Source organism: Phallusia mammillata, chromosome 6 (assembly GCF_965637545.1).
Source record: "Phallusia mammillata chromosome 6, kaPhaMamm4.hap1.1, whole genome shotgun sequence".
NCBI lineage: Eukaryota > Metazoa > Chordata > Ascidiacea > Phlebobranchia > Ascidiidae > Phallusia > Phallusia mammillata.
Window position 1 is genome coordinate 4,557,913 of NC_137257.1, and position 71,744 is coordinate 4,629,656.

At 36.8% G+C, this 71,744-nt stretch overlaps 5 protein-coding genes and 1 long non-coding RNA gene across 7 annotated transcripts; 3 read left to right on the forward strand and 3 right to left on the reverse strand.

Annotated features, from left to right (window-relative positions):
* The first annotated feature begins 10,992 nt into the window (after positions 1–10,992).
* Positions 10,993–12,265, forward strand: LOC145233498 (uncharacterized). The gene is made up of 2 exons (XM_080098231.1): positions 10,993–11,986; positions 12,069–12,265. The coding sequence occupies exons 1-2, from the start codon at positions 11,154–11,156 to the stop codon at positions 12,151–12,153; spliced, it is 918 nt and encodes a 305-aa protein (XP_079954357.1). The 5' UTR covers positions 10,993–11,153; the 3' UTR covers positions 12,154–12,265.
* Positions 12,266–14,662: 2,397 nt separating this feature from the next.
* On the forward strand, positions 14,663–16,075 carry LOC145234608 (uncharacterized). The gene is made up of 2 exons (XM_080099317.1): positions 14,663–15,712; positions 15,797–16,075. Exons 1-2 carry the CDS (start codon positions 14,901–14,903, stop codon positions 15,879–15,881), a joined length of 897 nt encoding a protein of 298 aa, XP_079955443.1. The 5' UTR covers positions 14,663–14,900; the 3' UTR covers positions 15,882–16,075.
* Positions 16,076–16,136: 61 nt separating this feature from the next.
* On the reverse strand, positions 16,137–17,772 carry LOC145234609 (uncharacterized). Of its 2 annotated transcripts, none has more exons than XR_013861305.1 (3): positions 17,595–17,772; positions 16,961–17,069; positions 16,137–16,867 (listed from the first exon to the last, which is right to left on the reverse strand). It is a non-coding gene; the product is annotated as an uncharacterized LOC145234609 (long non-coding RNA). The 2 variants fall into 2 exon arrangements; XR_013861304.1 differs by having other exon boundaries at positions 17,499–17,772.
* A 1,686-nt stretch (positions 17,773–19,458) lies between these two features.
* LOC145232832 (uncharacterized) lies at positions 19,459–27,463 on the reverse strand. Its single transcript, XM_080097509.1, has 22 exons — positions 27,245–27,463; positions 27,062–27,179; positions 26,818–26,921; positions 26,232–26,394; positions 25,369–25,534; positions 24,923–25,087; positions 24,565–24,709; positions 24,049–24,229; positions 23,472–23,619; positions 22,901–23,101; positions 22,480–22,641; positions 22,196–22,408; positions 22,034–22,135; positions 21,865–21,941; positions 21,454–21,619; positions 21,286–21,384; positions 21,049–21,170; positions 20,750–20,873; positions 20,531–20,686; positions 20,262–20,437; positions 19,699–19,888; positions 19,459–19,632 (listed from the first exon to the last, which is right to left on the reverse strand). Exons 1-22 carry the CDS (start codon positions 27,315–27,317, stop codon positions 19,459–19,461), a joined length of 3,225 nt encoding a protein of 1,074 aa, XP_079953635.1. The 5' UTR covers positions 27,318–27,463.
* A 1,813-nt stretch (positions 27,464–29,276) lies between these two features.
* LOC145232833 (calcium-activated chloride channel regulator 1-like) lies at positions 29,277–36,656 on the forward strand. Its single transcript, XM_080097510.1, has 19 exons — positions 29,277–29,435; positions 29,719–29,856; positions 30,336–30,486; positions 30,843–30,957; positions 31,016–31,196; positions 31,345–31,596; positions 32,055–32,301; positions 32,554–32,639; positions 32,703–32,882; positions 33,281–33,508; positions 33,600–33,764; positions 33,825–33,927; positions 34,032–34,111; positions 34,177–34,279; positions 34,410–34,518; positions 34,611–34,753; positions 34,866–35,049; positions 36,092–36,266; positions 36,540–36,656. The coding sequence occupies exons 1-19, from the start codon at positions 29,277–29,279 to the stop codon at positions 36,654–36,656; spliced, it is 2,916 nt and encodes a 971-aa protein (XP_079953636.1).
* Positions 36,657–41,651: 4,995 nt separating this feature from the next.
* Positions 41,652–49,982, reverse strand: LOC145232842 (calcium-activated chloride channel regulator 1-like). The gene is made up of 20 exons (XM_080097520.1): positions 49,866–49,982; positions 49,377–49,514; positions 48,377–48,527; positions 47,720–47,834; positions 47,235–47,415; positions 46,472–46,723; positions 46,195–46,410; positions 45,694–45,804; positions 45,458–45,637; positions 44,928–45,155; positions 44,649–44,813; positions 44,480–44,582; positions 44,071–44,150; positions 43,905–44,007; positions 43,465–43,573; positions 43,204–43,346; positions 42,926–43,109; positions 42,183–42,357; positions 41,899–41,943; positions 41,652–41,723 (listed from the first exon to the last, which is right to left on the reverse strand). Exons 1-20 carry the CDS (start codon positions 49,884–49,886, stop codon positions 41,652–41,654), a joined length of 2,772 nt encoding a protein of 923 aa, XP_079953646.1. The 5' UTR covers positions 49,887–49,982.
* Between the last annotated feature and the right edge of the window lie 21,762 nt (positions 49,983–71,744).

Consider the following 71,744-nt stretch of genomic DNA (forward strand, 5'->3'; position numbering starts at 1 on the left):
GTATTGGTTTGTGTGCTTAACCTTAACACTTATGGGGAAGGAACTCATTGTGAGAAGGCAATTAATCAGTTGAATATATTCGAACTCTAAACAAAGTACCAAAAGTGGAAGGTTTACAGAATGAGGTTGCAAACCTGCTTGCTTTGTTTACCAAAAGTTGGTGATCAAGATACAAATCGTTTTCATTTCAGCTGTTATGTCAATATGCGCGTCGCAAAATTGGACTTGTTATCAATGAAAACACTTGCAAGTTATGTTTAAATTGCTTTCATCTGAAGTGTGCTTGTTTTGAAACAACTAATTAGTCTACTTCAGCTTAAAACAGGATTTTAAACATGTCTTAATGAGCTTTTGATATGCAGACACCATCTCATTTTGTCAGCAAACAAAACCGCTGTAGTTTAAATTAATTTGATGTTTGCTATCCAATGTATGATTTCGTGACTGTCATTTAGATATTTACCCAGTGTCATGCTGTTAAAGGATAATTTGGAAACAAACAAATTAAGTTCGAAAAAGGCCTCCAAGTATACTATCGCGAGTTTTTCCACCCTGCAAACTAGAAAGGAGGCTAAAGATTACTTAGTCTCTTAATTGCAATACAGGCACCACATTTATTTTGTTACAATGATATTAGTCAGTTTGTAACTGAAGTGAGTAAACGTTTAGCATAACTTTGTTCACACATTTGTGTCGCAGAAGAATCGGTTTGGGTTTATAAAATATCAGTTACTTTATTGGTTTGTGTGCTTAACCCTAGCACCTGTGGGTGAGCTCCTCATTGTAAATGTGAGAAGTCACCAAACTCAGTTGAATAAGTTCAAAGTCTATATACAGCATCAAATTTTGGAAACAGACAAAGAGTTAAGTTTGCAGAATGAGTTTATCGTTTGAAAACGTGCTTGATTTGATCAACATAACCATCGAAGTGGGTGATCAAGACTCTGTGGATCCAAAGTGGTTTCCCGATTTTCTAGGAGCTTCGGGACGACCTCGAATCAAGAATTCCATACTTTGCAAATAAAGGACAAATGTTTGCTTTTGATCATCTAGAGCAGTGGTTCCCAACCGGGGTGCCGCGGCACCCTGGGGTGCCAATTGCAATGACCAGGGGTGCCGCGAGATATTGATATTGCAATACTGCGACCTATTCTTTATTTTAACTTTAACCCCATAAGTGAGGAATTTATTTATTTCTAACCGAGTTTCAGTGTGAGTTAAGTTTCGCGTCTCGCAGTTATTCCCAGCTCCGTTCTGGAGAGTCGCTTCGTGGGGAAGTCGCTGGCGGTAAGTAGATACTCCGCGGTAAGCCTTTGGATTCTCGCCCAGGAGAAAAACGGAGTGAAAGAGATTTCGACTCGTTGCGTTTCTTTCCATAAAAAAGTTTGAATAACATAACGATGGAAATTTTAAGCTTATGCACAAGCAGATGCCCCTCGACGCGTTCTGGATAAAAATGTAAAATGAATATCCTTGCGTTGGAAAGAAAGCTACTGTGCTTCTGTTGCAGTTTTCCTCGTCATACCTATGTGGAAGTGGATTTTCCGTATTAACGAACATAAAAACTTACGAGAACGACTACTTATAGTCGAGGAAGAAATGCTGGTGACTTTATCGAATACGCCGTCACATATTAATGGACTTTGTGCAAGAAGCCAAGCCCAATTTTCACACTGACTTTTAAATAAATACATTTATTTACGCGTGCTATACTGTACAACTCATTCTGTGTTGTTTTATACAGTTATTTGAAATACAGAAACCTCATAAAATTGATCCAGTTTTGCCAGGGTGCCGCAAACTATTTATCTCTTTGATAGGGTGCCGCAAAGTCAAAAAGGTTGGGAACCACTGATCTAGAGTTTTACAAAATTGAGATTGGTGACCTGAATGGAAAACAAGTTCTTCGAATGTTGATATCACTCACAAACAACGAAGAGTTGATGAAACCTGGAAATTGTTTCGTGTTTCTGGTCAACAACGAACCAGATACTTCACTTACTGTGCTTCACAGTTATTGTTTCGAAGTACGAGGTGTTTGGGCTGAATCTGGACACGAAAGAGGTTTGTTTGCAAGGGCATTTGATGACAAAAGGTGTTTCAAGCGTCAAAAGAACCCTGCGTTTGTCGGCTACGATTCACAAACACTTGAAAAGTTTCGCTCCACATTATCTGAGCAATATAAGATATACATGCAACAGAAGATGTCCAATTTGGAACCAAAATATCGTCGATTGTTTTGGGGAGTTTTGTTCGACATAGCCAAATGTCACGTGATCAGCTGGAAAGTACACAAATATATAAAAAACTTTCCAACAGCCTCACTTATCAAATTAGCACTTGCTAATGGATGCAGTGGAAAGTTGCAAGCGGTTTTTAACGACCACAATTTGAATGAAGACATTGAAAATATCAAAAAACAGGCTGCCAATAAAAGCGCAAGCTTGGACGAAGTTCACCAATACAAAGCAGGTCTTCGTTTGAAGGGAGCTAAAACAATTATTGATCGGTGAGTAAACAGAATACCAACGTTTGTTTGAATATCTAGCTTTCATGTACTAAAAGGTAACATTAGTCAGAGTGTTTGTACATCCAGAACTACTGGCATTGTTCAAACAAATGACTTGATTACAAATGTATGTGTGTTTATTTGTGATTATCAATTTGAAATAAGCCTTTTACTTTTCAAAAACAAAAATTATACAAAAATCAATAAAATTTAATTTGCGGTTAGTTCGCTCATGCAATAAACTGACGTAGACTTTTAATGAAGCGAATATGCATAAACATGTTTATTTAAATTTCAGTTTGTTTTGTCTCAGGATTTTTCCTCCCAATGCTGAAGGAAAATATGATGGTGAAAAAGTGAAACAAGCAGCTGATGAGATGAACAAATTTTATGAATGAAACATCAAATACGAACATTATGATCGTTTTTAGTTTCTCTTTGTGTATATAGTAGCTTATAATCCTGTAGATCAGGTAATAGATGTTTACATTGCATTTAACAATGGCAGATGAATTCTGTCTCTGTGTGTACAAATTGTGATTAATAAATTGTTCGTTTTGTTACAATGTGACGTATAAAAACATACTTTCTGTACCTAATTTTAGTTTTGCGAAATGTTTCTAATTTGTAGTTAAAACCTTTAAACGTTGATCAACAAATCATTTTCAGTATCACTAAATGCAGCTATAAAAATGGTGTTTGTGTCTCACGACTATGAAAACAATACGGTCACCATATAATACAAAACAATTACGATATTGGTTTGTGTGCTTAACCTTAGCATTTGTGGAGAAGGAACTCATTGTGAGAAGGCAATAAATCAGGCGAATAGATTCGAACAGTAATTACAGTACCGAAATTTGAAAGTTAGCAGAATGAGGTTGCAAACGTGCTTCCTTTTGTCAACATAAGTTGGTGATCAAGGTAAAGTAAACCAAACTATGTGGTGTCGATACAAATCGTTTTAATTTAACTGTTAATGCCATTATGCGTGTAGCATAATTGGAACGGTACTGATTAAAAACACTTTAAAAAAACACGTAAGTTGTATTTATACGACGGACACAGCCTTTGTTCGATTTTACCTTAAGCAACAGGGAGCACAGAGCCTCTACACCTGTATGTTGAGTATTAAGAGACAGATATTGGAAACAAGTACTTAAATAGAGTAAAAACATTAAAGTTGGTGATTACCATTCTGTAGAACCACCAAGATTTCCGGATTTTTTCAGAATGTATTCAAACGCCATTTTAATTCGTTCGTGTACCCGACTACAATCAATACACACCGTATCTATTTAATTTATGACACAACGTTATTTGTGTTGACCTGTGTGCTTAAGCTTAGCACTTGTTGAAAGGGAACTCAATGTCATTTTGGAAAACCATCAGAATCAGTTGAATAAATTTCAAGCGTATACAATGTACTAAAACTCCATTAGATACAGACAGAAACAGTCAGGTTCTCGAAATAACTTTTAAACACGTTTTGACAAAAAGGTTTGAAAACATTTGAAGAAATAATATCGCGTGCTTTTGCACCCTGAAAACTAGAGAGGAGGCTGTCTCTTAATTACAATTCAGGGCACTATATTTATGTTGTTCCATTACAATGATATTCGCTATGTTGTATGTGAGTGAGCATAACTTGGCTTGTACACTTGTATCGCAGATGACTTGGATCTGGTTTATGTTTATGAGATCGTTTTTATTCGATTACTTGAGGTTGTTGGTTGTCTGTAAAACATTACAAACAGAAAAAAACGAATTACCACCATGAGTTTGTCGTTTGAAAACGTGCTTGCCTTGTTAAACATAACCTTTGAAGTTGGTGTTCAAGATTCTGTGGATCCAAAGAGGTTTTCAAATTTTCAAGGATTATTCCGAGAAGACCTCGAATCCAGAATTCTATGCCTTCAAAACGAAGGACAAATGTTTTCCTTTGAAAAACTAGAACATTACAAAATTGAGATTGGTGATCGAAACGGAAAACAAGTTCTTCGAATGTTGATATCACTCACAAACAACAAAGAGTTGATGAAACCTGGAAATTGTTTCGTGTTCCTCGTCAACAACGAACCAGATACTTCACTGACTGTGCTTTACAGATATTGTTTCGAAGCACGAGGTGTTGCGGCTGAATCGGGAGACGAAAGAGGTTTGTTTGCTAGAGCATTTGATGACAAAAGGTGTTCCAAGCGTCAAATGTACCCAAACTTTGTCGGCTACGATTCACAAACACTTGAAAAGTTTCGCTCCACATTACCAGAGCAATATGACATATACATGCAACAGAGGATGTCCAATTTGGAACCAAAATATCGTCGATTGTTTTGGGGAGTTTTGTTCGAGATTGCAAAGTGTTACGTGAGAAATTGGAAAGTTCACACACATTTAAAAAACTTTCCAACAGCCTCCCTTATCAAATTAGCAATTGATAATGAAGGTAGTGGAAAGTTGCAGGCGGTTTTTAACGACCACAATTTGGATATTTCATCCGTTATGAGACAAACAAGGAACAGAGAAGAACAAATTGCAAACGTCCACAAGGAAAAAGCCAGACTACGTTTAGAGGGGGCAAAGGTTATCATTGAAAAGTAAGTTAAAGAATTTTAAGGGCACAATAAGTAAAACAAATAGCATTGACAGTTTGGTTTGTCCAAACTTTTCTGTTTGTCACAGGATTTTTCCACCGAATGCTGAAGGAAAATATGATGGTAAAAAAGTGAGACAAGTTGCTGATGAGATAAAGAAATTTTATGAATGAGATTTCAAACACTGTGTGAAAATTTTTTCTGTTTAAGATTACGCTGCACTTAAATTCTTTTTGTATTTCCGCTTTATAGGTACTGAATAATCATTATGTAACTTTAGAAATGTTGGTGGTGAATTTGCATGTGAATGTGTGTATAAATGACATTTCGTTACATTTGCATTGTAGATAAATGTAATGCTTCTGTGGAAAATAAAGCATATTTTAATTGATTAAAATAACTATATTAAGGACAAAAACAAAACAGGAAATTCTGTAGGAATCCAAAAAGTTAAAACCGAAAACGTTGCAGCCGTTTCAGATGAAATACTTTCACAAATATTATCTCATGTCAAGAATTACTCTTAACTTCACATAAAAGGGAATTCCCCATCAGTGTAAATAAAGTTTTCATGTGGTGTGCTTGTCACGCTCTGTTATGGCGTCACACACAACAAAATCACTGATGTGTATCGACACCATGCGATACTTAATCATTTTGTGTTTTAAATTCAAAACAAACTTATTTCAATAACTTAGACCGTAAGTGTGTTTTCCATAATGTTTTCGGGTAAGTAATTAGCTTTATAGAATAGTTCAGCGCTACTCAAACTGTGGAACACGTACCGGCAGAAATTAGTTCATGTTTTTCCGTCATAAGAGTTTACCATCCCACGCTGAAGAAAAAAATACAATGGTGAAAATATGAGACGAGTTGTTAATGAGATGAAATAACTCTACAAAAAAGTCACAATGTTACGCCCTTTAAAAGTTTAATTAAAAACAGTAATAGCTTATCCGAAAAAATATTATTTCCATTTAGAGGCTGTGTGATCTGGAGCTAGTTGTTGCTCGAATTTGCCTGGTATTTAGGAGTTGAAATGCCTTTCCTTCACTTTTATCTTACAAGTTATGTATTTTAAAATGTTTCAAGACACAAACTAAATGTATTTTTGGGTACACACATAAATATAAGCAAATGTAGATCAACGTATTCGATTTAAACATCAGCTACAGCATCTCAATGCACGCTTTTGTACAACATTATATTTGTCACGACGTCGCACTATACACATGGTTCCGTCTTTTTCCGCATCGTAATAGTGGAAATGTAAAGCATCAAAAATGAGTGACAATTTACAGCTGAAAAATTGTTGATTGGAAAAGTTTAGTGTTGCAAATATGATAATAATGCACGGTTAGGTTCCTACGAATAGCGGGATATGATCGAAATTTGCAAAGCGGTTTCCGTTTGAAAGGAAATTGGTGGGCATAACATGCAAATGTTACACCACACATAAACAGTTCGTTTTTACTATTAGATCTTGAAAAAAACGGTAAATAGTCTTTCAGTCAAGTAGGATTACCGTTTGCAACGATATAACACGAACTACTTAGAAACACTTTCAAACTTTTTTACGGGCAGGAGTATACACACTTACAGTTACCGCAATATCAGTTAATGAAAACATAAAACGCCATGAACATCAAGTAGGCATAATTACACAAGATAAACTTTCTCATTTCTCTACTCTTATACATTTTAAGGCCTCTTACCTCTAGTTCAGATGGTAAAATGCGTTTGTTGTTCCTGTTACACACAAGATCGAATGTGATATTCCCGATTTCTTTTATCGAACCTAAAGCTTTACTAATATAATCTTCTTTACCTTGCAAAATGACCGCATATGTGAATTTCACAAACTCGACTTAAAAACCTTTATACCTGCACAGTAACCTGTCATAGTGGAGGCATTACCACATTCGACTTTTTGCAACACTTCTCCGCATCGCCCACGTTAATTACTTCAACCCTGGTTGTCCCTTCAGGCAGTTGTTACGCAGTAAGGTCTCCTGGAAGCAATTGCTCGAAAGGCTGATAACCCTAGTCATTCCTTAAGGGTTGTTGTGTAGTAGGCTATCAGGAAAGAGATTATCCTTTAGGCCTATAATCAAAGTGTAGAGCGTTACGATTCTTGGCTAGGCCCCAGGAAAAGTTTTGTTTTATAACTTTACCATTCAGGCACAAATATCTATTATCCAGTGTTAACCATCGTAATTCTTAGCTATACATTGCGCTATGTGAGATTACAGGTGGCTGCAGTCATTAAGCATTTGTCTACTTTTGGATCGGATCCGGTTCAAGTCCACGCAACTTGCGGCAAAATCAAGGTTAAGTATGAAGTCAGGCCCAAATCAAACCCGCTTTCAATTCAATTCTTTTGATGCCACGCTTTCAAAAACGTGAAATTAACGAAAAGTAACTTCGAGACAGGTCAATAAAAGGATTAACTATCCACCACAACTCTGGGCTGTCACGCACGACTGCGGTGTCACGCATGACAAAATTGCTGACGTGTGGCGACATCAAGCAAAAATCAATTAGCTTGGTAGTTCCAATTTTCAACACTATTTCAATACACTCCCGTTCATCTAATAAAAACTTTCCGATGTGCACTTAACTGCAATTCAAGTTAAGAGGGCATCAAAAATAGAGCCGTGTATTCAAGTTAGGAGGGCATTAAAAATAGTGACGTGCACTTAAACACCAAAGTATTAGTTTCAAAATTAAATTTAAACAGATAAGACTTGAAGTAATAGCCCATTGCAAATACATTTCGGGCTATAAGTTGCCTAAAAATGAATTTTGTTTACCTCAGTAAACATACCGTGTGACTCGGTCTTTAACTGCGGTTACACGGAAATAGTTCCTGTTTACCAAAGCAAAACAATTTAACGAAGCGTAAAAGGCACGAGGCAAATGTAGAGCTGCAAGCTAGGCAACAAACCAGCAAGCGAAATTACCGTAGCGGCTGTGGAGAAGTAACTCATTCTGAATGTTTGGAACGAGCAGAGTCAGTTAAACAAAGTACTGTACCAAAATTTGAGAAAGAAACAAAAAAAGACAAAAGAGTTAAGTTTGTAAAATAACGTTGTCGTTTCAAAATGTGATTGACATGAAAAACATAAATATTGGTGATCAAGATTCTGTAGGTTAAGCGCAGGTTTAATAGATTGTCACGAGACATTTCAAGACGATCCAGAGAAAATTTGCACATTTTCAAATCAAAGAAGAAGGTTTTTTGCAATTGTCCAATATTACTAAATTAAGATCGGTACTCTTAACAAAAATAGCTTTTACCAGCTTAAGTAAGCTGAAATCTGTCAGCAATACAAACACACTGTTTTGTAAAGTAGTTGGCTTTTCAATCCAACCCAGGATTGTCGCGTTTTGGGATATTGATTAACCTATCAAATGTAACTTGAAGTTTATAGTCAAAATAGTTCATTATTTGACAGCCTTAAATCACACCAAACGTTTAAGTTTAGGGTAAGTGAAATCCAAAATTTGTAGACATTACCTAATCAAACCACACTGACACGTAAAAATGAGTTTATCATTTGAAGAAGTCCTTGACCTGCTAAGCATCACTGTTGAAGTAGACGACAACGATTTTCCGAAAATTCAGGAGATGCCCAACTTTGAGGGACAATTTAGGCAGTTTCTGGAAGGAAAACTACAGCACTACCTAAAAAAAGGAAAAGTGACACAACTTTTCAATTTTGAATATTACAAAATTGAAATTGGCGAGTTAAACGGAAAACAAATTCTTCGAATGTTGATATCACTAACAAACAACGAGGAGTTGATGAAAGACGGAAATTGTTTTGTGTGCTGTGTAAACGATGTCGGAGAACATGCAGTTATTGTATTCGCAAAATATTGCATTGAAACAAGAGGTGCCGTTGCAGAGAACGAAGAGGAACGAGGAAACTGGTCTAAGGCATTTGATGAAAAAACATGCATCCTACAACGCAGAAATCCAAGATATCTTGGTTTGGACAAACAAACAATCGAAAAGTTTTGTTCAACTTTATCAAAGCAATACAACAGCTTTTTGTCAACAAAAATGGCGGATTTGCAACCACAATATCGTCGGTTGTTTTTCGGAGTTGTGTTCGAAATTGCAAAGTGCTATATCAGACATTGGGATGCTTACAAACATTTAAAAACCTTTCCAACTGCTTCTCTTATCAAGTTGGCAATTGATAATGGATGTAGTGGAAAGTTGCAGGCTGTTTTTAACGAACATGATATCCTGAAAGATTTGTTTAAAGAAATCAATCCACAGCTTTGTAGAGAAGAAAGACTTTCCCTCTATTACGCTCGTAAAGATGAACTACGAAAAGAAGGAGCAAAGTTAATTATTGACAAGTAAGTTTTCTACCTTCTGTTGCAAATAGTCACCATTAGTGAAATGCTAGCTATGCAAATCGGGTATAACAGCATACAAAGAACTGGGACACACGTTAGGTTAAAAAATGGCGTTAGAATGTAGCATTTTTTCCCGTTGTTTTTTTCATATACTACCAACATGAGACACATTGATTTCGCAAACTCAAATTTCCTTTCTCGTTTCAGAATTTTCCCACCAACTGTTGAAGGAAAGTACGATAAAAGTAAAGTAACAAAAGTTGCTGATGAGATGAGATCATTTTACTTGTGAAAATGTTTGCAGAAATTGTCAAGATACCCAAGAACATATAATGATCATTTCGATTCGTTTTGTTCCTAAATGTGAAAATGTGTAAATAAATAATGCATAGCGGTTGTCAATCTATTGGCGTCAAGCAAGTTACAATTGACCGGAATTTCGACGTAAAATCTGTGTTGAGTATTAATCCTAAACTGAAACATGTTACACCATATTTAGTTGCAAAAGCAGCAAAACCAAATTTGATGAACGTTAGCGCACGATTTTACCTTTCAACGATTTTATTGCATCAAAAAAGATATAGTCTTAAAAATGCGAGAAACTAATTGAAACAGTTTATAAACGGTGAACATTTAGCGCACATTGTGTTGAATACGAGACGAAATAAATCAAAACAGCAAGGGAATCCCCCCTTAACGCGAGAATGGTTTTCTTTGCGGTTCGTCGTTCACGCCTCGGTGTGACGTCACACTTACCAGACGCACTGTTGTGTGGCGACACCAAGCGACACAAAACTAATGTACGATTTTGAGATTGATGTATAATGTGTCGATTGTAGTGACCCTACATACCCACCTTTTATACCACTTAATTTAGACAGGACAGAAAAACAATGCCAGAATTGAATTCCAAGTCGTACGATTACAAAATGCCATGGTAAAGCATCTCTTACTAAGTGTTAACCCACAAGCCTGTAATTTTATAGAAAAATAGAATTGAAATGACGTCATTTCGTAGATGATGTCATCGAAAAAAATTTTATGTTTAAACTGTAGAAAATTTTATACCCAACAACTTTCCCAGAGAAAGTTTTTGCCTATCTTCTATCGATTTTGCATAAAACCCTAAAGAGCAAGAGCATGTCTAAACATTATTTTTGTCAAAAAAGAATTCAGCAGGTAAAGGGTACATTGAATAATGTCTGATTTTTATGAGATTTGCACCACTTGCAGAATATTAATCGCCGTGTTTCACTTCACATCGCAATACCTACGGTGAATGCACAAACATTTTATAATAAGCCATAGTGTTTATGTAATTGCAACATAAGCTTTCTAGTTATTATGTCAATCATTACGCAAGTGTGGCAATCGCGTGACAAACGTTTAAGCTACTTAATTGTGCCACTAGTTTCTGCGAAGCGAAACTAAATGAACTTGTTCGATTGTCACATGTGTTACAAAGGTCGTAAAAGGAATCATTTTTAGCATATCCATGTTGACAGTACGCCGCTACACGATTGGTATTTGTGCGAAATTACGGCAGCAGCTGTGGATTAGTAACTCGTTCTGAATGTTTGGAACAAGCAGAGTCGGTTGAACAAATTCGAACTCTAATTGGGGTAATTACAGCACCAAATTTGAAAAAAAACGGACAAAAAAGTTAAGTTTGCAGAATGAGTTTGTCGTTTGGAAGCGTGCTTGATTTGTTAAACATAACCATTGGAACTGAAAATGATGATGTTGATTCGAATGTTCAGTTGAAACCGCATCCCGGTTTTCAAGGTGCGTTTCGTGACAAGCTGGAAAACAGAATGACAGACTTCAGAAACAGAGGGACGTCACTTTCATTTGCAAGTCTCCAATATTGCAAAGTGCATATTAGCAATCTAAATGGCAAACAAGTTCTCCGAATGTTGAAATCGCTTACAAACAACGAAACTTGGATGAAAGATGGAAATTGTTTCGTGTTTTATGTCAACAACGAAGCAGATACTTCTCTGACTGTGTTTTACAGACAATGCTGGCTTGAGCCAAGAAGTGTTGCGGCCGAATCAGATAAAGATAAAGGAAATTGGCCAAGAGCTTTTGATGACAAAACGTGTCAGGAAAGGCAAAATAACTCACGTTTTGTTGGGTTGGATGACAAAACTATCAAAGAGTTTCGTTCAAGTTTGCCTGAACAATATTCAAAATACATGGAGCAAAACATGGCCGATCTGCAACCGAAATATCGTCGATTGTTTTTTGGAATTGCATTCGAAATCGCAAAGTGTCACGTGAAAAGTTGGCTGGTTTACGAACACTTGAAAGACTTTCCTAGGTCGTCTCTAATTAAGTTAGCGATTGATAATGGATGTAGTGGAAAATTGCAGGCGGTTTTTAACCACCATTATTTGGATGTTTCTTGCATTCGTAAAAAATATTCCGATAGACAGGAACAAATTACTAAAATTCAACAACAGAAAGCCGAATGGCGCAGAGAAGGAGCAATAGAGATCATTGATTGGTGAGTCTTTTATACAACGCAAAATCGTAACTACTACCACCAAGAGCCTATAGTTTGTTTTAACTCGTTCTGTCTTTTATAGGATTTTTCCACCAAACGCTGAAGGAAAATATGATGGTGAAAAAGTGAAAAAGGCTGCTGCCAAGATAAAGAGATTTTATGAATAAGCCACGAATTTAAACCATACAGATTTAAAATGTAGCAAATAAACGAACATCAAAAATTTTGCCTTTAAAAAAAATATTAACTTGAGCGATTTACCACAATTTAAATTAACCATTCAAGATAAAAGCGATTAACGCCAGAGTTTAATTTTATCTGCAACTTATTTCTTATAGCGATTTCGTTATTTCTTATAGCGATTTAGTTTGCTTGCGGTTGACTTTTTAGACGTATTATATTAATTCGAGCTGTGAACTTTCATTACTTGTTTTGCTGGCCGTCAGTTTGTCACTTGTTTATTTCATTATTTTCTCTTTTGTTGACTCAATTTGATTACTGCTTCTTAATCTTCTCGTGCTTGTATGTAGCCTATGTACGTGCGTGTGCGTAAATACACAAAACGTGCATTGTAAATAGACCTACCGTTCAAGACAAATAAAACACGTCCTTGTATATATAAAAACTGTTGCGTAAATCTCTGTTGAGGGGACCAGTTGGAGAAGAGAAGTAGAGGTTTTGGATCAAAGTTACAACAAATTACGACAAAGATGTAACGCAAATAGGCCGCTGTAGTCTCGAACTTTAACTTTCAGTCGTATGTTGCGCACATTGCTAAACGGTAATTAAAACTTTTGATTGAGGAGCAAGCGTCACATGATAAATAATTTTTATTTGATGAGCGAAATCAAATACAACCGCAAGGGAATTCCCCATTGTAGTGAGTACGGTTTTGTTGCGTTTCGTCGTTCACACATCGATATGACATCACACTTTCATGACACTCTGTTCTGTGGCGACACCAAGCGACACAAAATCAACTTATACCTTAAACATTAAAACAAAGTTTTGAGTAACAAAACAAAAGGGTCAGATACTTCTAAATCCATTGATTCTAAATATACTTATCCATATTTTTTATACACTTTGTACCTTTATTAAAATCCCAACGTTGATTTGCAGTTACACTGTGACCTTGCGAACAGTACTTTGAGCAAAAAGCGAACCTTATAAGAATCAAAACTATTGGGGTCGATCGCGAGACATTTTTACTCTACTTGTGCCATTAAGTTCCGTGAAGCGAACAAACGTTACTTATGTGATTTTCCCCTCTGTTACAAAGGTCACAAAACAAATCATTTTCAGCATAACTAATGGTAACAATACGCCGCTACAAAAATGAGGTTTGTGCCCCACGACCAACAAAGCAACACCGTCACTGTTTGAGACAAGACAGATGTGGTATTGGTTTGTGTGCTAAACCTTTTTGAGTCATTGTGAGAAGACAAATAATCAGTTGAATAAATTCGCAAAAAGGTCGCAGTCTAATACAAAGAACCACGAAAGAAAAAAATATCGCGTCAAAAAAGAAGCTTCCATTTTAACCAAAAGGAAAAAAAAACCTTCAGTAAGAGTCAGGTTTTTATGCGGTTGAATTGTCACGCACGATTGTGAAGTCATGTATACCAGAGTGACTTGCATGATTGAACTCCTGTTACACAGGACCCATATGAATTTTTTTCAGCATGACTAATATTAACAATACGCCGCTATAAAATGGTGTTTGTGCCTCAAGACCAACAAAGCCGGTATTTGAGACAAGAAAGTTACGGTATTGGTTTGTGTCCTTAACATTAGCAGCTGTGGAGAAGCAAGTCATTGTAATTGTGAGAAGGCAATAAATCAGTTGAATAAATTCGAAATCTATTTACAATACCAAAATTCCAAAAACAGACAAAAGAGTTAAGTTTGCAGAATGAGTCGTTTGAAAACGTGCCTCCTTTGTTTACCATAACCATTGAAGTTGGGGATCAAGATAAAGTATACAACATAATATAGTAACGCCAAAACTCTGTTGTGTCGATACAAATCGTTTTAATTCAACTGTTAATGCCATTATGCGTGTAGCGTAATTGGACTTGTTCTCATTGAAAACAGTTGTAAGTCACGTTTGGTTTAGTTCTCTGGCAGTTATGTTTTTAATTAGATTGCTTACTTTTTGCTTGATGAAGATTCTGTATGACAAATAGATTTAGGAAATTATTCTCTGACATCAAAAATAGACTATGGAAAATTCGCGACAGAATAGGCCACTACAACTTAAAACAGTTTTTTAAATGCCTTAAGAAAGCTTTGAATATGCAGACATTGCAAATTATTTCAATTTGTCAACAAACAAAACCGTTAAAGTTGAAATTAATTTGATGCTTGCTGTCCAATGTCCGATTGTGGGACCTCAAAGGTTTTATGTGGTTTAGAAATTTACCCAGTGTCATGTTGTTAAAGAATAATTTGGAAACAAACATATTAATCTCGAAACGGCCTCCAAGTAAAGTCGTGTGTTTTTAGCACCTTGCAAATTAGAGAAAAGGTTTTAGCTTACGCAATCTCTTAATTGCAAAGCAAGCACTATATTTATTTTGCTACAATGATATTAGTCAATTTGTTACTTATGTGAGTAAGCGTTTAGCCTAACTTGGTCAACACATTTTGGTCGCAGAAGAATTGGTTTGGGCTTAAAAAAACACCTTTATTCGATTACTTGTGGTTGTTTATTGTTGGTAACATATGATTATTTAATTACATTTTTATTATTTAAAACAACAGAAAATATCGGTTACTTTATTGGTTTGTGTGCTTAATCTTAGCACCGGTGAATGAGCTCTTCATTGCAAATGTGAAAAGCCACCAAAATCACTTTGAACAACTCTAAATACAGCCCCAAATTTTGGAAACGGAGGAAGAAGTTTGCAGAATGAATTTGTCGTTTGAAAACGTGCTTGATTTGTTGAAGATAACCTTTGAAGTTGCTGATCAAGATTCTCTAGATCCAAAAAAATTTTCCGATTTTCAAGGAGTATTTAGGGACTTCCTTGACATTAGCATTTCGGACTTCCAAAGCAAGGGAAGAACATTTTCATTTGAAAAACTAGAATACTACCAAATTGAGATTGGTGATCTTAACGGAAAACAAGTTCTTCGAATGTTGATATCACTAACAAACAACGAAGAGTTGATGAAACCTGGAAATTGTTTCGTGTTTCTTGTCAACAACGAACCAGATACTTCACTGACTGAGCTTTTCAATTATTGGTTCGAAGTACGAAGTGTTCTAACTGAATTTGAACACGAAAGAGGTTTGTTTGCAAGAGCATTTGGTGACAAAATATGTTTCGAGCGTCAAAAGGACCATAGGTTTGTCGGCTACGATTCACAAACACTTGAAAAGTTTCGCTCCACATTATCTGAGCAATATGAGATATACATGCAACAGAAGATGTTCAATTTGGAACCAAAATATCGTCGATTGTTTTTTGGAATTGTGTTGCAAATAGCCAAAAGTCACGTGATCAAGTGGAAAGATTTAAAGAACTTTCCAACCGCTTCTCTTATCAAGTTAGCAATTCATAATGAATGTAGTGGAACATTGCAGGCGGTTTTTAACGACCACAATTTGGATATTTCATCCATTATGAGACAAACAAGGAACAGAGAAGAACAAATTGCAAACGTCCACAAAGAAAAAGCCAGATTACGTTTAGAGGGGGCAAAGGTCATCATTGACAAGTAAGTTAAAGAATTTAAGACACACAATAAGTGAAACAAATCACATTGAGTTTGGTTCGTCTAAACTCTTTTTGTTTATCACAGGATTTTTCCACCGAATGCTCAAGGAAAATATGATAATGAAAACGTGAGACAAGTTGCTGATGAAATAAAGAAATTTTATGAATGAGATATTAAATACCGTGTGAACATTTTGTCTGTTCAAGATTACGCTGCACTTAAATTCTTTTTGTAATTTCGCTTTACAGGTGATGAAAATCTATTATGCATCTTTTTAGAAATGTTGGTGGTAAATTTGTATGTGAATGTGTTTACATTTCGTTACATTTGTACTGCAGATAAATGTGACGCTTATGTGGTAAATAAAACATACTTTTAGATGATTGAAATGTCTATGTTGAGGGCAAAACCGTAAAAAGGCAGTTTTGTATAAATCGAATAAGTTAAAACCGAAAACGTTGCAGCAGTTTCAGACCAAATACCTTCACAAAATAGTAAGTCGAGAATTACTCTTTATCATGTAAGGGAATTCCCCCATCGGCTTCAGTAAAATTTTTATGTGGTGTGCTTGTCGTGCTCTGTTGTGACGTCACACGTAACAGAATCACTGATGCGTAGCGACACCAAGCGACAATGCTTGGGAGACCGGCTGATTCGGTATAACGCCTTTAATAGGCCTGGCGTACACTAAAATTATTTTGTGTTTTAAATTTAAAACAGAAAGGATTATTTCAATATCTCAGACCGTAAATGTGTTTTCCATAATGTTTTCAGGAAAGTAATTAACTTTATAGAACTTCTAGACCAGTGCTACTCAAACTGTGGAACACGTACCGGCAGAAATTAGTTTTGTTTTTCCGTCATAAGCGTTTACCATTCAAATGCGATGGTGAAAAAGTGAGACGAGTTGTTGATGAGATAAAGTAACTTTACGAAAGTGTCACAATGTTATGCCCTTCAATTATTTAATTAGAAACAGAAATATCTTACCCGAAAAAACACTATTCCCATTCAGAGGCTGTGTGATCCGGAGCAAGTTGTTGCTAGAATTTGCCTGGTATTTAGGAGTTTAGAATTCCTTTTCTTCACTTTCATCTTTCAAGTTATGTATTTTGAAATGTTCCAGGACAAAAGATATTTTTGGGTACACACATACTAAAGCAAAATGCAGATTAACGTATTCGATGTAAACATCAGCGAAAGCATCTCTATTTCAATTTGATTACAAGCTTGTGTACAACATCATACCTCTGTATTTGTCACGACGCCGCATTATACACATGCTTCCGTCTTTTTCCGTATCGTAATCGTGAAAATGTCAAGCATGAAGAAATGAGTGAGAACCGATAATTCAGAGCTGAAAAATATATGATTCGAAAAGTTTAGTATTGCAAATATAATAATAATAAACGGTTAGTTTTCTCGGCATAGCGTGATGTGATCGAAATTTGCAACGCAGTTTCCATTTGAAAGGAAATTGGCGAGCAAAACATGCAAATGTTACCCCACATAAGACATAAGCAGTTCGTTTTTACTATTAACTCTTAAACAACGGTAAATAGTCTTTCAGTCGGTAAAAGTAGGGTATTTGCAACGATATAACACGAACTACTTAGAAACACTTCCAAACTGAAAGCTTTTACGGGCAGAAGTACCACATCATATACAGTTACCCAATATCAGCCAATGAAAAGATAAAACGCCATAAACACTAAGTAGGCTTGATTAAACTGAAAGTAAGATAAACTTTTATTTCTCTACTCTAAGACATTTCTGGGCCTCCTACCTTCTGTTTTGTTAAAATGGCGCTCGTTGTTATTTTTGCACACGTGATCGAATGTTATATTCCTGATTTTTTTTTGTCAAACACAAAGCTTCTTACCTGGCCTCATACGTGAATTTCACAAACTCAACCGCACATACATTATACCTCGAAATTAAGCTGTCAAACTGATGGCTTTGCCACAGTAACATTGCAATGTTTTTCTGCAAACGATGGCAGGTTCCACGCTAATTACTTCAACCTAATTACTAGTTCTAGCGACCGCATTTTTTTTAAAGATCCGTGCAACGTGGATTTGCACCGACCGCCGCACTAAGGTTTCCGAGTTTGCATCCAACGCAACACCGCTTGCCTTGCGGGCACACATTCTTTCTCTGTTGCACAACAGCATTGGTTCTCTGTTAAATGAACAGAAACGTGTCACAATCGGCAATAATACGCACATTCAAAATGGCCGATAAACTTACATAAAGAAATATGTCACGTTAAGACAGTTAACACCTCTTAACTCATACAAAAACATTATCACGACATTTAACTAACACAATTTATACATTTAATTACGTACCAACTTGTTGGGAGTCCAGGTCTGAGTTATAGGCACTTTAACCGATTAAGACGTTCCAGGATTTAATTACGTTTAGCATTCGTGCTCAATTAGTTGCACATAATACACTACATTGCAATATTAGCACATAAATATTTCCAAACTAAATTAGATCAACAATGAACTGCGACTACTAAAAATGCTGCTTACAGCACAGAAAGAAACTGTAAAACGTGATCAGCACAAGATTGCATCACTAATGACATCATACGCATTTTTACGTTAGATATTTCTGCACCAATCATGACAGGCTCATTGTTACGTCACAGTAAACTCTTCAGGTCACTGGCGTGAACTAAACAGGGAAAGAAAGCACATGCAAGCAGATTCTAGCTGTAACATTAGTCATTCTTTTAGGGCTAGGCAGGTGCTGTGCAGTGGGCAATCAGGAAAGCGGTTGTTCCTAAGGCCTTAATATATCGGAGCAGTGTAAAGCATTACGATTCTTCGCACAAAATGTCTAATTTCTTCAATGTTTATCTGAGCCCTAGAGATAATTTTTGTCAGATCATTTAATCTACTGACCGAAGGCGATGCTCCACAGTAAAACTCAACTGTTCCCATAGTTTGAAACATTATACTTTTTTGGACAAATATCACAACCTAAATATGAAACTGACACACATACTTCTTCAAACACCAATTTATTGTATGTTGAGATTAGTTTACACGCAAATGTAAGAGAATTAGTGGTAAACTTTAACAGCACTTTTCTTGCAAGCTGTTGGACACTATTCCTGGCTTGATGAAGAATTTTCTGGCATCGCTTTTAGTCGCAGGATTTGTCTGTGTAACAAGTTGCATATGTGAGAAGTTTAAAAAAGATTGGGTGGTCGCTCGAAATAATTATCAAAAATATAAAAATTCCTATAAGACGTTAGACTTTTAGAAATTCTACGCACTTATGGTTACTTTTTGCACTTTTTTCCCGATGATATCGCACTCTCGTGTGTATCAACATAAAAAAGTCATGAAAACTTGTGAATTTTTGTGTTGTAATTCAACGTTTGAGACCAATAGTCGCTAAACCGGCAATAATTTTGTAAGTCAGACCTTGGCAAAACTCATGATTAGTTTGCTGAAAAATTCAAGATTATTAAAACCCACAATGAGCTTACGTAATGTGTTGTTCCTATGCGACACGGTAACAAATTTACTATTACGAACAGAAATCAGTCCGCCGTCTATTGGTCTTCTTTTAAAAAACTCTCAATTTTACCTGTTTACATCTTGAGCATCGATAGGATAATCACTCCACGACTGAATTTTTGCATAAATCCGAATAGTATTCAATCTGTAACAAAATAAAGTTAAAGTTAAAGTTAAAATAGAAATATGTATGCATTTTTGACACTATTACTTTAAAAAGTCGAAGTCCTGGCAGTTTGTTCCCGAGATGAAGTAATTTGGATCCAACGTACATTCATAGCTTTCCGTTCGTGGTACTTTTATCACATAAGTTGCATAAGGGCTCTTACACGGCTTTGATGCAAAGAAGTTGCCGGCGTCGTATTCGCAAAAGGTGTATTCCTAAACAACACAAACTCAATAACACAAAAAGTTTATGCTGAAACCATTGCTTTTCGTGGTAAGTACATCCAGATAAAACTTAGCAGTCAGTTGGTTGTCCACGACAGATGTAACGAAGTTTGACGAGTCGAATGTCATGATTCTGCCGCCATCAATGTCTTCTGGTGTTTGTTGAAGTTCAACAATAGTTGTACCATCGTCAGCAGTTGGTTGGAGAAAGCTTGAATCACTCTCGTGTGATACGATTACAAAAGTCCTATTTAAACATATGAAACTATTAACTACAAACTAAAACACTAGTTTATTTTTTTCTCTCTTCCAGCAGATTTACTATGAAGCAATTGAAGTTTTGACGTCCCATTCAAAACGCTTCGTAAGAACGATGTGTTACTTGTAAGAACTATTAGGTCATTTTCCTGATATTACTTCGAATGTTGCATCAAAACGCCAGGTGTTTTATAATATAGGCTAACCCAATATACTGCTGGAGAAGCAACATTTGTTAATATAAGATACATAAAATGCCACCTATGGGACACATCAAAGCATTTTTTGTAAAGGAACATAAAAAATGTAAGAAAGCATCCGTATAGTAATAAAATTTAGTATTAGCGATAAAAAGCACTTACGTGGATGGCACAGTAGAGGGTTGTGGGTCTCCGTCAATTTCAACGTACAGCCCCACCAAGCGACCATTGTAACACCTTTCACAACCAGTCGTTCGAGGATCAAGTGGATCCACATTCACATTAAGCATGGTTTGTCCGGTCTGCTGCAACTCTCTAATCACTTCTGGGTGGTTTTGCTGCGAAATAATAAACCTGTTAAACCCCCAAAAGTGTTAATTTGTCTCAGCAGGACTTTTAACACCACTTTTAATTTTTCAGACATTACTTACCGTGTTATATTCCCAGTAGGCGGTAAATGTATGCGATGTAGGACCATTTGAAGATGCTGTGAGATCCAAGAAGTTGTCCCTTTGATTTTCCAGGTCCTGATACATCATCTGCAGCTGGGCTATCCCCACCAATGCACCAAGGCTGTCAACCGTCGCCTTAACAAAAAATTGTATGTGCAAATATTCGTAATCGTGTAAATCACAAACCACAAATGTTACCTGGTCGCTTATAATGGAGTTGTATTTGCCAAGAACATTAAAATCCATTAAGGTTTCAAATTGGTAAGCTTTGGACAGTTCGTAAATTGATTCCATGATGGCATTTTCCTGTTGTTGATACAGGCTAAAAAGAGAAAAGTGAAAAGCAAGGTTATGCATATTTTACGCAAAGGTTTACAAGACAAATAAAGACCCGATTTCACTATATTGTCGGTGTGTAAAACGTAGAACTTATGGAAACACACTATGTGTTCGACATTGTCTAATAATTTACCAGATTTAACCCTTGCTATACGTACTTAAGCAACATGTCGGTGAAAGTCGACATTGCCGTCATGGCAATACCAGTCATGGTTTCCGCAACAGCTTCATCTACTTTGGTCATTGTGTCCACCATCAGTTGTTTATTGTATCCAATTTGCTACAGATAACGCAAAACACAGTAAACAATAGTTTAATCTTTACAGAATACGGATAATTATGAATGTTAAACGCCACATTTTCTGCACTCAAAGTTTGAGTTGTGTAATCGTTACCTTAAGCTGGGCATCCATGTTAATCAACATGTCAATCAACTTGATACGGAACGCACCATCTCGGAAATAGTCGTCGATAATTCTTTCCAGGTCGAGGGCCTATTATAAAACACTGCTATAAGTCACTTACCAAACCGCAAGAAAATCAACGTGTATTTTAGCATTTACCGCTTGTGAGTTGGTGTCGGTAAAGAGGCAACGCAAATCCTGCAATAGCTGAGATCTGTCCTTTAGCAAGTTGCTCATCATTATAATGGGAACAGCTGAAGCATCCATTGCACTGAAGTCTAAATCTGCTGGATCCATTTCTTCATATTCGAAAGCAAAGTTCAGGCTGAGAAAAAGGTACATAAAAGTGCTGCAAAAACCAAATTGAAATACATGCAACAGGCTAAAATCAGACACAACGTTTTCTTTAAATTCTTTACTACTTTTACTACCAACAAATTCAGATATAAATGTTGATCGTTCTCCAAAAAGCACATTTTAAACGTTTGTGTTTTACCAATAACTGATTATCTGACTAATTTTATCGTAAATATTTTCCTACTTTTCAAAAACAAATCAACCATATCGTACTTTTCATCCATTGAATCCACAGCGTCTTGCACTGAAGGTGCGGGACAGCCAGGTTTCGACATAATCGTTGAACCAATCTAGGAAAAACCGTAGCCAATGACCGATGACCCACAGTGAAATGTTTTCTGTGTGTTTTTTTAGTTTCGGCCTAACTCAATTTAAAACATACCTTTTTTGCACCGGACAAAGCTTTTTCGTAATTTTGTGTTGCAAGTCCTACGGCACAAGCGGTTATTCCTCCCAGATAATCTCTGAAACCCTTTTGTTGCTCCTGTGATTATTGAATTTTGATTACAAATAACAATACATTGTGCCTTACGATTTAGCCTACTTGCTCCAAATCTGCAACAACGACAGGTATTAGGTTTTCAATTTGGGTCATTTCATCCTCCATAGTCTGTTCTATTAAAGCCAACGCTTCCTGGTAAAGTTCTTTTTTACTGCTGAGCTCAGTTTCTTCAAAGGACAGTTGATCCAGTCGTGTGCTGGCGACAATATTGACCACAGATTGTACTTGAAGGCATGTTGTTTCAATATCGTTCATCTAATGAGAAAAAATATTATTATTATTATTTATCAAAAACTCAGGTTAAAAAAATGTGTGAAAAAACTAACATTCGACAAGACAGCGTTAAACGCATCTTCCATTGATGCACCAACTTCAAGTTGCTCTTCAACAACTTCTTTCAAGTATGTCCAGTCTTGATCAGGCGCATAATATTGGGTGTGGCCATAGAAATCAAATCCTTGTTCGATGTAATCTAAAAGCTCGGCAACCTGTCATACGACAACAAAAATATTTGTTAGTTTCTCTTCGTTATATATTTAAAACCAGAGGTGATCAGTTGGGCGATTTGAGCTACAAGTTTTTGATATGACTTAAATTAAGTATGCATGAAAGCTATGACTACCACAGGTTAAAAACCACTGCCCTAGGGGCAGTACACAAGTGCTTTACAACTCATCGGCCCAAACATTTTTGTGTAACATTGAAGGCCTATGGTTAGTTTTTTTTTCAAAGACCAAAGAAATCTACCTCGTTGTACATAACAGAACTTTCATCAGTGACAGAAAGAATAAACTCGAAAATGTCTTTAGCTCCATCGTTGTCGTTTCGCTGGAAGAGCATTTCCCCGTTGCGACGAATCAGATTAAGCAGTTCCATATCATTTTTAAACCACGGCTTCACGCTTTCAATAGTTTGCAAGTCAGCGTTTCCTACACTTCCAGCAGTGTTCTGTAAGATCACGTTTGTTAATTAAATTGAGGTACTTTTTCGAAGAAAGGCCCCAACCATTACTTTTAAAATCCTAGAGGCGGTTTTACGGTCAATGCAAAAACTTTGATTTGGTAGTAATCTACAAATTCTCATAATTAGGACTGTTAGGTGAAACCAAGGCTGTTTAAAAATGCATGAAAAATACTTGTTTTTGCATGATTCAGCATAATGAAGAGAATGAAGACATAATGAAGAGAATGAAAAAGATTAAACAGATATGTATGTGCGTCGTGGAACCTGATCAGAAATGACACTGATCTGACGACTACCGACATAACCACCTGTAATCGTTTGCTGTTGGATAACAAAAATTTGTACAAGTGCTTACCACACGGGGAGAATAGACATCAAAACCATCTTGTCCACATTGACCTGGTTGTCCGTTTGGCCCCAGATACGAACCGCAATCTGTATTATCCCTGCACCCCCACATAATTCGGTTGCATTCGCAAGAACAACCGCCTTGGCCACCAGATCTAAAATAAGCAACCGAATTTGTATATTTTTATCTACACGATGCAAACTAGAAAAAGATTTCCAAAAATGTACTTTGCATGTACTGTTACGGCTTAGCTTTAGCATACAGACACGTAACTAATTTTTATAGCTAAAAGCCAAGGTTTGCCAGACAACAATCAGAAACAGTAAACCTCGGTTAAACCGCATTGGGTTAATCCGGTTTTTCGTCTAATTCGGACAAAACTCGAGGTACAAATGATTTGAAATGTGCCATAGCTTTAACTAATCGACATCAGTCCGGATCTTCGCCTAACCCGGACAAATTTATTGGTCCAAACGGGTCCGAATTAATCGAGGTTTACTATATGCTAGTTGTCGCGGAGCCATTGATTTGAAAGAACCCACATGTGGCAAGGGAATTTGCTTTAAGTGAAAAAAGAAATTACCCTCCTTGGCCTGCAAACCCATGTGCAACAGGATCTGCTGGCAGTCCAGGCTGTTGACGAAGAGTCATAAAACCCAACAAACTTTTTGCGTAGAATGTGACATCATTTGCTTTTCCACCTTTCCCAGGAAATCCACTCGCCTTTCCATTACCACCGTTTCCTCCATTTTGACCAGGGTTGCCTGTGGTTACAGATTAACATGTCCAGTTAACGTGTTGTTTTGTAGCCACCCTCTTAATATAATTGAACATTCATTGCAAACACATTACGTCATCAAAATTTGTTACAAGCAAGAATGATTGCAATGTTTTTAAACATGCAATTTTAAAAACTTTGAACAAAAAAAATGGCGCAAGCTCCCTGAAGAACATTTTGATACAAATAACATCTTTGCAAACAAGACTGTCTAAATAGGACATTTAACCGGTATTATACGCATGCACACTACAGCACGTTAAAGAACACAAGCTCCTAATACATTTGTTTGCAGCAGTCATATGTGCACAAGTTTGCCACCTTGGTGGTGGTAGGTTTCTCCAAGAGAAAACCAATCTTCGCATTTCTGATCACACTTTTGATTGCAGTTCATAGCAGCTCCTCTAGCGCCGTTAGAACCATCTGCTCCATCGCCACCAGCTTGAGATTTGCTTCCTTGTTGTGCCTAAAGCGTTTGTAATAACTGTAGTGGACCAATTAGTCGCAAAAAGTGATATCTTATGATCAATTGATTTTTAGGCAATTACTCATGTGTTTATCAGGGGTACAATATTTTATACTTGTCATGAAAAGTTATAAACAGATCTAGTGATCGAAAAGCAGACATTCTACATAGTTAATTGTTAAAGCAAGAATCATTGTCACATTTTAAAGGTACCTGATTGACAAGATTAAGGTTTCCATCGAGTTCGCCAATAAACACATGCACTTCCGGACTTGAATACCCTTCCAGGCCATCAAATCCACTGTTACCTAACGACGCGCCAGGTATGGCAGGGCATACAGTTCCTAAATAGTCCAATGATTGGCATCGGTAGGGGGTCTGACATAAAAAGAGGGTATATCTTTCATATTTTAGAGCTTATTACAAAATGGAGGCTTGATTGACTAGAACTTTTTAATCTTATTTGGTGATCAGAACAGTTTCACTTATTGCATTAGCAAGCAAATTATTTTCTTCAAACAACTTTTTAGTGTTTTTAGCCCGCAAAATCTGCCTCAAACCAAAATTTTCGCATATTGACTTTGGCCATATGCAAAGCTATTTACAATTTATTTTAAATGTCTTCTATTTTACAAGTACATTCGTTATATTAGTAGCACCTGTATGTCGAAAATCCCTCCATTTGATATCAGCCTTCTTGCCCGAATCGTAATTTTTTTCCACCCTGTCAGTTGATTGTTAGTAGTATCAAGGTATACTGTATCGCCCCGGATTAGCAGCTCCCGTGTTAGTGTCGACGCAGTGGAAGCATAAATTTGGTCGATTCTAAAAACATAAAGCTTCATATGCACTTGCTACAGTTTTAGTGGTTCAATAAAATTGGTCATAACTCTTTAATTGCCCATCAATCGCAAATCGGTAAAATGGTCACATTTTACAAACCCAAAGTTGATAAACTGGTTTCAGTGTATGAGATAAATCCGTCATCAAGCATTTTTTGATAAGAACATCAAACTTTTAAAGAAATTGACATAAAAAATACAAACATAACTTGTCTTTTTGCTTAGGCATTTATGCTAAGAAATATTTTAAATCAGCACTCTTGCCAAAAACTTGGATTCATGCAGATTTCGCAGAGATTAGCATAAAAATTGCATCTTATATTAAAACTCACAAGCGTTTGAACGTTTGGCATTTTTTACAAATTGCGTAACTGTGATAAGCAAACACCAATTTAAAAAAGGGTTTACGTAAAAACAGGAAAAGGGAGACATCGCTCCTTTAAAGGTCTGTACTGTAGGCCACAGGGTGTCAATTAGTAGGCATACTATAATTTACAGCCGGGCAAACCTACTTTATTGCCTGGAACAAATCGTTACTTTTGGAAAATTAAGTCTTGAAAAATGATTTAATAGTAACTTTAGAGGAGCAAAACATTTTCTTGTTTTTAAGGCCGGTCCTTAAAACAAAACAAAAAGCAAACAAACACCTGCAATTACAACACACACACAAAATTACAGACCTTTTTTCGTGAAGAAGTTGTTTGAGCCGGGAGAAATGAATTTCTCTTCCCATTACGTCAACAAAGTCATTTTGTTCGGTAATAGTTGGAACGGAAATGTTGTTGGGTGGAGGAATAGCAAAAGTGTATGACACACTGTTTTCTCCGAGAAAGGTGATTTTTTCTGCATTTAAGACAACAGTGTTCGACATTTGGGTGAAATCAATCAAAACTAGTAATATCTCTTTACTTTAAAATTACTTTAAAACACCAACATAAAACAATTAAACATGCCAAAATGGACATTCTTCTTCACTATGTTATGACACGTTATATATGTTTATTTTTAAACGACGCTCATTTTTGTCCAACTTTAAATCATTTTATAATTTCCCGAAGTAGTTTAATGATATAAAAGCATCGAGCCAATACATGGTAACACACTGTTTCGAACTTATCAGTTCAGTTGGTGACGAGAAATCGTCCGTATGAGCTTTGTAGCCTCTTACGTCACTCCAGTTTTTTAACAGCAGCAAGCTGCAATGATGACTCCTTGTAGGTCGAAAAAGTGTGCACTGTCTACAGTTTAATGATACATTGCACAAACCTCGAACAACTTCAGTTGCTGACCAGGAGAGGGTAACTTGTTTATTAAAGGTGCTTGTAAAGGTAAAACCGGTTACATCAACTGCCAAGATGCTGACAGAAAATCTACAAAACACAAAACGAAATAAGAGTCCCATTGCCCCCGAAAGTCCAAAACCCGAAATAGCGCGAAAGCTTTACTTATTTTGTCAAAACTGACAAATGCGCAAGGGGCATAACATAGTAAAACTACAACACGTTCTTACGAGATTTCGCAAGAGCTTCTAGCCCAGGCTTGCACATGAGGTGGGGACGGAAATGTTGATCCAAAGTTAACTCTGTAGGACGAGCCCGAGTAGGATGTGGGAACTTGAATTTTTCCCACTGCAAAAATATTGTTTAAGAATGTAAAATTTAAATTGGTAATGTTTAAATCATCTGTTACTTACCCAAAGTCATTTGAGTCTTTCCAAATTGAGCTAGGCAGCTGATCACAACGGCAAACAGAATTGCCTGAAACATTGTGAAGATATTTTGTACTTTACCGAATTTCCTTCTGTGGCCAAACCTAAATGCCTTTAGTTATTGCTGACTGCTGCACATATATAGCCGGAACGCCTTGTCCTCAGTCTGAGAAACAACATGTGCAGAAAAGCTTCGTCAGACTTTGAAAAACAACACCTGCAACAAAATATCTTCTGACAGGCTATACTTTCAAAAATAGGTTGTTCTTGTTTTGCAAAAGTCACGTACAGCTTTAGAACTGCGTCATTAAGAGATATATAATGTTAATTACACTTAGCTTATGGTTTACAGTGACATCGGTACGCACATGCAATGTTAGTTTTGTGGTAAAGGCGCGAAAACAAATAGTTATTCGCTCGTTTCAAGGTCTACACATGGCGTTTTTGTTGATCGAAAGGGGTGTGAAGCAAGGGAGGATTATTTTCATTGGATGAAGTTGTGTTCTAATATACCCAACTGCCATACGCTAATGTTCGTGCGAAAAACAACAGACAAAGGAAAAGTTTCAAAATATCCTCTTTGTCACGCAATCCATGACAGTTGCGTGACAAAGAAGATATTTCGTCACGTAGACATTTAAAAACTGCTTATACTTGTGATACAATTAATCTTTATTGAAACTGGATGGATTTTTTACCTTCATGATAAATAAAATACATTAAAAAGGCGTATAGTGCTACATTTTCTTGATGATAAGGGAAGGGAAAAATACATTACTCATGTAAAACGACATAAAAAGATTATGCACGAGTTTTTTGCTCTGCAATTGCGTATGCTACCAAGTGTCACAATTTGTAACTAATTTTTAAACGGACATAAAACTGACAATCGTCAAAAAACAATAGAAATCAATCTGGTCCAGAGGATGACGTAAAAATTTAATTATGTTACAAATATTAGCCACCGATATTGAAAATGTTAGCAAATTTTTCGGTACCAAATTTTAAAATTAATTTAGGCTCTTTGACAAAATCAGCAAAGCTTAATAATTTTTGATACAATTTTCTCGTTTTGACAGGGCAACTTTGCAATAATAGTTCTTGATAAGTCGTAAGGTCACATCTGCGTCACAATGCAAGATGTTGCGACACAGCACAAAAACAGTTTGCCTTGATAATTGCGTCACATAGCTGTAAAAGCAAATAGATACATCTCTTTATCGGTCTGCCGTTCGCGTAATATTGATCAAAGGGGGTGTGAAACATAGGAGGATCATTTTCATTGGATGAAGTTGTGTCCTAACATACCCAACTGCCACACGCTAATGTTCGTGCGAAAACAACAGACAGATGAAAAGTTTCGAAATATCCTCTTTGTCACGCAATCAACAACAGTCACGTACACATCTAAAAACTACTTATATATGCAATACGATAAGAAGACCAAATTGTATTTACGTCACTATAAATCCGACGCAAATGTCTGTCTAAATTCCCTTCTATTATAATGTAATATTCCACACCAACTATACAAAAACACGAAGTTTTCATTGATGAGTAAAAACCTATATTCTGGCCCATTTTTGACAATGGGTAAGGTGAATTATGACTGACCATGTCGAAGTGCATGAACACATGTCGAAAGAAGAGTTTTCTGTGTATAATTTACGATGATCACAGAAAAGTTATTAATCGCGCTCGAAATACCACTGACTGATTTAAACTTGCAAGTTTGTTGTGTTTTCGTACATATATTTGTAAGTGTTAGCAATTAAATAAAAAAAAAAAAACGAAACAAAAATTGACACAAACAAAAAACATGTATTTTTTTTTCCTTTCCGCTTAATACTTCTGTTTTAGCGCAGCAAATTGCTTGCATGCGTTACACTAAGGTTTCATTGTGCAGCATTGGCTGAATTTGATCACCTTTTTCAGCAAACAACTGCCAATTTTCTCACACTAGTCTTTATAAGGAGCGTTTTTCACCCACTCATCTCACATAACCAACAAATTCAACATGCGCATTATAGTTGTGTTGGGCGTCCTTTGTCTGTTCTGTCTTTGTGCAGAGGGCCTGTTTTCCGATGTGAAGCTTACTAACAACAGATACGATGGTATCTTGGTCTCCATCAACCCGAATGTTCCAGAAGACCCGATACTGCTAGAACAAATACAAGTAAGTAAGCTTTGGTTGATTTGTGTTGTTTAAAAGAGTCACACAAAACATAGGAAGGCTAAAATAACAATATATATGAAACAATAGAATGTGGGAAACTTGCTATCAAAACATTTTGATTTAGTTTAATAAATGTATTCGTATGTTTTAAAACAAACATACGTTTGTGTATTGCAAACAAAGATGTACTACACTTAATCAATAGTGTAAACATCATATTAGTCAGTCTTGAACAAATTACATGTTTAAAGAAGTTATTCGTTTGGCAAGTAAATATTTACAGAGCCTTATGGCAAGCTCATCGTCAGTCTTGTGGGAAGCCACTAACCACCGAGCTTACTTTGGCGACGTTACAATTGTTATACCGAAGACATGGAGTGCAAACAACTACGGTGCCGCTATCAGACAAACCTACGACAAGGTAAGAATAAGCTCCAGTACTTGCAATCGTGTTTTGTACTTTCGTTTACTTGTTTGTAAAGTTTACTCGTATTTGTGCACCAGAACACTGCAAAAAATACTCAAGATGTGTAGGCTACCACTAAAAACTTTAATAGGGTAAATTAAAACCAAAAGTTTGAAAAAATATTGATGTTTGAGCGATGATTTCGACGGTGAAACTGATTTATCTTCGTAAAAGCAACAAGTTCAAATCGGTCTTCAAAAATTGTTAAATATAGCATTTTACAATCAAGTGCTTAAATGTATTTAAAAAACAATTAAAATATTGCTTAATATCAAATCGTAGCGGTTGTTGAACGTTGCTATGTTTTTGAACCAAGTGTTGTTTTTGGCCTAAAAACCTACCTAAACACGTTTTTTAGATTCGATAATTTCACGATTCGAATCTCCGCTATGTGTCCCTTTTGTTGGATTTTGACCCGATTATTATATTAACAGGCTGACATTCGTGTTAGTTTGGAAGATCCAACTTATGGCAACATGCCTTACACCGTTCAATATGGACAATGTGGATCTCCTGGTGAAAACATTCATCTCACAGCTGATTATATAACTGACCCACAGTATACTGACATGTATGGGCCGAAAGGTAATAAATTGAAAAGTGGTGTCAAAGGCTTTCAAATTTACTTGAATAATTGTTGGCAAATTTTAATCATTTGTGGCATCTGTTTTTTGACCAACATCTGCCTTTTTTGTCAGTCCAGTTTAAACGAATCCATTTATCTTTGTTAAGATGTATTTGGGCTAAAGATGCTTTGTTTGCATATTTTAAGGATAGATTTGTCACAATAACAATAGAAACCTAATAATTGAAACTACTAACATACCCACATTTTTTGAATCCCAATCACTTTCTTTGAACGTCAGACAAAAATATGGTGTAAATATGTTTTTAGAAGCACATATATTTATTTTTACTGACGCAAGACAGTTTGTTTGCAGACAAAACGCTCATCCACGAGTGGGCGCATTTGAGGTGGGGAATTTTCGATGAGACTCCAACAAGTGGTTACGAAGATTTTTACTACGACGTTAATGGCGTGATACAATACACCAGGTCAGCAATAATATAAGTTAGGTAAAATAATAAGTTAACATTTTTGTACAACACTTAGGAGTCCATCTACAGTCCTGGGAGAAAACTACGTGGTCGATTTCGAAAGTGGAGAAGTTTCAACTTGTCAGTATAAACAAGAAACTAACTGGCTTCCACTGGATGGCTGCATTTTCATTCCATTCGAGAACCAGAAAGATGGAGTTCATTCCTCCATTATGTCCTTTCAATACCACAACGATGTAATACCCAATAAACGTTGCTAAAATCCAAAACCTATGATAAAATATAAATCATAAAAGAATACAACGAATTCAATAGTAATACTACAAATGGTTTATAGATAAATACAAAATACATGCAAATCAAGGGCTCAAACGTGGTTTTTAGATTTTCACATTTGACCACGACGACGAGTCAGACCCGCAGAACTTACACGACAAGGATGCTCCCAATGAACACAACTTGCTCTGCAACCAGCGAAGCGAGTGGGATGTGATTTCATCATCTGAAGATTTCGCTGGTGACATCAACCCTGCAAATGATGCCGTTTTGGACGTCACCCCCCATTTTCAAATAGTGCAACAACCCGACTTTCGGATTGTCCTTGCGTTTGATATTTCCAGTAGTATGAACGACCAGGTGAATACTTTTCACTTGCTTTCACATTTTTTTGTAATCGACTACAGATTGCTAAAAAATCAAATAAGAGATGAATACTTAATTTCCAAACTTTTATGGTTGTATAACCTGTGCTGTAATAAAAATTAAAGAATTTGTGGGACCTAACCTTTCTTCTAACCAAATGGGTATCAACCTCAAAGGATACATTTGACATCAAGGGATACATTTGACATGCTTTGTGGGTTTATATAGTTATGAACAAACTTGATCAAAAATAAAATTAGGCTGTTAAACACACTTTAGGGGAATTGTTAATGTGTTTGATAACTTTGGAGGCACATGAAATGGCCATGCTTTAGTTACTTAAGCTGATAAACCTTTTGATTGGCAACGTTTAACAGAAGATCCATTCGACTATACACCACAATATATTCGAATTGGCCGAGATATGATTTACGGTGTCTCTATATTTTCAGCAACAATACTTCAATATGAAAAATGCAGCTAGTACCTTCGTAAGGGAATTCGTACCTGACGATTCAATCATTGGTCTGGTTCAGTTCGAAATCGAAGGGAGCACGTTAAGTGAAATGACTTGGATTGACAGCGACCAAGACCGAGCAGATTTGGTGGCAAATTTTCCGACAGGAACAAAGAGCAAAACTTGTATTGGTTGCGGGTTGCTGCAGGCCCTGGAGGTTGGAATTTTTTTTATTATTATTGGTTTAATGAAAATCAAATTGTTGTGAAATCATAAAATCATTTATAAAGGTGTTTCTTTCTTTCTCCTTTTTATTGGGAAATATGCTGCAAAACGCCATATATATTTGTTTTTGACTTCTTGCATTATTCACTTGACAGATTTTGGCTCCAACCAACAAATCAACAAAATAGAATCTTATTTCCCAAGGCCAAGCATTATTTCAAGGCTGAATTTTTTTTTTGAGTAGGTTCTGAATAATTTTGACGACCCAGCGGGAGGACAGATTATTATTTTAACGGATGGCAGTGAAAATACAGCTCCTTTTGTGAAGGATGTCAGTGAAGATATTCGAAATGCGGTTTGTACAAGCACATCCACTAAATCGCAGCGCATATTTCAATCAAAACTGTTTTTTTATAAGAATGTCATGGTGAATGCTTTGATGTATGGTGAAGCTGCAAATTCCGACCTGGAACAGTTGGTGCAATACACAGGAGGAGCGATGTACTTTGTAAATGCGTCAGATCCTTCTTCAATTCTTTCAGCATTCAAACCATTAGCCGAAACTAACGACGGAAATTTAAACACAAAACTATTTCAAGTATGTCCAGGGTATTTTGCATAGTTTTTTTTTTATTTTTTTATCAAGTCATGAGCGATTACTTAAATGTTTCCATTACTGGCATTTGGAACAAATTTACTCCATAATGATTTTTGAGTGGATCTGCCTAAAATATAGTTGCGAGAAAAGAGTAATGTAAATTGCCCTAGCCATAATAAGGCCTATGTCTTGTCACCAGCTGCACTAATGAAATATTACAGATCGAAACAGTGTTCACTGTCTGCAGCGTACCTATAAATTTAATTTTTTCAGCAAATTTCGAAACATAAATAAAAAAGACCTTTTGGGATCTGATTTTACGCTAATAACGTTAGAACAAAAAAAATCACACTCACATAAAGTTATCAAATTTTTGATAATGTCCCATTTCTTTTTAGTTGTTTAGCGAAAAATACACGATACCTTCGCATGGGGCGAAGAAAGGTGAAGTCGTGATTGATTCAACCATTGGCGAATCGACGACCTTCTCTTTTGTGTGGTCTGATTACTGGATTGCTCCAACTATAACCATCACTGATCCAGTCGGAAACTCGTTTGGAAACAATGATGCTGTTATTGATGTCGACCACAAAACTGTCTTCTTTAAAATACCAGGCACTGCTATGGTAGGTTGCCAGCAAAAGTTTCAAAACGTGCAACTTGGCAAGTTTGGTTGTGTTTTTATTTTTGCGCAAAGTTGACTTTTCAATCTTTTAGAGCGGAATATGGAAGTTTACGATTGCAACAGGAACTCATTTCGAAAATGTTGCGGTTGTTGCAACTTCAAAAGCAAGTAGCGGTGATCTTTTGCCGATCAATGTTAGATCGACCATGACACTGGTTGACGACACAAACGAGAGTCCAACAATCTTTTACTCCAAGGTAAAAATTGCACCCCAACAAAGCAATCAATTTACCCACTTGGGGCAACATCTTTTGTAGGTGTCAAGAGGTTATGAAGCGATATTGGGAGCAAAAGTTCAGGCGACAATCAACCACCCTGATGGGACTGTCAGCAACGTGGATTTGTTTGACAACGGTGCAGGTATTTGAATATTAGCATAAATATGTATTTAGTTCTGTGTGCAAGAATCTTTTATGAAAATCTGCCACCAATAGCTGGACAGTATATCGGTAGTATATTTTCAGCTCCCGACATACGTGCAAACGATGGTGTCTACAGTCGATATTTCAGTGAATACACTGCATCTGGAAAGTTTAGCGTACAGGTGATCTATCTTGAAATATTTTGTTTTCCTCAATTTGACAGTTGAAAACCTGATGGTGTTTACAGGTCAAGACTTTGGGTTTGGGCAAAAATTCGGAAACTCTTTCTGTGAAAACAAAACGTCGTGGATCATCTGCAGCTGTTAACTATGGATATGTAAAGGACGATGGTAAATTACTTTCTTTGGGCCCAACAAGCTGCATCTTTGGTTTTTATGCACAAAAGGCCTGCCATTAATCATACTTGATTGGTTTCACTTACGCACTTTTGATTGTAAAGTTGCTTTTACGATTTTACAGGCAGTGTTGTGTTGAACACAAACCTTCCACAAGAAATTCCACCTCTCACAACAAAAGATATTGAACCATTCCAGAGAGTTACCACGCTAGGAAGCTTCCACCACGACCAGTAAAACTTTTTTAAAAATATTGGCCAAAAGTTTTGTACCCTTTATACAACTAGTCAGGGTTTGTTGAACACAAATCAATTTGGCAATTCAGGTCAGTAAGCAACTTTTACAACGACGTGGTCCCTCCGAATCGAATCATTGACTTGAAAGCTACACAAGTGGACATGTTACATGTAGATCAGGGGATTCAGATCACCTTTACAGCTCCTGGGGACGACAACGCCGTTGGCACAGGTGTGTGATGCAAAGCAACAATCATTAACCAGTTGCTAGTGATGTAATTTTCTTGTAGAACTTGTTTTAAGCTTGTTTTTTTTGTAATTTTATGATTTTTTGCCCATTAAAGCTACGCAATACGAAATCCGTTACACTTACGGGACGACCAGCAAACTTCTGACTTCATTTGATGACGGTGAACTTGTGACTGACGTCATGGTAACCCAGGGCGATATAGAAGATCCGATGAGGGCTTACCAGTTCGAGTCACTAGTTATCAAGTTGCCTGATATACCTGCAGTGGAAATGGTCACGTATGTAAACCTTGTATTCTGTCAACGTCTTATGTATATCAGTATGCGTTCGTTTAGTAAGTAAACAGCGTAAAACGCCAACAAATATAAGTTCACCTATGATAACATCACTCCAAGCCGGGAGTTAAGTAAACTGTTTTTAAATCTGAAAAGTTAAGTAAACTGTTTTGCGCTATAGATGAACGTTGTTACAAGCTTGCATGCCATATCTTTAGTTTTATACACTATCTCATCAATACTGCTTTTTCCAACTTTACTATTTTCTGTACAATGTTTTTATTCAGCTTGTGTCCATAATGTAAACCAGGGGTTCCCAACCTTTTTGCGCTCTCGTACCACTGCCACGCGTACCACTTCTTGCAGAACAACTAATTTGATCGAATCATATTTTATTCAGAAGAATAATATTGGCCTGCTAAAATAACACTAAAGCACCACAACGAAATTTAATGAGAGTTTTGTTTACTGTTCACCGATTGGTCGATGCGCGGTGTAAACTTGCAGCGCATCGAAAGTCATTTCCGGGCGCACCTAGTCGGTTACAAATTTTTGACTTGATGATCATCGTGACGGAAAATATCTGCTCACATTCCTATGCATTACTACGAAGCATATGCTACCTCTTCATACGTAACCGTTATTGAACATTTTATCCTGATCTATTTTTAGTTTACAACACTAGCATCATTCAACGCTATTTGTAGCTTTCTATATAAAATAGTAGATGATATCTATCAAGAGCAATCATTTGAAATAATTAATGCCCACTGTCCCACAGCATTCTACAGCTTTTCAAAGTTATATTTTGAAGATCGTAATGATACGAAACAACAGGAATAGTTACGTAACAATAAGAAGAAGCTTGGAGAATTTTTTTTGTGAACAAAACCAGATAAACAAAATATAAAGTTGTAAATTCAGGTTTTTGTGAAAAAAACGGAAGCTACTCGCGTACCACCTGAAAAGCCTTCGCGTACCACTAGTGGTACGCGTACCACAGGTTGGGAACCCCGGATGTAAACAGACTCTTGTTTATTTTCAGAGTTGGAATCGCAATGCGAGCTATCGACGATGCCGGGAACGCGGCTGATGTCTCAAACGTTGCTGTTCTCAATCTCTTCTTGTCTCCTCCAGCAATCTCATGCACTGATGATGCAGGAAATCCTGCAAGTTCGTATCCATTCGAAAAGAACGGGGATTGTTTGAGATATTTCCAGGTATCGTGTACTTAACATGATAAACCAGTTCTACTTAAAGTGCTATGCCTTGCCTAATAGGCAAACAATAAAATCACAGCAAGTTTTCGTACAATATGACTGACCAAAATGTTTTTACCAAGTAACTCTATGTCTTAAAGAGGAAGACCAAAATAAAAGGGCAAACACGTGACAGGATTGATGGTCACATTTGCAGAGCTCTTCTGGCAATTGTATTTTTGTACCAAAGAGTTTTAATAGTCTTTTGTAAATATATTGCTATATGTTTTACAGTGTGCAAGTGGAGAGTTAAAGACAATGGACTGTGCATATGGTGCTGTGTTTGATCCTACGTACAATGTCTGTGTTCACCCGTCGTTGGTACCAGACTGTGCAGATGCTATCCGATAGGTAAGTTTGTTGGTTTAACTTTACACAATGCCTATAAAATTCAGCACATATGGTTTGCATTGAGTTAATTGTACAAAACCTATATTGCAGCCGCATGTAGTAAAAATGCTGCAAAGTTATACAAAACCATGTTTTAGCGACAAATTTTTTTAGATTTATTATAATTATATAAAAAAAGATAATTATCAATTATGACGGCAAATGATTTCCTATCATAATTATTCATTGTTTGTTCTAGAGATTTCGTACAACGATGTTCAAAGCAGAAGACGAAAATGTTATGATTCTGCTATAAAATTACAAGAGTAATGGTGTTTTATAAATTGCAAACTAATAAAAAAGGTGAAAATATTAACTTTGTAATCCATTGAAAAGGAAGTGTAATAGTCTATTGTAAAAAGTCGCCCATTCGAAAAGCCCATTCGTAACATTAGAATTCGATTTCTTGGGAAAGTTTACAAACAGGATTGAAAAAAATTTCTGGTTTCAACAAATATTTCAATTCATTCCAATTGGTAGAATAAAAAATGTGTTTGTCAATCACATCCTTTTGCCACAAACAAAAACATCAGGATAAGACAAGCGCTAAATTTTAAAATTCTTTTGAAGCAACTTGAGATGTGGTAAACTGACGCCCCATTTCTTATAAGAAGCGTATGAAAACAAATCACAACCTTCGTTAATTTAAATTGTAGTTTATGACAAACAACAAACTGATTAGGAGTTTGTTTATACGAATTTGTGTAATTTTAAACAATACCCAAAGTAGTGTTTCTTCTAAACTCGACAGATTCATAACTTGTAGCATTAACCTTTAAACATGATACCGACATAATAATTCATTTCGTTTGAGGCTCAGCTTTATTGCAGACCTTTATTAGATTTTTAGTTTAATAATCTTTCATACCTTTGTGTCGTTAAGTAACCATTTGATGACATACCGTTCAAAACCGTCGATCGTGTCGTTATGTCCAAAGATTCTTTAGAATCCGAGAGAATCAAAGATCATACGGATTAGCTATGTAAAGTTACGAAAATATGACATGCATATTAATCAATGTTGTAGTATCAGATTAACATTGGACACTGTAATATAAACGCAACGCAACTTAGTTTTCATCTTACTGTCCTCCTCAGCCTTGTCAAGAAGTTAAAAAAACACGTCTGGAAGTTAAGAATACGACTGCAAATTATGAAGTGTAGTGCAGTGCTAAAGTCAGACCGCAGCGTTTGCTATACATTTTCAAAACGCATGTATTTGCATTTCTCTGGCAAAAGTCACAGAAATATTATAAAATTCCAAAATTACTGTAAAACGAGTTTTATATCCTGGTTAGTTTGATACAGCATCGTCTTTCACAATTAAAAGGTATTGAAAAACAGCCAACCCGTTGACATAATCCAGTGCTGTAAAAGCTGATTGCAATTACTTTTGCTTGCTGCAACATCTCGACTGGCATGTTTGCATTTTGCTTAAAATAATCGTGGGGCTGCTGAAAGTCAACAGTCATTGCGACTGTAAACGAATTGCAGAGCAAACAGCTGCAGAGCTGCATGAGTAATGCAATTTGCTGTCGTTATAACGAAAAGTATGGAACTGTCTTACGAACTTTATGTACAGTACTAAAGTTTTTAAACTTTGATGTATGGCAATGACAGCTAAAAGTAAAATTCTGGACAGACAAATGCGCTGTTGAAAAAAGTCAAGATCATTCTTAGATTAGGGTGTGCGCCCGTACGAGTACATGTACTGGCGACCATGCAACGCCAAAAACGAGTTTAGAATTCCTTCTCTTCACTTTCATCTTTCAAGTTATGTATTTTGAAATGTTCCAGGACACAAGCTAAATGCGTTTTGGGGTTCACACATAAATATTAAAGCAAATGCAGATCAACGTATTCGATTTAAACATCAGCGTAAGCATCGCTATTTCAATTTAATTACACGCTTTAGTACAACATCATACGTCTCATAATTGTCACGACGCCGCACTATACACATGGTTCCGCTTCCGCCTCTTTCCGCATCGTAATTGTGGAAATGTACAGCATCAAGATATGAGTAAACATCGATAATTTATAACTGAAATACAGTAGGTTGAAAAAGTTTAGTATTGCAAATATGATAATAATGCACGGTTAGGTTTCTACAAATAGCGTGATGTGATCGAAATTTGCAACGTAGTTTCCTTTTGAAAGTAAATTGGTGGGCAAAACATGCAAATGTTACACCACATAAGACATAAACAGTTCGTTTTTACTATTCACTCTTAAACAACGGTAAATAGTCTTTCAGTCAAGTAGGTCACTACGATTGCTTTGTCTAAAGTTTGCAAATTCAAGCCAGCAACTAACAAACTTCACGTGGTCCAAACTAAACTCAATACTAAATGGCCAAAAGCACAGCAGAAAGAAGCTACAAGGGCATTGTTACGTCATAGGAGATTCTGGCATTGTGGTGCAATCACACGACAAGACATGTGACGTTGGTATACGGTTGAGTGATTTACAATGTTGCCTAAAAGATAAACTCTTATTTCTCTACTCTTAGACATTTTAGGGCTTCTTACCTTCTGTTTTAGATGTTGAAATGGTGTTTGTTGGTGCTGTTATACGCACGAACGAATGGTATATTCCTTATTTTTTTAATCAAGCCCAAAGCTTATGTGATTCTTTCTGCCTGTAAAAACCACGCAAAATGACCGCATATGTAAGTTTCACATACTCGACTCCACAAACAGTGCACCTCGACAGCTCAAGGCACACGTGATCAAATGTTATCATCCTCATTTTTTTCACCAAACCCAAAGCCTCACTGAAAACATCTGTTTTGCCTGCAACACCTCGCATAATAACCACACATGTGATTTTTAAAAACTTGACTCAAAAACGTTATACCTGGACAGTAATCTGTCAAACTGGAGGCTTTACAACAGTAAATGAACTCCCTGCAACGTTTTTCTGCAAACGATGACATCATTCACGTTAATTACCTCAACCCTGATAGTCCCTTCAGGCAGTTGTTGTGTGGCAAGGCTGGCCGATAAGGCCGATAATTTAACATCAGATAAGTGTACAGAGCGTTACGATTCGGTTAGACTTCAGGTAAGGTTTCATTTTATAGCTTCACCATTAGGACACAAATATATCTATCATCCAATGGGTAGCATCGTAATTCTCAGTCTTGCATTGCGCTATGCGAAATTACAGCGTTCCGTCGTTTACGCATCAGTGTGACGTCACGCACACGAGACGCATTGCTGTGTGGCGACACCAAGCGACGCAAAACCAACTGAGGACTGCCTAACTGGAAGCCATTGGGTCGGAATAGATCAGCTTGGATAATTTGCAGTCGAATTACAGGCGATTCTAAACAAATATTCACTGTGACTATGACAAATACAAGGTGAGGTTTTCTTCCGTTTGGGGTCATCAAATCAAACAACCCACTTTTCGTTTTAAGAAAATTGATGCAAGGTATAACATAAACAGTTACTTATTACCAAACACGTTAAACGAACAGTTAATAGTTTGTGATATTGGCAACACTAGATAACATGTTTAATACCCCAATATCAGTTAGTTAATTACGTTACCATACTTGTACATAATACTGTTTATTTCTGTACATGACAAGTTACCTTGTATTTCAGATGTAAGAATGGGTTTAATGCTGTCTTTAAGCACTTCTTTAATTTGCCTGTAAAGTCTACTAATGCCTCTAGCAATTGCAAATAATGCAACGAATTGATAACAAGCGCTGCTTAGATTTGTATGTTAACTCCATACCATACGTATTTGCTTTAAACTATTGGTTAAGCATTCTGCCTTCACAGTGACTTGCTAAACTGTGCCACAACAACTCCAATCTCTTGCAACATTTCTTTGCCGAAAATGCAATCGTCCACGGTAATTGCCTTAGGCGCCGCGTCTCTGTGCCTGTAGATTTTCAGTTCCTTGGAGCAAGATGTCGGCAAGACTTCTCTCCCCACGGCGCTAAGTAGAAAAGCGTGGGTAGAGCATAATGATTCTTGAAAGGGCTTGGTTTTACAGCAATATCGGTGCTTATGCAACGAAAAATAAAAGTATCACTTTTTAATCACAGCATACCTGTCTTTTTTCTGTAATGCCATTTATTAATTCTGTCGCAATAACAGACTGTGACTACCCAAAGATAACTTCTTGATAAATAATATTAATTAAGTTGTGCAACACAAGCAATGTCATACCCCAACTTTAGCTCTGCCGGCTCAATTGCCATGTTGATTCCCTATTTCTTGGAAATCATTATAGCAACTAACATACAAATTTAATCACCGTGCTTGCTGAGGTACAAAGTATGACCGGTCTGGGTAAATACGCTTTGAAAACGATCGCCAATCGCGTCGAAAGGCACTTATATTTTATTGGATTTGTCTCCTGAAGGGCCTTTTTTGATTTTGACACATAAACTTGTTGAAAATGATTAATAAATTCAATTTATTTAAAGCCAAAGCATGTTTTTATTCTAATAAGTTACAAAAACTGTCAAATTCGTCATTATTATTTAACGAATAGTTAACGTAGAATTTTCTCAATTTTGTTGCTAAGAAAACTCTACGCTGCCTTATTCACAAAATCACAAAGTACACAATTTTCACCATAATTTATTATGTTGCAAGTCACAGGTTAAAAAGCTATCAATTAATACTTGAGATTTTCTTGCAGAATCGTAATAGTTTCGTCTTTGTTGATGAATGTCGTTGGCTGGTGGCTCTAGAATAGAACAGCAGTTGTTTTATAGATAGCAAAAAACAATCACCTTCATATTTCTTACTACTGTCACATGTAAAACTAATTAGTTTACTTCATTTGCAATGTTTATTGTTTAATTAACTTAAAGTGGAAGTTTGTGTAAGAAGTTTACGACTTTTACAGCATTGGACCGTTGTTGGTGATGTAAATATCACTTATAAGATATTTGTTTGCATATTGACAACCTTTCAAGCTTTCTTACTAAATAGCATCTGCACAAGATGGCATCAATGATGGGTGAACACAGACATTGTACGTAGGATCAAACAGGAACTTGGCCAAATGGTCCGGCGCGCCTGACCCATATACAGACATAAAAAACCTGATCGGGATTCGTCCCCGGGAGAGACCTGGGTTCGAACCCCGTGAAAAAAAAAAAAAAAAAAAAAAAAAAAAAAAAAAAAAAAAAAAAAAAAAAAAAAAAAAAAAAAAAAAAAGGATCAAACACAGCACCATATGCACATTCCATTGTCTTCAACTCTCCACTTGCACACTGAAAAACAAAGCAATACATTTTTAAAACAAAAAAGATTTGTAATTTTTCGCTTTCCTCTTGTTTTTGAGCGGTTAATGAAAATACCCATGCTTTTTTGTAACTCAATGCAAAAAAAATGGAATGCAGTGGAAAAACTTTCGTCCGTTTTTCCACAAAAGAACTGTTTCACAGGTGACAAAAATTGCAATACATGATAGTTGTTGGTACATAATCTGCCGCATAACTGAGTACAATACCTGGAAATATCTAAGGCAATCCCCGTCCTTTTGGAATGGATACGAACTGGCAGGATTTCCATCATCATCAGTGCATGAAATTGCTGGAGGTGACAAGAAGAGATTGAGAACAGCAACGTTTGAAACATCAGCCGCGTTTCCTGCATCGTCAATAGCTCGCATTGCGATTCCAACTCTGAAAATAAACAAGAGTCATTTTACATTATGGACACAAGCTGCATCAATACATTGTACAAAACTAGTAGAGTTGGAAAAAACAGTAGTGGTGGAATCGTGTGAAAACCTTAAGATTTGGCATAAATGCTTTCAACAATGTTCATCTATAGCGCAAACCAATTTACTTTCCCCCAGTCCTGCTATAATCACAGTGTGCCAAACTTATTCCATGGTGAGCTCCCGCCACATAACTCTTCATACCACGGTGTAGCTGCAGCGCACTTAGTTGTGATCCATCAATTGTGCCATTCACTATTTTGCGCTCCATAACGTTTCAACGTTGCTCAGCTATTTCAGACTTTATTTCAGGTGATTATTCAGTGTAATTGTGACGGTATATATGCTTTTATCAGGCCTAATAAAATTAACTCAACTTTCAGGTGAATAACATACTTCGTCCCGGCATAGACTGGTGTTGTCATTAGAAAACTATTATTTAATGCCGGTTATCACTGTGTCTCGAAATTGAACAAAACCAACACGTACTGATATGCAAAGAACATTGACGGAATACAATGTTTACATACGTGACCATTTCCACTGCTGGTATATCAGGCAACTTGATAATCAGGGACTCGAACAGATACGCCCTCATCGGATCATCTATATCGCCCTGCGTCACCATGACGTCAGTCACGAGTTCGCCGTCATCAAATGACGTCAGAAGTTTACTGGTTGACCCGTAAGTATATCGGATTTCATATTGTGCAGCTAATAAAATCAGGGTTATAAAACATTTTGAGAAGATTATAAGCTAGAGATCATCTTGAACTATTGATAATAATAATTACTTTGCATCACATACCAGTGCCAACGGCATTGTCGTCCCCAGGAGCGGTAAAGGTAATTTCAATTCCTTGGTTTGCATCCAGCATATCCACTTGGATCGCTTTCAAATCAATAACTCGATTCGGAGGGACCAAGTCGTTATAAAAGTTGCTTATTGACCTAAATTTACAAGAAAGTTGTTTTTAAGTTACAAATTGTGTGATCAAAAATTTTGCTCAATGAGAGAAAATAACTTCAAAATTGCATTACATATTTATGACTATTATTATTTTTTTACTCGTCATGGTGGAAGCTTCCGAGCGTGGTTACTCTCTGGAATGGTTCAATATCTTTTGTTGTGAGAGGTGGAATTTCTTGTGGAAGATTTGTGTTCAACACAACGCTACCTGGAATTAAATAAACACCACATTGAAAAAGAAAATAAGGCCACAACATTAAAGTCGGACTAGAGCAGTCTTTTCCAACCACAAGATGCGTAGGGAAAAGGCAATTTAATTTTAAAGGGGCTCAATAGAATAATCTGGTTGATTGTTACCATAATGAAACCGCTCTTTGTCTAATTCATGTCTTTGGAGAATCAATTGCACCACAAAATTGACCTTTTACGTTTTACACAATTTGATTTGTCAGTGAGATATGGACCACCAAAGGTTGGAAAACACTACATCTTATTAATATCCTGCGAACGATAGAATTTTTTCTAACAAAACAGTCTACCGTCGTCTTTTACATATCCATAGTTGACTGCAGCAGTTGACCCTCTTCGTTTGGTCTTCACCGAAAGCGTTTCCGAATTTTCGCCCAAACCATAAGCTTTGATCTGAAACAGAGTCAGGTCCCAGAATGTTTAAAAAATAGCCGAAAACACTTGTAGATACTTTACCTGGACACCAAATTTCCCAGATGCAGTGTATTCGCTGAAATATCGACTGTAGACGCCATCGTTTGCACGTATGTCGGGAGCTGAAAATTAGATACTAGTAAAGTTTACTACCAAAAACGTTCATTTTTTTGTTATTGAACCAAATAAGTTTTTCTTATTGCCAATAAAGGTAATCAATTCATTAATGCATGACATTGCGCTTTATATCGGCTGGTCAGGTCACCACAATGGTGTACAACCACAATGCCGTGTAACATTTCAACAAAAACTTGGCTTTTTAACTTCTAATTTTGAGTCTTTTTATTATTAGTTCTGAATTTATATCATTTTTTCATTGTTTTTATTTGGCTTAAGCACGCATAATTTTAAAATATAAACTTTGCAAGGGTCTTTCTGTTTAAGAAATTACCTGCACCGTTGTCAAACAATTCTAGAGTGCTAACTGTCCCATCTGGATGGTTGATACTGGCTTCAACTTTGGCCCCCAATACTGCTTCGTATCCTCTTGACACCTTCAAAATTGTTAGAATGAAAAAAAAACAAGTAAAATTTGAGTTGTTTTGAATCATAAACTTAACCTTTGAGTACAGGATTATCGGACTCTCACTGGTGTCGTCAACCAATGCCATTTTTGATTTAACATTGATCGGCAAAAGGTCACCACTACTTGCTCTCGAAGTTGCAACAACTGCCACGTTTTCGAAATGAGTTCCTGTTGCAATTGTAAACTTCCAGACTCCACTCTTAAATTGTAATCCAATTTTCATTAGGGTTGTGTCAAAGTTTTTGTAATGCCACCAGTATTCGGTTTCAACTATAGTTTGTTGAATCCCAATATTGTTAGTCTACTAACCTACCATAGCAGTGCCTGGCATTCTAAAGACCACAGTTTTATGGTCAACATCAATAACAACGTCATCGTTTCCGTATAAGTTTCCGACTGGATCAGTAATGGTTATAGTTGGAGCAATCCAGTAATCAGACCACACAAAGGAGAAGGTCGTCGATTCGCCAATGGTTGAATCAAGCACAAATTCACCGTCTTTTGTTCCGTATATTGGTATTGTGTATTTTTGGTTAAATATCTATAGCAGAAACGTGCGTAATGTTGTAAAGTTCTGTCCTGACTGTATTTTAACTTTTGACTGCAACAAAAATTCGTTTTCTTCTGTGTCACTTTCATTGGAGATCAGGAACTAGTTTTGTTAATCATATGTGTGTCGTTATTTTATTAGATTATTTACATATGCATGTTTTAGTTTTTCTATTTGTCCAATTTTTTATTCTGATCATGTCGCTATAGTACATGATGTTCAGTCATTTTGGAGTAAATACTTTGTATTGTGAACCAACTAACTTAAAGGAGCAAAACAAAATATATTGAAACCTGGTATATATCTGTGTTTAGGTTTCCATCATTAGTTTCCGCCAAGGATTTGAAAGCCGAAATCATTGACGAGGGTTCCGAAGCGTTTACAAAGTACATCACCCCTTCTGTGTCTTTCACTAGTTGTTCCAAATCCGGGTTCGAAGCCTCTCCGTACATAATAGCGTTAACAACAACTCCCTGAAAAAAACAAAACTTGCAAATCTTTCCTAAAGACAAGTAAAGCAACTGCAGACCTTCGTTTTTATACCACTAGCCACATCTTTGACGAATGGAGCAGTATTTTCCAATCCATCAGTCATTATGATAACTTGTCCACCAGCCGGGGCCATAAAGCTTTCAAGCATCTTTAAAAAACACAATAAATGAAGAGCACTCAGCGTATTTTTTGTTTGTAGCAGGGGTGCCCTTTGTCACTGTAAGACTAAATACAATTACCATGATTTATTCGTGGGCCGCAACCTATGTATAATACTAGGTGATTTTGTTTTGTTGCATACCAAAGATGCCTATATTGAGGTAACAAGCAAAATTCGCATTTGATTCTAACCGCATTATTGTCAGGTTGCAGTAAAATTGCCTTGGGCGTATGTTCAAAAATAGATGGTAATTTAATTCTTTTTCAGTACATTAGAAAATCCAAGCGTCTCTGTGCCCCGCCCAATCGTTTGCCAATAGTCCGCATTTGGTCCCCGGGCAGCAGGTTGCACAAGCCTGGTTTATAGTACCTGGACGGCTTGTAGCAATCCACAACCGACGCACGACTTGCTTTTGGTCCCTGTTGGAAACTGTGCCACAATATCATCTCTCACTTGCTTGTTTTCCAACCAAATCATGTTTTCAACCAAATTGCTTGCCTCAATTTCGAATTGAACCATTCCCACATAACTGCCAGTTGGAATGTATTGCGTGACGAAAATGCTTGCTGCATTTTTCATGTTAGAAAATTGTTTCTGAAATAAATGCGCCGAGTTAGTGCAAGATTAGTACAGCGTCAAACCTGTCATCAAGTACCTTGTCGTTCATACTGCTTGAGATATCAAAAGCAAGACTTATCCGGTAGACAGCTTGTTGCACAAAGTTAAATTGTGGAGTCACGTCTAACGCCTCATCATTGTAAGGGTTGATGTCACCAGCGAAATCCTCAGATGACAAAATCACATCCCACTCGCTTCGTTGGTTGCAGAGCAAGTTATGTTCATTAGGAGCATCTTTGTCGTGTAAGTTCTGCGGGTCTGACTCGTCGTCGTGATCAAATGTGAAAATCTGGACAAATGATTGGATGCATTTGGTTAAACCAATTTTGGAAATGCATAAAGAGCCGTTAAACGACAGGACTACCAAAGAACCATTCAAGGGCTATCCAGCAAGATGACGTTGCTGGCTAAAATATACTCGTTTGGCAGGACAGTTGCTGATGCGCAAGCCCGGCAATGCTGTCATAGACGGTTATAATATTTCAATTACGCCTTACCTTAACAAACGTGTTTTTTAAGGCCAATAGTAGACACAACCAACAGCAAACTCTGTGTATAGCATATTATTAATTCACGAGTCACCAGAGACTCAGTACGAGAGATGGAGACAACAGTCGCATACAATAACAAACAGAAGCTTTTGGAATATTAAAATTCTGTATTTGAAAATGATGATACCTATTACTTATTTTATAAACTTAAAAATGGTGGATGACTTCAAACTTGTCAAAGTTTTCAGTCTGCAACAAACAGGAAATGTTTTGTAAGTTCCACATTCATTATCCAGGATGAATGCTTACATCATTGTGATATTGAAATGACATAATTGAGGAATGCACTCCGTCTTTCTGGTTCTCGAATGGGATGAAAATGCAGCCATCCAGTGGAAGCCAGTTGGTTTCTTGTTTATACTGACAAGTTGAAACTTCTCCACTCTCGAAATCAACCACGTAGTTTTCACCCAGAACCGATGCAGGGCTCCTAAACATTGTTTAAAAATAATTAAGCTTACGATCTTTCTGCTGAAATCAATCCTTAAAAAAGCGGATTTTAGGTTATACCTTTTTTCAGGTGATCTCGAAACCCAGTGTGTAACATTGATCAGCCAAATACATTTGTACGGTAAAGATTGCAAACCCCGGGTAAAATTTCAAAGAAAGAAAAAATATATGTATATATTCATTGGTTTTAGCTTAGTTTATTTTAAACAGAAAAATGGGCACACTGTTTGCTTCGACTGTTTGGTCCATGTTATATGTTGATTAAGTTGGTGTAAGTTACACACCTGGTGTACTGTATCACGCCATTAGCGTCGTAGTAAAAATCTTCGTAACCGCTTGTCGGAGTCTCATCGAAAATTCCCCACCTCAAGTGCGCCCACTCGTGGACGAGGGTTTTGTCTGCAATAAAAGCAATTTTATTTCAAAAAGAATACTTTTATTAAACTGTCGCGTTAAGTGACCACGTTTTCTGTTACATCAATTTCTTTGTTTTTTCTTCCAGCTGTATTTATAATCTGTGTATTGAAAAAAAATCGCTTTGGTTTTAAACAAAGAAACCTTGAATTTAGTTTTAACAACGAGCGTTAATTTCTTCTAGACTAGGGGTCGGCAACCTTTTTTCTACTGAGGACGTTTTTTGAAACTGAAATTTTATCGCGGACCGGCTTTTAAATCATCCCCGGGGTATATGGGCAAAAAAATTTAGAGCATTTAACCTAAAAAAATATACGGCCCAGTAACGAACTCGTTGCGGACCGGTACCGGGCCGCGGTCTGGCGGTTGCCGACCACTGCTCAAGAAAGTTTGAGAAAAAAACGATAACTTGAATTTTTTTAACAATTTGAGTTTTTCAATCAAGTTACTGGAGTTTTGATATTACTAAAATGATTTTTAACAACGCAATTATAAAGTTATATGACAAAGTTTATGTTTTACATTACCTTTCGGTCCATACATGTCAGTATACTGTGGATCAGTAATATAATCGGCTGTAAGATGAATGTTTTCACCGGGAGATCCACATTCCCCGTATTGAACGGTGTAAGGCATGTTGCCATAAGTTGGATCTTCCAAACTGACACGAATGTCCGCCTGTAAAGATAATAAAAACCAAATATCACCACAAGGTAGCGTGGCGATTAGCGCAACCACCATGTGTCCAATAGGCTATGGGTTCTTGCAAAACATGGTCGGATGTTCTGACGCGCCTGACCCATGTACGGTTATAAAAAACTCGATCGGGATTTGTCCCCGGTAGCATCCTGGGTTCGAACTTTGTAAAAAAAAGGTTGTTGGTTCAAATTTAATCTCAGCCGCTTGTGAACCCGTTGAGTTTAACTAAATTAAACCTCCAATAAGCACCAACAAAACAGTAAAGGGTTTGAAGCCCCAGCACAAAATTAAAAATTCAAATAAAACTGCCTTTTTAAGTAATAAGAACAATAAATTTCACAACAAGATTAAACGTCTTCTACAAATCAAAAATTTTGATGAGACCAAGTTATAAGCCACTTTGTTTATTTTTAGTTGGTTAAACGAAGGTGGTAAACCCCCTTGCCGCTAAATACATTTGTCTTGTAATACAATAACCGTAATGTGGGTGTTGGTAGACACTACCTTGCTTTTGGGTTTAACAGAAATATACCTTACTACATTTTTTTAACGTGGCGTTTGGTAAATTTCTAACATAAACAAGTCCAAAATAAAAATAACCAAAATGTAAATATTTTTAAACAGGGCAAACTTATGTTCAGGTAAAATATGACAACAAAAATTCGGGCTTAAATCTGTGCTATTCAAAACAGATCCGTAATTTGTTTTTACAACTTAAAAAACACTCTGGGTTGCCATTAAATGAATCAAAAATAGTATAAGCAATGTTAACAATCTGACATTGATTATATATTTACACAAAGATGATTAATTGGGGCTTAATCTAACCTTGTCATAGGTTTGCCTGATAGCAGCGTCGAAGTTGTTTGCACTCCAAGTCTTTGGTATAACGATGGTAACATTACCGAAGTAGGCTCGGTGGTTGGTGGCTTCCCATAATGCAAACGATGAACTTGCCAGCAAATTCTGCAAATATTTTTTAGCAAACAACCTATTTCATTCAGTGTCGTTTTGTTTTACGCCGTTTAAACTGACAGAATTGGATAGCTAGACACAAAGGAACATGAAATAAGCTATTGCTGCCAGGCATAATGTATGACCAAGTATTTCTCATCCAGCAGTTTTATTGTAAACAATCGACGTTTCGACGTCCTATACAATTATGTCATTATCCTGATGAAGGCGTCTTGTATAGGACGTCGAAACGTCGATTGTTTACAAAAAAAACTGCTGGATGAGCAATTCTTGGTCATACAAAGGAACATGTTTCCTATAAACTTGATTTAAACATGAGGAATAGACTCAAAGCTCACTTACTTGTATTTGTTCTAGCAGCATAGGATCTTCTGGAACATTTGGGTTGATGGCGACCAAGATACCATCGTATCTGTTGTTAGTAAGCTTCACGTCGGAATACAGGCCCTCTGCACAAAGGCAGAACAAGCAAAAGACCTTCAACACAGCTATAATGCGCATGTTGAATTTGTTGGTTATCTAAGGTGGGTGGGTCGTGAACGCCGCTTATATACACCAGTGTGTGAAAGTTGCCAGCTGTTTGCTTCACGTGTCATCAAGCGGAACTGTCGTTTTACAAGTAAATTGGAAATAGTACATTAGAAAACAAAATTGCAAGTGGAAATTGAGAAAGTGTGAAATATTATTTATAATACTTGGAACACATCCAAATACAAGTATTGGGGTAATAGCAACTAACCAGAATTGGTCAAAAATTGAGTACCTTAATCGTTGGTGATTGACAGGTAGAAGGTGTTTGTTAATTCCTGTGCTATGGTTAGATTGAAACGCAGTCAATTTTGTTGTGCAGTCAATATATCTCAAACCAATGATGCCTTGACAATAAGATCTCAGAACTAACTATTTAAAATATAGCAGCAGTGTCAGACTTCCTAAAGTTTAGGACCTAAACGTTCAAATTACGACCCTTGATTTATTTTCTCGTCACTTACCGAAAAAAGCAAAATAGATGATTTTTTTTACTAGTTTGTGGCCAATGAACATTTGGAGTTGGTTTTGGCTTATTTGCAGATTTACTGAAGGTGCACATCACAGCTAAGTTTCGACTGACGTTTGTTGTGGAGATATGCTACTGCAGAGGTACATTTGTTGCATGTCATACCTGTGTACGTGACCGTTTCTGGTGTGCGTGACTGAACGATAGGCAGCTATTATTGTCATATTGAATTAACCTGTTGGATTTCAACAGTAGCCGACTTGGTGCGACGCTGTTAATTGTACAAAGTGCCCGCCCTTTCATGACACCCCCTCTTTACGAGAACTGTTTGTTAAAATTTTATCATAAAAGTTTGCTCAAATTTCATATGCGTTTGTTCTCACTTTGCGGCATTGTTTGGTGTAAGATCTTAACCCTAAGCTTGTTACGCCCCTTTAGTCATTGCATCTGATTGGTTGGGCGGGGTGGAAGGGGTCAGGTGGAGTGGGTGTTGTAAGGTGGGGTTTGGGCAATTGTCTAACACTGCTTTTTAAACTAGCAAAATTTAACTCATACGTATAAGGCGTTTTGGTAATGAAACTTTACACAATTCTAAGCACACAATACATATTATAAGCCAATAGTAAAAGGTTTATTAGACCTTGAAAATTTGCCTCCCGGAGTATAGTTTATCAAAAAACGACCCCAGTCTCTCTTCTTAAGAAAAAAGCAGAAAAAATATTTTATCTTTTATTGTTAATGAAAATGTTCGAATAGTTTCAAGCTAATTTTAAAAGATTTATTTAAGCTAGTGCAATGCCACTAAACAGTTTTTGTGTTTAACCCGTTGCAGTACTTTTATACAAAGCAAGGTGTATATAAAAGGTGCATTTGGTAACGGTAAAGCTGTGTACGTGACAGTTCCTGGTTCGCGTGACAAGGAAGTAAGTCTTGTAATATTTATTCGTGAGTTGCAACATCAGCAGAAATTGGTATAACACATAGACGGTGACGAACGTTGAAACGACGCCCAATGAAAACGGTTCCTCGCAAACCAGTCATGAACCTATTTATCGGAACTGCTTAAGGTAATTTTACCGTCAACGTTTGCTCCCAGTACATGTGTATTTGCTTCCAGGTTTGCACCACCCCTTAATTTGGGGCACAACCTTATCTCCATTTTTCTTGCAGCTTATTGGTGGAATGGAATAGATGATGGGGGCGGGTATTGGGCTGCTCCTTCTAAAGTAACTGACCTTAAACCACATGTACAATTATTCTCATGAACGAGGTCGTTTGTTTGCTATGTTGCAACACCAGGTAATTTAATGCTGACAAAGTTTGGTGGTAGTACGTGACTTCTGTCACTATTTATATACCTATTTTTGAAATTAGCTGATTAACACAAGTTTTGATGCAGATGTTGTTTCCCAGAGACTAAGGTAGTTTAACTGCATATGTTGCTTCTCAGGGTGACGCACGTACGTTTCCTCTATATATTCCCAGACATCAGCATTCATTAATGCATTTAGCATTAGCAAAAGAAGTGAATGCGATAAAATACAAACAGTATTCACAATGTATCGGGCAATCTTGTTTGCCGTCGTTTTCAACTGTTTAACTCAAATGGGAACGACTCAGGTGATTTTAGGTAAGTGTTTCTTACGTGGCTATAACCAAGTTATATAAAATTGGCAAACCTTTATTCACTTTGTTGCAGAAGGAAGAATTCAGTTCTCGACTTACTATTCAGGCTCATCATACAGAGTCAATTTTGGATCAACATTTCCGTCTCCACCAACCGTACATGCCTGGGCAAGAGGCTCTTGTCAAAACAAGTAAAAATATTTATATTGGTCGTTGTAAGAATACAAACAGCGTCAAAAGAACGTTTTTTTACCTGACCTATTTTTGTTCAGTGTAGGTCCACACCTGAAACGAGATGTTGCGCAGTATTCTTTACTCCTGCGCACAATGTACAAATAAAAAACATTGTCAGACATGGTTCTTTAAACACATTTAAACTGTTATACTCGCTGGTTAATTCCAGTAAAATGTATAATTGCTAAGTAGAAGTTTGTGTGTTTTTCCAAAGAGATTTCGAAATAATTTAACGATTATCATAAAAAAGTGATAAATAAAAAAGCGATATCAGCGATTGGTAAAAGCTTAGGAATTGGCACTTAACTCATAATACAAAAGATTGTTTTATCTCTTTACCCAGTTACGGAGTCAGCGTTTCGGGTGTTGATGAAAGCGGGTTCACGGCTTATTTGAGCTATTTTTCCGAAACCATTTATCTTTCCTGGTCGGCAGTTGAAGTTCCACAAGGTTTGCCAAAATTTGCTGCTGTTGTTTGCTTCTTTGTTGGGTTCCTTTTGAACAATTTACTTAAACGGAATAATAAAGATCGTTCCAAAGAAAAAAAGTCAATATTTAAATAAGGCCGCGATATAATTAACTACTCTAGTTATAGAGGAGTATTTACTGTGAGTGTAATTACTCGTATTAAATATATCATAAATTAGACACGAAATCGTTTCGATTATAGACAAACTTACTTACCTGGGAGAAGACACGGTGTCGTATACGTTCAACATTCCGACACCCAACAACATTTCTGTTCCAACTATTACCGAACAAAGCTCCTTTGTTGACGTAATGGGAAGAGAAATTCATTTCTCCCGGCTCAATCAACTTCTCCACGAGAAAAGGTGAGTTTTGATAAATCTTATTGATAACTTATTGCATTTTGTTAACTTGTCATAAAATGCCGTATTATCTTTCAATGATGTTGTATTAGGTTTATTGCATAAGATACCTTTTTTAACGATTTCCTTTCAAAACAAGAGTTCAAAAGATTTTTATTCCTCTTTATGTACTAAGTTACATAAATAGACCAAACCACACAAACATCAATTAAAATTGAGACTTTTATCAACTTAAGAGGTCATATTCCTAGAGCTTAAGTGTCCATATACAAACCACATGTAAAAATAAGTAAGTTCTTCCCCTCCTTTTGAAATTACTCCCTTTGGAGGAATTCCTTCCCGGTTGGGAACCAGTGCATTAAATGACTTTGCTTAAGTAAACATCGCGCTTTTATACATTAATATTTGCAGAATTGATCAAATTGCGGCCTCTGCTCAATCAACACTAACGAGAGAACTTTTAATCCGTGGCGACACAGTTTACGTGGATGACGCCCAGAAAATCCTGAAGGGCTGGAAAAAAGTGACTGTTCTCGCTAGACGTTTGATTTCGAATGGCGGGGTTGTAAACATAAAGGTAAACGCTTCTACTTTATAACTATTTATCGGAAAACCTTCTCGGTCAAATTTAAAGCCGTTTGTTTTATTTTTTACATATTGGTAATAAAAAGTAGCATTGCTCCTGTTTAAAAAAACGGTCAACATAAATGTGGTTTGGGAAAAGAAAATGTTCTATTTAAAATAGAAATATTTTAACTTCGTAATCTACTACTTAAAGAAAAGTTTCTGAGCAGAAAATAAAAAATATTTTTAAATTGTATTACTTCTGGGTTCAGACGCCATATCGGTGCCAGTCATTGTCAAGCTCAGGAACATCATGTGGCAGTACTGGGTTCGCATCTATTAACAATATTGGTGCGAATGGCATGGAGGGCTTTCCAAGTCCTGATTTTCATGTCTACGTAGGTGAAATTGACGGAAACGTAGCCATGAGAAATGAGGTAAAACAACAACCCACAACTGCTCTATTTATTTAAGTTGATTTAGGATCAAACTTCGTTTTATAGCGATACAACTTTGGGTGCCTAAAAATTATTCAATTTAAAGTTGTCGTTTCTTACAAATAAAAAACAATGCACGTTCTCATTCATGGGAAAAAAGGAATCAATTTAAATGGGGTAAGAGAAAAATCTTCGATTGGATTTTTCTTGCTTTTCCAGGCCAATCAAGGAAGTGCATCACAAGGTGGCGGGCAAGGGGCAAAAGGAGCCAAAGGAGCTAAGGGACCATCAATGAATTGTGGTCAATCGTGTGACAGAGATTGTGGCGGTTGGATAACACCCGGAGACACTCATCACAATAAAGGTTGTTTAATTGGTTGTATTCTAAGATCTTAAAGCTAATTGCCGATGCTACTACATTTTTTTAAAGTTAAATTACATATTGTTCTTTAAAAGACGTGCAGCCTTTAAAATTTAAACCAAATTAAATAAAGACGTATAGCTAGGCAAATATGTTAATACTTTTCGTACTTTCTGATTTTTATCAGTCAATTTGTTATCCAACCAAAATCTTTTAGACTAGGTTAAAAAATATTAATCAAACCAACTCAAGATTTTTAGTAATTCGCCTATTTTGAAATTTGATATGTTACCTTAATCTTTTAGCCAGGGGCGGATCATTGTTTTGCTTGATAACCCAAACATACGCCAGCGCTTTCTTTTTTTCAAAACGTTAATGAAAGACAAGCACTTCAACTACGGTCTGTTCTAGGCCAACCCGGTGGAAAAGGCGGAACCGGTGGTCCTGGAAGGGAGAGCGGGGTTCCTGGAAAGGGTGGAAGGGTGAGCGATGTGATTGTGTACGCGACAAGTTTGTCAGGTTATTTGACTCTGTATCAAAAACCTGGCCAAACTGGAGATCCAGCTCCTAATGGATTGGCCGGAGTTGGAGGGTGAGAAACTTTTAGAAAAAACATTCGTGTCACGTTTGACGCAAATCCATGATTTTAAGTGGGAGCAATTTTATTTCTGTTCAGACATCCTCCATTTAAACTGTTCTGAAATAGTTATAGTATTGCTATCTTCTTGTCCTAATGCCTCTGTACAATTGTATTTTAAAACAACGATCATAAATACCGTTTGTCGCTATATATCACATGTGGCCAATGCACCCATTGAGCGGTCAATCGCATCTAAATTTACACCCAAGTGTATAAGTTTTCGGGTCGGGTTTGATTGGGCCAGGTTCAAGATCATGAGTAAATAAAACGGGTTTGATTTGGGCCTGACAACATACTTCAACTTAGATGTTTTTGTATTCTGGTTAAACCAAGTTGTAATAATACAGAGATGGTGGCGATGGCGGATGCTCATGCGAATGTAACAAGTTTACCTTCTGGTGCAAGGTTTTAGGAGAAGATTGTCATCGTGCTTTAGGAGATCCTGGTCCAAGAGGAAATTGTGGCGAAGATGGATTTGAAGCAAACAACCCAGTATTGGTTAGTTCAGCAGATTATAATCTCAAATAAGTGGTATAATCTCAAATAAAAAAATATCTTATTGTGACAAAGTTGTACCGGATGTGGTTTTAGGTTTTATAAAGCCAAAGCGTTGAAAGAAACACATTAACTTTCTAAACAATAGTGTCATATCAAACCATGAATAATAAATAGGATTAGGAAATATTGACTTACTCAAGAAAAAGGTATAACGTATAAGTAGAAAGTTGCTCATACACAAATTTTTAATCACCAATACAAACATTTGCACACTGAAAATATACAGGGTGGTTATAGTTTAGATCTAGTTAGTTAAGAAGGTCTAAAATTGCGTTATTTGAAGCATGAGGGGGCGAAGTATTGTTAAAAAGTTACTGCAAATCTTTTGACTTGTTTTTCTCTTTAGATACGTGCACTTTTCTTTTACAGAGCACTTGGGGAGGTGTTGGAAACGCTGACTTGCAAACTATTGAAAGCGTGAAGCCGTGGTTTGAAAATGACATGGAACTGCTTAACCTGATTCGTCGTAACGGGGAGATGCTCTTCCAGCGAAACGACAACGATGGAGCCAAAGCAGTTTTTGAGTTTATTCTATCGGTCACTGATGAAAGCTCGGTTATGTATAACGAGGTACGGTATTGTGTTTTGGTTATGATAATGAAAAAATATTAAAAAAAAAACATTTTATCTATAGCAACATAGTCATTAAGTTTTAAAAATGAAACCTGCCAATGTTAAAAATTCAACACATATTTGTTCTGCATTAGGTTGCCCAACTTTTAGATTACATCGAAGAGGGATTTGATTTCTATGGCAACACGGAATATTACGCCCCTGATAGAGATTGGACATACTTACAACAAGTTGTTGATGAGCAACTTGTAGTTGGTACAGCAATGGAAGACGCGTTTAACGCTGTCTTAGCGAACGTTCGTAGTTTTTGATTTGTTTGCTTTCAAGCCGTATTTATTTCTTTTTATAACAACAGATGAACGATATTGCGAGTACATGTATTCAAGTGCAGTCTGTGGTCAATCTTGTTGCCGACACGCGATTGGATCAGCTGTCCTTTGAAGAATATGAGCTCACAAGCAAAAAAGAACTTTACCAGGAAGCGTTGGCTTTACTAGAGCAAACAATGGCCGAAGAAATGTCTGAAATTGAAAGGTTGATGATTGTTGTTGCGGAAGACTTACAAGATGTAAATTGTGATTTTACTTTACTGTGTTACAACCAGTTATTGAACTACAAACACTTGTTACAGGCGCAACAAAAAGGTTTTTTGGATTATCTTGGAGGAATAACCGCCTGTGCTGTTGGACTCGTGACGCAGGATTACAAAAAAGCTTTAGGAGGAGGCATGGAGGTATGTTCTAAAAAAAACACAGGAATTAAAGTGTATGATGTTTTGCCTCTTCATTGTTTTTGCGCTCCATAACGTTTTAACGTTGCGCAGCTATGTGTCGCTATGTTCACCAAGCGAAATAAACTCATCTCATCCCTCTCTCAATTTGTTGTAAAAAAAATTTTGCTTGACCTTTTTTTAGATTGTTTCAGTGCTAAAATCAAAACCTAGCTGTCCAGCACCCTCAGTGGAAGCGGTGGAAGCCTCAATGGAGGAAAAGTAGGATATTGTGTAACTATTGTACAAATATTTAGTCATTGAAAATTATAACTGATAGGTTATTAGCAAACCCTAAAACTTACTACTATTTTGTGGGGATAAAAAATGTAGAAAGGCAAAAGAGTATTTCAACTGATCAGTATCTGACCCTTCAACAGGCAGCATGGTTATCGACAATCACCGTGTATGTGATTAAATAAATAAGAATCGAGCGTATTTTCCTAGTAACAAAATCTGACGATGAATATCTTGGAATATATATATTTCGCACAATAGCATCTTTAGTTTCTATAAAAACCACAAGTTTTGTGTTCACAAAATATTTGTCTCCAATTCTATTGAGTATTTGCCTTGATTTGTTATGTTTGCTATTTCAGCTTGCAATTTGCGTTTGAGTACGAAGCACTGGATCCTGAAGATTTGGACTTTAGTGCAATGGACGCATCAGCTGTTCCCATCATAATGATGAGCAACTTGCTAAAAGACAGATCTCAACTACTACAAGATTTGCGTTGTCTCTTTACTAGTTCGGAAAATGTAAATACATTGACCCACTCAATCTGTGGTGATGCTTGAAAACATTATGTTTTGTTAGGCACTCACTCTGGAAAGACTAATAGACGATTACTTTCGAGACGGTGCGTTCCGTATCAAGTTGATTGACATGTTGATTAACATGGATGCCCAACTAAAGGTAATTTATTCTTGGACAATTTAAAAACTTTTTTAAAGCAAGTGTTTTTACCTACCTCACTAAAGCTGTAGACTCTGAACGGCCGACCTGCAAGGCTGAGCCTCACAAAGGGGTTTGTCACGTTGAAACACGCCCCGCCCTTTCCCACACAAATCACACTTCCCGAATCTCGTGTAATAATCCACAGCGGCAACAACCACAACGTCGTGCACAATCAGGAACGGACAGAAACAGGGTTGAGAACGAAACGGGAACGGTTTTCTAAACAAGAAAACGAAACACATTGACATATGTCAACGCACAAAAATGCCAATGACTAACTTACCAACTATTTTGTGACACAGGTCAACAGGTACAGTACACGTATCAACAGTTGCAAGACGATGAAACAATCGCTGCAATCACTATAGGAAAATACAGCATGTCATAAGTCACACATAAAGCCATGAATTAATTTAGGTCACAAATCGAATTAAACACTCACCGACAATCACGGTAAACAGCCTTCACTTGAAGATTAATTAGTCAGTCGTCAAAATATTTAATTTAGCCTTATTCGTCTCTAAAAATGAAACACAAACGAATTTACTTAATGCAGTAATAAAGTCACCTCACTCGACCACGTTGTACGGTAAAATGAACCAATCATTGCAACATGCAGACAAAGTCCTTCCAATTTTACTGTTACGCACATGGCGATTGTAACGTCATAGCAGGGGAACAGTGAGACAAGTTAATCATGCGTAACTGAACTTGGAGATGTAACAAAAGCACTAAACAGTATTTTGTACACAATTTTGTTTTTTGCAGCAAATCGGATACAACAAACAACTGATGGAGGAGGCAAAAGCCAAAGTAGATGAGGCCGTTCAGGAGACCTTAAATGGTATTTCCATGACGGGAATGTCTACTTTCACCGACACATTGCTTAAGTCAGTTGTATGAGCGTTTGGCCAGTTTTGGTTAAAATTTCACGAGCAAGTTCTATAGACATTTTCGCAAATCGTAGCAAACAATGAGAAGTACGCAAAAATAAAACATGTTTATGCTGAAACAATTTACTAAAGGTTTCGGTTTAAAGGAAGTGTCCAATATATCAAAATTCATTCTAAAATCCCATAAAAGTCATTATATTGTCTTTATATTTATTATGAATTTGATACCGGTAACGTAGTAGGTTTAGGTTTTGGTAAAAGGTGACCGTTTTCGTAGCCTAACTCTTGACCTGTTTGAAATTTTGGTTAAATTTCCGGATGATATCGTATGGCAAAAACACTTGAATCACTGTCCATAAGCAGTGCTGGATTAAGGGTCTGCTGGCCTGTAGGCACATTTTATAAGTGGCCCGAAAATCAGGGTTGCCTGCTAAAAAATTATAATTATCAGTGTTGCCAAATCATTGTCACAAAGTCTACTGATTTTAAAGTGGCCTGGATTTTTGACTGGCCTGTAGGCACGTGCCTACTTTGCCTAATGGTTAATCCGGCACTGTCCATAAGTCGAGATTTACTACAAATGGTCAAAATTCGATAACGCAGAGTTAAGAAATACAAATCGATTTTCTATTTTTTTCCTGTATCGTTTGATTTAATGCATATTTTAGCAAGGTGTTTCGGGGTGTAATGTTTTTTTTCATCCAATACTTTTCAGTTTGTACCAGCACCAAGAAAACGCTATCATGGAATCAATTTACGAACTATCGAAAGCTTATCAATTCGAAAGTCTCATGGAATATGATGTTCTTGGCAAATACAACTCTGCCATCAGCGACCAGGCAAATCTAAGCTCTATGACTTTCCCATATGCTATTATAACATTTCACATTTATAGGGGACTGTTGACAATCTTGGTGCTTTGGTCGGAATGGTTCAACTTCAGTTGATATATCAAGACCTGGAAACTCAAAGAGACAACTTCTTGGACCTGACTGCATCCTTGGCTGGACCTACATCGCATGTATTTACTGCCTATTGGGAATATAACACAGTAAGTCTTGTGAAGTAAACAGAAGCACTTTTTGATTTAGCACTGTAGCGAATATGTGAATTTCTATTCTTTAAATTTGCTCAACAATTTCACAGCAAAATCACCCAGAACTTATCAATCAACTGAAGCAGACTGGACAAACCATGATTGACATGCTTGTGGATCCGCTTGATCCTCGCACGACCGGATGTGAGAGGTGTTACAACGGCCGCTTGGTGGGGCTGTATGTAGAAGTTGACGGATCCCCACAATCCCGATCTGTGCCAACCTAGTAAGCGCTTATTTCCTGATATCCAAACTTTTACTTTGATACTTATACACAGACTTATAATGGGGCTTGGTCGAAAATAAAAGTAGCTTGGTACCTAATACTTTTGCGTTTTAATCCGTAAATCCGTAGCAATTGTTGAGACGTCTTTATAATATATATAAGCTCTCATTCAGTTTGATTTTGAGAAACTATTTTGTTATTCGTGCATTTTATCTGCTGTAACTCGTACCTTGTATGTTTTCATAGCACTTACGTGGTTGTGGCTCACGAAGGGGACTCAAACTTTCTGCAACCCACGGCTGACGATGGTACAACTAATGTTGAACTCCAGCAAACTCCCGAAGACATCGATGGTGGCAGAGTTATGACATTTGACTCGGCCAGTTTCGTATCTTCCATCCTCGACGACAATTTGGCTGATAAGTTTAATGAAGATGTACTGCTTGTTGTATACTTTTTAAAGGAAAACGGTAATTACTGTTGGTGTTGTTTAGGAATACACGTTTTGCGAATATGACGCAGGCAACTTCTTTGGCTCAAAGCCATGTAAGAGTCCCTATGCAACTTATGTGATAAAAGTTCCGCGAACGGATAGCTATGAATGTACGTTGGATCCGAACTACTTCATCTCGGGAACAAACTGCAAGGACTTCGACTTTTCAAAGTATTTTTTGTCAAAAGTACTTACGTATTTTGAATTTAATTCAAACTTATTTTGTTACAGATTAAGTACTATTCGGATTTATGCGAAAATTCAGTCATGGAGTGATTATCCTGTCGATGTTCAAGATGTAAACAGGTACATCTCATAGTTTGTGTAACTTTCGGAAGAGCTTTGCTAAAAAATTAAATATATCCCTGCTAAAAACGTTATCAAGGTCAAATCTGTTTGCAATGTTGTGACCCTATAAAACAGTGGTCGGCAACCACTGGTCCATGTGGGGTTTTGTTACCGGGCCGCATAAAACTTGCTCTAGGTTCAGATTAAATCACAGTTGTAATAACTGTAATTAGTTTTCAGTGCTGAACATTTGTGATTTTTAAAGGCCGGCCCGTGATAAAAATTTCAGTTTCAAACCGGTCCGTAGTGCAAAAAAATGTTGCCGACGCCTGCTGCAAAATACTGCTTTAAGGAATTTTAGATTACTTGCCAAGCGTTTAAATACTTGTATTTATGATTTAAACACAGAAGGCTACTTCGACTTAAAATGATGGAAGACAACTCCCAAAGCAGCATGGAATAATCGTCAACGTACGGAAGAAATCTGCTAAAATGTTTCAAACTAATTCGTGCAACACGTGTGTGTGTCATAACAGAAAATAAAATAAACTGGTGTCGGAAAAAACTATTTGTCCGAATAAACAGTATTTTGATTAGGATGTAAGTTACGACCATACGATCACAACCGCCTGGCTCACATGTACTGCTGGGTACTGTAAAATGCCAAAAAACACATTGTTTGACATTTGGCTTTAAAAATGATCTAAAATTAATATTTTGGGCGAAAAAGCTAATGAATTTACACATATTGTAAATAGGTGCGGTAATCCAGTTGTTACATTTTTCATTAAGCTCAGCGGATACCCTGTTGGCTATGTTTGAAATAAAAAACTGTGCTGCTAACACCGATATTATATGATTTCGGATATGATACTTAATTGCATTTCTGTTCAAATTGATTTTTAAATGCTTTCGTGCTCCATCGATGCCAATATCAAAATAATAGAAGGCTAGAATACATAGAAAAAATGTGCTATATTTGTGTATTTGTTATCACACAATATCTTTGGGCAGGGGTCACCAAACTACGGCCTGTGGGTCGGCTCTGACCCTTGAGGTCATTTTATCCGGCCGATATTTTTGGTTTGCCAAATCGTATTGATAATTTTGTAATATTCAAAAATTAATCTACCCCCACAAAAGTTTTTCTGCATTGACGTGTAGAATTAATTTTACCTAGTTTCAAAGGATTATAACGCCCAGGAATAATTCAAAGCTGGTTTGTTACATCACATACAGGACTACAAGTATTAATTGTGCGTAATCAATTGCCTTCTTTTGTTACTTGTGGCGTAATATAGGAGCATTGCTCGAAAGATTAGACTAACTATAATCGTATGGGCTATCGAGTCAAATATCCTGTACGGTTTTAGGGCTTGCAAACTGTGCGGCCCCTTCGAATCATTATTTAAACTTATCCGTCCCGCTGCCAAAAATTTGGTTAACCCTGACTTAGGTTAACAATCGATAAATGAAATCGAGTTACATTAGTTGAGTATGACGTTGAAGTTTTGTACGTGACAGAAACTGGTGACGTGACTCGAAGACAATCAAAAAGTTATATTTACCCAGCCTGTCGGTTTTCAAAACTATCAAACGTTTAGTTGTACAAAGTGACAACCGTGTACATTACAAACAGCGTATATCCCTTTTCCCATCATGCCACACCTCCTCTGGAATCATTACTGGAATCATCTATTGCAACTTTATCAAGATGTGTTTGTTCTTTCTCGCAGCTCACGTTTATTACACGAATTTTATCTCACTTCCATAACCGCTGATAAGAGGATGAACTTTGATGTTGGTGCTAACTGTTTACTCTCACAAAGCCTAAATTGCACGTGTATCAATTCACACGGTTATATACATCATGCATTGACTGGTGACGTAGAGAGGTATACGTGACTTTTGCCATTGGCGCTTGATCAAAACGAACTAGGTAAATTTAACACTTTCGTTGCAGATGTTGTCTTCCCATGAAAACCATTCGTTCTCGCTATAAATGCGTAGCAATTAAAAAAGTGCATCCATTTGTACATTGAGAATTAGCAAGACTTTGAAAGAAGTAAAATGAAAACATCCGTGATCTTTCATGCATTTGCTGCCATTGTCAGTTGTTTTGTTCAACTAGGATACACTCAGATGTCTTTGGGCAAGTGTTATTATTCGGCTATCACAAAGTAATGTGAAACTAGAAAACCTTTTTTCACACTGTTTCAGAAGGCAAAGTTGAGTTGTCAGCCTCCTATTCGGGCTTACCTTACAGAGTCAGTTTTGGATCAACATTTCCATTACCACCAGACGTAGACGCCTGGGCACGAGGCTCTTGTCAAAATGGGTAGCGAATTATTTTGTTTTTGTTGGTAATTTCATGGAAGACCGGGGATTATTCGGACACGATACCCCGGAAAAGCATTAGAATATTGTAATATCATAATTACAATCTACTTTACCTCTAATACAGGGGTGTCCAACACGTGGCACGCGTGCCAAATATGGCACGCAGAGCATTTGAATATGGCACTCAAGCTTTTGCCAGTATTCAAATGGTAAACTTTATGATTTCTCACCCAACCAACTTTTGTCTATTTTCTGAGTTTCCCAAAAAAGTTTACTTGCATTTGACATAAGATTTTTCCTCGGCGATTCCATCTAAGGTTCTATATATATTGGCCGAATATTGGGAATTGGCGCGAATCGGCAATAAGTTAGCAAGATTAGACAAGCTTTTGTTTCGTCTTGGAAAACGGGAAAGGTTATCAATGGTAGCCTTAGCGTGAACAGCTGGGCTACAATTTGTAATGAAGATTTGAATGCGCAGGGAAGCGCCTAATATTTGCGCGGTAAAATATCCCGTGTTTACAAAAATACCCAACGTTGTCATGCGAATATATTTAAAAACCAAAATTTGCACGGCAGTGTTTTCCAGTTGGACAACAAATTTATTTAACTTTTGGACTCACCTCCTCTAAAATAATTTCGCAAGTGTAGTGCATTGTTTGCGAGCACAAACGCTTTTAAAAAGAAACGAATATTATGATGCAATACCTTATGGCGTAACACAAATTATGAATAATGACATACGTGGCAAAGTTTTTAGTTTGTTTTAGTTTGCAATTTTTTTAACTGCGGGCCGGATCATTTTAATAATCACGCTCGAGAGTCGCATCGGTTACAAGCCCTGACGCAGCCTTTCCCAAACGGTAGAGCTACTAACACTGTGCTTCACCTTTGGCTCGACCTGGGAACTTCTGGTAGATGGCGCAAAAGAGCATAGGCGTTTATGGTGCTGTTACAGCAATTTGGGTTTATGGTAAGAATAATTGCTGAGTCAGCACCATAAACGCCTATGCTCTTTTGCGACACCTACCAGAAGTTCCCAGGTCGAGCCAAAGGTAAAGCTCAGTGTTAGTAACTCTACCTTCCCAAACTGGCACACGCGAGGCGATTTTGACGAGACCGCGAAGGGTTCATGTCTTCCCACGATCTTATTTGTATTCAGATTGTGCCGCTGTTTAGTTGTAAAATTGTGAAAATTATATAAGTGTCACATACCAACTAATGCACGTTTATTCTACCACAAGGAACTAAAAAAGCAATTGTTCGCACACAATTACTATTCTTTGCTTTTATATGTGACGTAACAACTGCTTTTGGATGATGCTTATGCCTGGTTATCCTGTTAGACGAGGTAAAATTATTACTAAAATGTATTATATGAATGTTTACACAATTGCTAACGCCCCGGATCCGTAATTAAGTGATCCCTGGTTTACACCATAGGCAACGGAAACTTTTGGTAGTTTCATTGCTGCATGTGTTCGAAAAAACTGTCGTTTTTTGCCTGTTTTGGGGGGGCGTGAAGTGCCCGACAAACACCTTAGGGGGGGCGTGGACAAAAAAGGTTAAGAACCGCTGACTTAAAGAGTCAATTTAATGATACAAATTATAAATTATTAGCTCCACTTTAATTGCCATGTAAAACCTTTAAGCGTTAAGCAATCAGTTGGCCGTATTGCTTATATTTATTTGCAACAAGCTATATACGAATATAACCAAAATGTTACCTTGGTTATTGGTAAAAAAAAAACTGAAGCGATTAAGTAAGAATAAAAATACAACAAATCTTCCAACTTTTTTCGATATCTACCAACTCTTTTTGACAGTTACCCTGTCAGTGTTTCGGAAGTTGATGAAAACGGATTTACAATTGTAGTACACAACTTCCTTGAGACGATTACGGTTTCTTGGTCAGCTACTGAAGTACAAGGTTGGTAAAGTGTAACTGTTAATTTTGCTAATTTTAACATTTTAATTGACAAATTGGACGTTATAAAGACAAATAACAACAGAAATTTTCTTTGGACGTCCGAATCGGCGATAAATTAGACGAACAAGTAGTCGCCATACGTTCATTAAAGTATGTTGTTGTTCTTGTTCTAGAAAAAATTACTTACCTCGGCGAAGGCAATGTAACCTACACATTCAATATTCCTCCACCCAACAACATTTCCGTTCCAACTATTACCGAACAAAACTCCATTGTTGACGTAATGGGAAGAGAAATTCATTTCTCCCGACTCAATCAACTGCTTCACGAGAAAGGGTTTCTGTCCTTAAGAATTTTAGTTTAAAACTGATAGTGTTACAATGTTTGCCTAAAACCATTTTCGCCGAAAAAACGGCTGTATCTCTTCAAATTAATTTCACTCATTAAAGAGTGTTGTTACAAACCTAACATTCTTTAGAATTGAACAAATTGCCGCATCGACTCAGTCGGAAATAACAAGGGAACTTATTATCCGTGCGGATACCGTGTACGTAGATGACACTGAGAAAGTCTTAAAGGGCTGGAAAAATGTGACCTTTCTTGCAAGACGTTTAGTTTCCAATAGTGGTGTCCTAAATTTGCAGGTAAACGCCTAATACTAGTGTCGACCGCAAAAGAGAGCTAAACTATCTGGTTCCTAAACTATCTGGAAAATTACATTTTGTTCTGTCTCAGTTGCATAAAAGTAAATTTAAACAAGTTGGTTTTTAAATGCGTCCTGGTAACATAAATCGGTAAAAGCAAGACCAAAAAAATTGGCGGGGTCAAACAAAAGTATTTTTAATGCAAAATAAATACTTTTCACACACTAGACGCCGTACCGGTGCCAATCGTTGTCAAGTTCGGGAACAACTTGCGCGGGATTTTCAGTTGCAGACATTGACAAAACTGGTGCAAATGGCACGGATGGCTATTCGAGTCCTGTTTTTCATGTCTATGTCGGCGAATTAGACGGAAACATAGTTATGGTGAACGAGGTAACCCAACAACCGCCAACTAATAGGATTTATTTTTGCCGATAATAACGGCCACTTATACCATTTTTAACAGTAATTTTTGCGTGAGGCAAACATACGGGTCCAAAATTAAATTTGCAGGAGCATAAGTTACCTCAAATAGCTTAAATAATTTGGCACAATGTATCATCACATATCTAACCCAAAAACAAAAAAAGAAGAACGAAAGGATGTTTTAACGTTTCTAAAATTACCTTCTTTTTTAATGTAAACATTAGCACCTAATGTGAACTAGATATCCCACCTTAACAACAACAAAAGGAAGCAGATTTTCGTAATTGGTGTTGTAAAACATGCTTACGTTTCAGGCAAGTCAAGGAAGCACATCACAAGCTGGCGGGCAAGGAGAGAAAGGAGTTAAAGGAGCCAAGGGTCCAACAATGGATTGCAATGTGGAGTGTGGAAATAATTGTGTTGTGACGTTGGAATATTATTACGTCAAAGGTTCATTCCTGTTTTTCAGTTAATAATTACGTCGCTTTTATGTAGCTCCTCAAAAAAACTTTATTGTGAGTTACCTAAATCAATAAGTCAGACAAATTACATTAATTACGACACCCAGCAAATCTTTGTAAACCTATTAACATAACGTAAGTAAAATTTCCTTCAATGTACGTGTTTGATAAGTTATTATAAACTTAACTGCTAAGACTTATTCTTAACTGCTAAAATTGATTAAATTACTAAATTAAAGATACTGCCAGTTCGATTAAGCCCGAAAATGTGGATGAAATTACAAGCTGCCAGAACCATAACTACATACCTTGTTTGCACCCTACAACGTTTTCTAAATGTGTACACTGCTCTAGGCCGGCGCGGTGAAAAAGGCGGAACCGGTGAACCTGGAAGGTCGAGCGGGGTTCCCGGAAAGGGTGGAAGCGCAAGTGATGTTGTGGTATACGCGACAAGTTTATCAGGTTATTTGACTCTGTATCAAAAACCTGGCCAAGGTGGAGGTCCATCTCCTAATGGATTTGGCGGAGATGGAGGGTGAGAAACTTGTAAAAAACGAAATATTGTGTCTGAGTGTTATTCTCATTTTCAAATGTAGCAGCCTATTTCTAACCACAAATTGAGTTTCACCTAATTAACGATTTTTTAAGCACATCGACTTAAACAGTTCAAGCAATTTATGTTAAACACCCTCTTGCTGCATTTTTTATGTTTTTTTCAACTATTGCTGTCAAAACCGCTTTGTCATGATGCAGAGATGGTGGGGATGGAGGTTGTTCATGTTTATGCTTATCCTACTTTTATTGCTATGCTGTTGATCAGGATTGCACTTCACACTTAGGAGATCAAGGACAAACGGGAGATTGTGGAAGCGATGGTTTTGACGTCTGCAGCCCAAACGTGGTGAGTTGTCAATAAAGTAAAGAAACCGACTAGACAAATTTTATGCAATTACGAAGCATTAGGCAAGTTTTGCGTCAGTTATATCTATTTGTACATTGAGAAGTTAGAGCGTGAAAAACCAATTAACGTTAAGACCCAATTCTGCTAGTAGAGTAGCTTTTACTTACATCATGTTTTCACAGAACACTGCTGGAACTGTTGGAAACGCTGACTTGCAAACTATTGAAAGCGTGAAGCCGTGGTTTGAAAATGACATGGAACTGCTTAGTCTGGTTCGTCGCAACGGGGAGATGCTCTTCCAGCGAAACGACAACGATGGAGCTAAAGCAGTTTTCGAGTTTATTCTGTCGGTCACTGATGAAAGTTCTGTTATGTACAGTGAGGTACAATAAATTAAATCTAAACATAAATTCGGAAATCGATTTACCTGGTGTTGGTTTGGTTGGAATAATTTTTATTTTTGCTGCAACAGGTTGCCGAGCTTTTAAGATACATCGAAGAGGGATTTTACTTCTATGGCCACACCGAATATTACGTCCCAGACCAAGACTGGAGATTCTTAAAAGAAATAGTTGAAGAGCAACTTGACGTTGGGACACAGCTTGAAAATACACTTAACCTGGTTCTTGCAAACGTAAATTTGTCCTCTTAAATGTTTTTTTTTAATTTTGCAAATTCATATTTAGGCAAATAGGTGATGAAATAGTTTCGGTTACATCACAGAAATAGAGAGAATTATTTACATTGAAGCAACGCTATAAACTTTTAGATAAATGATATTAAGGAAACATGTCTTCAAGTGCAGCCTGTTGTCAAACTTGTCGCCATAGCACGACTAAAGGAATTGTCCTGTGAAGAAACTGAACTGAACAGGAAAAAGAAGCTTTATCAGAAAGCATTGGTTCTGATTGAACAAACTCTGGATGAACAAATGATTGAAATTAAACAGCGACTACCTGCCGTTTTAGCAGACTTGCAGCAAGTAAGTTATGCTTTAGGGCAGGGGTGTCAAACTCGTGGGGGTTCGAGGGCCACATTGCAGTTTGGAAAATATGCCAAGGGCCGCATATGATTTTTAATTTATTTTCATACACTCAAATTTAACGCTTATTTTTAGTCAAACATAGGAGTTTTTATTTATAAATTCAACTTCTGCAAACGTATCTTTAAATCATAGCTTTCACTTTGAAAGGTTAGAATATTTTATTATTTTAAAAAAATCTTGCAAAACACTACAATTGTTGTTAAGTGTTTAAACGCCATTAGAGGGTAGAGAGTTGACATCCCTGTGCTAGGGTATATACTTGGCCTTTTTTATATTTTGTTATTCAAAGGCGCAACAAACTGATTTTTTGGATTATTTTGGAGGAATAACTGCTTGTGCAGTTGGTCTTGGAACGAAACGTTACAAAATCGCCTTAACAGGAGCAATGCAGGTGGGTGCTTACAATTACGTCATGAGCATTCCTAAAAGCATATCTTAAACCTAAATGCTTTGGGGGTTTGTCCATGGTTTTTCAATATACTGATTAAAGCTATTTAGATTGGTTTGACAATGAAATCAATGCCTAGCTGTCCAGCAACTTCAGTGGACGATACCATGTCATCAATGGAGAAAAGGTGTGACACCGTTGAAATATTTGTGCGCAAAAAATTCCGTTAAAATTATTGCAGGATTTTTGTTTGTTATAAAACTTAGTTTGGACCTTTGTAAGAATTTCATCTTTTCAACTTTGGACCGTGTCGTTACATTTTTTCAGTAAACTAAGCGTTTCCATTTCGCTTGCAATAATAAAATTAGATGTTTGAGTATATTAACTTACATGTCATCATTTTGAATTACCACATTTTCCTCTTTAGCTTAAAGTTTGCGTTTGAATACGAGAAATTAGATCCTAAAGATTTGGACTTCAGTGCAATGGATGCATCGGCTGTTCCTATATTAATGATGAGTGATTTGCTGAAGGACAGATCTCAGCTTTTGCAAGATTTGCAATGTCTTTTCAACGACACCACTTCAGAAAACGTAAGTGCACATGCATTATATTTTCAAACAAGTTTCAAAAACATGGAATCTAATACGTCATAGGCTCGCAGTCTAGAAAGACTGATGAACGAATATTTTCTGGATGGCTCGTTTCGAATCAAGCTAATTGACACATTGATTACCATTGACGTTCAACTTAAGGTAAGTTGCAATTGGGTGCTCTGTGGATTGTGGACATATTATGAAACTAAAAAACTAAGTTAAACTGATTTCAAACGGGACTTATGAAACTTCACGAATTGCGCCAGAGCATTTGCTAATGCATATTTTCTTGAATTGCAGCAAATCATGTACAACAGACAGCTGTTAGTGGATATTGATGCCGAAGTTAGAGAGGCCGTCGAAAAGACCATAAACAATGCTTCCGTGCAGGGAATGTCAACCTACACTGACATGTTGCTAAAGTGAGTGTCTAAAGTATTTTCTAAGTTTTCTTTTTGTTTCACATGTAACACAAATATGGCGGGAAGGTAAAATCAAGTCATCATTATCCAATGTGACAACTTTTGTCTAAATAAAAAACACGTTAATGTTATTGAATTTATGAGTTATGTTTTTCATTTATTTTTTTAATCCATATGCAATTAAACGGATTGCACTTTTGCTGTTGCTATTATTTTACAGTTTGTACCAACAACAAGAAAACGCCATCATGAAATCAATTTACGAATTATCAAAAGCTTATCAATATGAAAGTCTCATAGATTATGATGCGGTTGATAAATATAACTTCCTCTTCAGCGACCAGGTATCCTTAAAACTTTTGATTTTCCACAATCTAACTTAATAATTTACTAAGTTTAAAGAGCTCTTCTGGCAAATGTAATTTTATTCTAACGTTTCGACGTCCTCTTTTTTCTTTTGTTTATCGTGCACTGTACTAGTCGCATTCAGTGTTATTTACCCTGATGAAGACGACCTGTACAGGACATCGAAACGTCGGAATAAAACTACATTTGCCAGAAGAGCTCTTAAAACTTGATACTATGCCTGGCAGCAATAGCTTATGTATTAATAATTTACTGTTTAACTCAGGCGACGGTTGACATGTACGGGGCCTTGGTTGGAATAACTCGACTATCCTGGATATTTCAAGACCTAATAGATCAGCGGAATTACTTCTTGGAAGTCACAGTACCTTCTAACGCTCCTAAGTCACATATTTTTACTGCATACTGGGAATTTACCGCAGTAACAACTTTCCACTGAGGTGTAGCAACAAGTTTTACTCAGGTTAAGCTTTAACAAGATTTGTGATTTCGCAGCAAAACCACCCAGAAGTAATCAGCGACTTAAAGCAAACTGGACAAACCATGCTTAATGTGAATGTGGATCCACTTGATCCCCGCACAACTGGTTGTGAGAGGTGTTACAACGGCCGCTTGGTGGGGTTGTATGTTGAAGTTGACGGAGATCCACAACCCAAATCTGTGCCACCCTAGTAAGCGCTTATTCCCTGACAAACAAATGTTTACGAAAAAAGTCTCATACACAAACGTAGCTTGGTCGAAAACTAAACTCCGTGGTATCTATATTCACTATGTCGTTCCTATAGATTCAATATAAACTCTCTATCAGTTTGGTTTTAAGTCGACTGCACTGTTATTTGTGCATTTTATCTGCCGTAATTAGTACCTTGTATGTTTTTATAGCACTTACCTGGTTTTGGCTCACGAAGGGGATTCAAACGTTTTGCAACCCACGGCTGACGATGGCACAACTATTGTTGAACTCCAACAAACTCCCGAAGATATCGATGGTGGCAGAATAATAACCTTTGACTCCGCCAATTTTGTATCTTCGATCCTCGACGAGAATTTGGCTGATAAGTTTAATGAAGATGTACTGCTTGTTGTATACTTTTTAAAGGAAAACGGTAATTACTGTTGGTGTTGTTTAGGAATACACGTTTTGCGAATATGACGCAGG

Bases quoted from the DNA above. Each gene is read 5' to 3' on its own strand.
- LOC145234608 (XM_080099317.1), top strand. From the start codon at position 14,901: ATGAATTTGTCGTTTGAAAACGTGCTTGATTTGTTGAAGATAACCTTT. The intron at 15,713-15,796 runs GTAAGTTAAAGA...TGTTTATCACAG, and splicing joins GCAAAGGTCATCATTGACAA to GATTTTTCCACCGAATGCTC.
- LOC145233498 (XM_080098231.1), top strand. From the start codon at position 11,154: ATGAGTTTGTCGTTTGGAAGCGTGCTTGATTTGTTAAACATAACCATT. The intron at 11,987-12,068 runs GTGAGTCTTTTA...TGTCTTTTATAG, and splicing joins GCAATAGAGATCATTGATTG to GATTTTTCCACCAAACGCTG.
- LOC145232833 (XM_080097510.1), top strand. From the start codon at position 29,277: ATGCGCATTATAGTTGTGTTGGGCGTCCTTTGTCTGTTCTGTCTTTGT. The intron at 32,640-32,702 runs GTTTGTACAAGC...TTTTTTTATAAG, and splicing joins GTGAAGATATTCGAAATGCG to AATGTCATGGTGAATGCTTT. The intron at 33,509-33,599 runs GTAGGTTGCCAG...TCAATCTTTTAG, and splicing joins AAATACCAGGCACTGCTATG to AGCGGAATATGGAAGTTTAC.
- LOC145232832 (XM_080097509.1), bottom strand. From the start codon at position 27,317: ATGTTTCAGGCAATTCTGTTTGCCGTTGTGATCAGCTGCCTAGCTCAA. The intron at 21,620-21,864 runs GTACGATATGGT...CCTTTTTCTCAG, and splicing joins GTGGATTCAATGGATGAAAA to CCTGAACTTTGCTTTCGAAT. The intron at 21,385-21,453 runs GTAAATGCTAAA...GTTTTATAATAG, and splicing joins CCGACACCAACTCACAAGCG to GCCCTCGACCTGGAAAGAAT.
- LOC145232842 (XM_080097520.1), bottom strand. From the start codon at position 49,886: ATGCTGCTAGAACAAATACAA. The intron at 44,583-44,648 runs GTTAAGTTTATG...ACAATTTTGAAG, and splicing joins CGATAATCCTGTACTCAAAG to GTGTCAAGAGGATACGAAGC. The intron at 43,110-43,203 runs GTATGTGATGCA...TGATTTTATTAG, and splicing joins CGACAATGCCGTTGGCACTG to CTGCACAATATGAAATCCGA.